This window comes from Cavia porcellus, unplaced genomic scaffold (genome assembly GCF_034190915.1).
Source record: "Cavia porcellus strain 051 isolate PalLab524CR breed Dunkin Hartley unplaced genomic scaffold, mCavPor4.1 scaffold_25, whole genome shotgun sequence".
Lineage (NCBI taxonomy): Eukaryota > Metazoa > Chordata > Mammalia > Rodentia > Caviidae > Cavia > Cavia porcellus.
The window spans coordinates 5,550,968-5,616,665 of record NW_026947508.1 but is presented as its reverse complement, the minus strand read 5'-3'; the positions used below and the strand labels follow the sequence as shown (position 1 = coordinate 5,616,665).

At 55.7% G+C, this 65,698-nt stretch overlaps 2 protein-coding genes across 3 annotated transcripts; both read right to left on the bottom strand.

Moving 5' to 3' along the window:
* Window positions 1-6,412: 6,412 nt before the first annotated feature.
* Tmem201 (transmembrane protein 201) lies at window positions 6,413-24,608 on the bottom strand. Of its 2 annotated transcripts, none has more exons than XM_003471442.5 (11): window positions 24,401-24,608; window positions 19,337-19,457; window positions 18,707-18,901; window positions 17,683-17,853; window positions 16,449-16,801; window positions 15,860-16,063; window positions 11,255-11,487; window positions 9,983-10,054; window positions 9,304-9,600; window positions 8,398-8,535; window positions 6,413-7,581 (listed from the first exon to the last, which is right to left on the bottom strand). In XM_003471442.5, exons 1-11 carry the CDS (start codon window positions 24,511-24,513, stop codon window positions 7,484-7,486), a joined length of 1,995 nt encoding a protein of 664 aa, XP_003471490.2. In that variant the 5' UTR covers window positions 24,514-24,608; the 3' UTR covers window positions 6,413-7,483. The 2 variants fall into 2 exon arrangements, with proteins under 2 accessions (XP_003471490.2, XP_013009528.2); XM_013154074.3 differs by lacking the exon at window positions 24,401-24,608 and adding an exon at window positions 19,653-19,976.
* Window positions 24,609-28,362: 3,754 nt separating this feature from the next.
* Window positions 28,363-56,321, bottom strand: Slc25a33 (solute carrier family 25 member 33). Its single transcript, XM_003471444.5, has 7 exons — window positions 56,066-56,321; window positions 44,362-44,541; window positions 36,647-36,724; window positions 34,996-35,096; window positions 33,171-33,237; window positions 30,731-31,011; window positions 28,363-28,830 (listed from the first exon to the last, which is right to left on the bottom strand). The coding sequence occupies exons 1-7, from the start codon at window positions 56,119-56,121 to the stop codon at window positions 28,628-28,630; spliced, it is 966 nt and encodes a 321-aa protein (XP_003471492.2). The 5' UTR covers window positions 56,122-56,321; the 3' UTR covers window positions 28,363-28,627.
* Window positions 56,322-65,698: the final 9,377 nt, after the last annotated feature.

Here is a 65,698-nt window from a genome sequence, read left to right as displayed (position 1 = left end):
AAGGAAAAGAAAAAGGGACTCCAACAATGTTAGTATGTGTCAAAGGCTCAGAGTTTGTGCTTGGTGAGTACTCAATAGGCCATTATTGCTGTTGTCATCATTGCTATCTTTGAGGGAATTTTTTTCCAGACAGGGTCTCAGTGTCTTCCTATCTAGCCCAGCTGGCTTTGAACTTGGGGCAGTCCTCCTGCCTCAGCCTCCCGAGTGCAGGGATTACAGATGTGAGCCACCATTCCAGGCTCATTATTATTATCTAGTCAGCCCCATGAGGTCAACCCCAGAGGAGGAGGCAGAGACGAAACTACTGGCTGCATTTCTCTCTCTCTCTCTCTCTCTCTCTCTGTCCTTTTGAGACAGGGTCTCACTATGCGGTTCAGGCTGGCCTAGGGCTCACTTTATAGCCCAAGCTGGCCTCAGACTCACAGTGATCCTCCTGTCTCAGCCTCCCGAGTGCTGGGGTTACAGGTGTGCGCCACCATGTCTGACCACTGGCCTGCATTTACCCAGCACCGAGGGCAAGGTGGGAAGACCTTGGTCTCCTTGGTCCCTAACGCCCTGCCCACACACACCTGTGCAGTTGCCACCCCCGCAGGAGGACTGGGCAGGGCGGGAGGCTGCCCTGGTGACAGGAGGAGACAGCTGGCACCACCCAGCCGGGTAGCCAGGATACCTGCAGCCTGACTCTGCTCCCGGGGTTTGGCACCAGGAGCACGGGCGCCTCCTGGTGGCCGTGGGGAGTGAAGCCGCGTTGCGATTCCCACCGCCGGGGCAGTGCAGAATTCACCTTCTCGGTGCTGGCTCCACCAGGGATCCGGTGTGCGCGAGGCTCAGCCATCGCGGGCTGCTGGCGGCCTGTGGTGGGTGTCCCCCAAACTTTCTATTCCCTTCTTGCTTCCAGGACTGCAAACGGCGGACCATTCCGCCGGGCTGGGGTAGCTCCCAGTACACCCCTCTGTGTGTGAGTGCGGTCCCTGGACACTCCCAGGTCCCTGTGGCCACCCCGCCTGCCGCTGCAGCCTTGCAGCATCCCCACCCCGGCACGATGCTCCTCACACGGGATTCACCACGCCTGGCTCGCCACCACCTGGGCGCCTCACTGCCCGCCTCCTGTGCAGGTGAAAGCTGAAAGTTGTGTCCTTTCCTGCCACCCCTGAGCTCAGACACCCGCCATTGCAGGGAGAGTGGAGAGCGCTGGGATGGAGTCCAGGGCCTCCTGCATGGCACATGTGTGCCCTGTCCCTCAGCCCGCAAGGTGCCCCTTAGCCTTGCCAACCTGATGTTTCGAAGAATCTCAAGTCCTCCAGAAAGCTGAAGGGTGGTACAGAGTACATGGCACTGTGGAGGGTAGTACTGAGCAACAGCTCTGTGGAGGGTAGTACTGGGCACACAGCACCATGAGCCAGGCAGGAACTGGCCATGCGCAGGATCAGAAGGAAACAGGCAGGAGGTTGGAGAATCTGGAAATGGGGGTGGGTGGTGCAGCTCTGGGGACACAGGACAGGGTGGGGGCAGAGACTGGGTCCAGGGTGCACAGGCCAGTACACCTGCTCCTTGAGCCTGGCCCCCTAAACATTCAGCGGAAACAACCGACTCCGGGACGTCCCAAGCTCATCCCCTGCTGTGAGCCACGTGAGGAAACAGGATGATCTGGAAACTTCCCAGGTCCTTAGTGCCCGCTGGCCCGGCCGCTGTCCTGAAGCACTGGAGCCATGAGCTGGGTCAGCGCTCACCAGGTCCCGCACATGCCTCGGTGGCCATTTCCATGTCACAGCAAGAGAGGAAGGAGTGCAAAGGGCCAGAGAGGGGACATAGGACCTGGGCTACAAAGTGAGTTCAAGTCCAGCCTGAAACACGTAAGACCCTGTCTCAAAACAAAGCAAAGCACTAAGAATCCCAAGATGCGGACGTAGCACACCGACCCCTCTTGACTGTACAGATGACTGTGACGCCTGGGGGCGGGGACAGGTGGGGACTAGAGCTTGGAGCTTCTTGTGAGTCCCCAGTGGCTCGAGTGTGACCACCTGTGGGTCGGTGCCTTTGCCCTCCTGCTCGGTAAGCCAGGGCTCAGTGCTGAGCTGCAGAGCGCCTAGGGCTCAGACATCCAGGCCAGGGGCAGGGACCGGAGCTGGAGGCCCTGTGGGTTCAAGTCCCAGTGGCCGTAAGCCCGTGTGTGTCACCATCCTCCCCACCCAAACTCCTGCAAGACCTGGGGTGCAGGACCTGGGTGCAGGACCTGGTGTGCAGCATCTGGGGTGCAGGACCTGGGGTGCAGGACTTGGGGTGCAGGATCTGGGGTGCAGGACCTGGGTGCAGGACCTGGGTGCAGCTTGACGGGAACTCCCTGGGTTCCATCCACAGAACAATGAAGACAGAAGGAAAAGCACCCCATCAGGAGGGGGGATCTGGGTTTTCTTGGGGCCCCTGTTTGCATAGAGGATCTAAAGGACCCAGAAGCGGCCCTCAGTGATGTCCTTGGTCCCATCTCCCGCCAGCCAGCAGAGGAAGGACGGCCAGCTGGCAGAGCTGCCCAAGGGTTGGGTGCTGAGGACTGATTCCTCAGACATCTGGTCTGCCTGAAGCTCAGGGGAGGCAGGGGCATTAGAGCCACCTGGAAAGGTAGAGCCAAGGAGCCAGGAGCAGGGCTGGGGGGTCAAAAGGAGGGTCCCCCCAGAAACGCCTGGTGACAGCTACCAAGGAGGACTCTGTCCAAGTCTTAAGTTTGTCCTGAGTTGCTCTGAGCCTAATCGAGTGGGCCTGTCCTAGAGGAACCCCAGTCTTAGAGATTTGCAGGTGAACATGAAGTGGGTGTGCAGCTGGGGCTCCCGGGGTCCCCCTCCTCTTGAATTCCCCTGGGGAGGGGCAGTGACAGGTTTGCAGGGACATGGAAAGACGTACAGTGGAACGCAGTGCTTAACATCAAGCAGCGTAGTCGACCAGGGCCAGCAGACGTCACAGCCTCCGTGCAGGGTTCAGGAGAGCATGGATTGTTCACCCAGCCCCCAGGGCTTCCAGTGGCACGGTGTGGCGGGGTAGATGGCTGACGGGAGGCAGGTCCCCGCCAAAGTCACAGCATCACATTGCGTGGTCAGGACTGAACAGCGGCTGAGGCCTCAGGGTTCGGTTTCGCCTGCCTGGATCTCCTTAGGGCTCTCTTCTCGGCGAGCTGGGGCCACTTGCACAGCCCCGCCACTTGCCGTGGAGGTGGCTCAGAACCGTGCCACTCTCTCAGAGCAGATGAGATCGTGCTGCTCTGGGTGTCTTGGAGACCCAGAGAAACACGTGGGGACACACAAGGACATCAGAAGGAGCAGGGATGGGATCCGTCCCACAGGTGCCAGGCAGGAATCTTGGGGTTACTTGGGGGAGACGGAAATCATTCTGACCAGGGTGCCACAGAAACTGCACAGCAGCTGTGCCAAGGCCCCAGCTTGTACAGCAAGCACAGATGTCCTGGAATCTCAGGTACAGGCCCGTTTCCATGCCCTGCCTGGCTCCTGTCACCGCCCTCTGGTGACTCGATACAAGGGATCCTGAGGTGTTGGGGCAAAAGGGCTCAAGAGGCTTCTGAGCATGGCAGGTGCCCCCGGAAGGAGAACCCTGTGTGCCGCAGGGCCCACATCCCTCTGTTCTGGAAGAGTCAGAAGCCGAGAGCTACTGCTGTGGACCGTGGCAGAAGCAGCCTGAACACAGCCCTAGAGCCCAGCACAGGGGCCCTGCAAGCCCCACAGTGGCTAGAACCCACTGTGCATCCCTGGCTGGTAAAGGTGCAACAGGCTCCCGGGGCCACTGAGGTGGCACAGCACACCTGCAGCCACGTGGAGCCCCAGCTGCTGGCTCTGCAACACATGCCGCACAGGCCTCGCTGGTGCCCGTGGGCCAACCCCCAGCGACGGAAGCCAAGGCTAAACCAGATACGGAAGTGGCAGCACACTGCCCATCCTGGGGATGCTCGGACAGCTGTGACCCTAGTCGGGCGGCCGCGTGGATGGTGGTGACCCGTGGGAAGTGGCCTGTACAGTAGCTGCGGGCACAGATCCAGTGGGTGGCACAATGGGAGAGGGACTGGCGGGTGCCAGGTGTCCAGGCGTGCAAGGCTGCTCCTGACCACGACCCGAAGGAAGGATGCAGGCACCAACTGGGCAGGTGTGGGAGCCAACACACCTGGGACGAGGCAGAGGTGGACGACCCCAGGCCCAAGGGTGCGAGCGAGGGCCATGCACATACGCGCAGCTCCAAATTGTGCGTGGTGCCACAGAGAACTGACAGTGATGGGGACACGCAGTTCACCAACACAGACGAGCAGCACCAGGGCGAGGGCAGTCAAGGGCAGGCTGGCCTGTAACTCGTATGCATCCCCCCGCCTCAGCCTCCTGATGCTGGTAACGCAGGTGTGCACCACCACGCCCGGTGGAAGGGCGCTTTCCCCTTAGCAGCAGGTAAAAGGCTTACAGGGAAGGTGCCCTGTGTGGCCAGCAGCAGAAGCCACAGAGTAAAATCCCACTGCGGGGTGGGAGTGGGGTGGCCCCCGAGGGCGAAGACACTGCAGGCTTTGGCCACGGGACCCGGAAATCAAGCTGAGCCCTGCATGTGCCTGACCACCGTTTGTGCCCTTCTGGGAGGGAAAGTCTGTGGCTGCCGCTGGAGGGACGCGGTGGCCTCACAGGTGGTGTCCTGCTCTCCAAGGAGCAAACTCCGGGAGGGGGTGGAGAACGAAGAGCGGAAGCGAGGCTGGGGCCCAGAGTACCGTCCTCGGAACCTGGCCATGGGACTGTGTCCAGCGACCTGCAGCCCGGCGAGGCGGCCCAGCACAGGGCAGGGCTGCAGCGCGGAGGTCCCAGCAAGGATGGGGTGTGAGTGTTGGACACCAGGGCGCCCGAGGGCCCTGCTGGCTTTCGGTCCTGCCTTGGGGTTTGATCGGTGCCCTAGGAAACCAGTGGCCCAGCACAGGGTCCTGGGGCCCTGCAGCCTGTGCGCTGCCCCCAACAGCTCAGGCCCCCGCTAGGCTGGCTGTCGGCCCGTTTGGCAGGCAGATTCCGGCGTCCCACGCTTGTGCTTTCGTGGTGGGGTCACGGTCTTTCTGTTTCTTCTTCTTTTTTTTTTTCGCTTACATGTATTTCTAAAAAAAATTTTTATTTTAAAGGGAGTAAAACAGGACAATGAAATGAAATTAAAAAGTGACAGGAGAGTAGGACGCCCACGAGCCTTACTACCTTACATACTGCTATCCTCCGGTCACCCAGACGCTGACCCAGCCTGCAAACCCAGCGGGACAACGTAAATATCAGGGGGCTTCCTGCCTCGGTCCCTGTCACCTCGGCCTGGGCCGTGTCCGGCTGACCACGGGGGGGCCACGGACTTCCCCACTGCTGCTCCCGTCCAGTGCGTCCACCGCCCTGGACTCCTGCAGTCTCCTCTCCGTGGGCTCCAAGCCTGAGATCAGGCCCTTCCTGTGTCCACGGCGCCCACCTCGATCCTCCTCCTCGTGTCCCAGGGTCCAGGCACCAAAGCTTGGAGAGGTTTTTTCTCTGCTGCTCACCGTGCCACATTTTCCTGAAGTCCTCCATTCTAAATCCTGAGTGATAAGTATTCTGCTTTCAGAATGAGACAACAGATGACATCCTGAAGGTGACAGAGACATCCAGGGAAGTAGGAAGGTCACGACACTTGGGGAAGGCATAGGCCCCCTCAGGAACAGCGCAGCTGGGGCCCAGGTGAGGTCTCAGGTTCCAGGGCGGAAGGGGCCAGGACCTGAGCAAGATGGCAGGGTCCCCCTGCACCAGGGGACAGAGGGGCGGTGTGGTCCGGCGGCCTGAGTATGCCCTCAGCCCTGCCCACCCTGGCCTCAGAGAGCCTGGTGGTCACCCAGCCATGATGATGGCTCCTTCTCCATGCATTGAGCTGATGGCTGATCCCACAACAGCCTGGATGGTTTGGGTTCAGGTTCGGGTTATAGAGTTAGAGCCGGGGCTGAGGCAGGAAGATCAAGGTCAGCCTGGGGTACAGTGAGCTCGCTGTGAGACTGTCACCAACTAAACCAAACGGAACCAACAGCAAGGCGGACGACACAGACCGCTCCATCCTGACCCGAGCCGAGCAGCCGGGCCCCCTGGGTCCAGCCAAGGTGCCGGCAGTGGCCTCTCACCTCCCCCAGAGGCCTGGAGTGCTTGCTCAGTGCCATCTGGGTGCCAGCACGGGCCCAGCAGCCAGGAGGAGCCAGGCGGCTGCTGGCCAGGCCCGACCTGGCCCAGGCCACCCCTCTGCCCAGCTCTTGGGCCTCTCACAGGGCGCCTGGACCCCACCAGGAGCTGGGCCTCCCTGCAGCTCTGTACCGAGCGCAGAGGCCCATCATCTTTTCTGCCCGGTCCTCCCCAGCGCTCCCCGGGCGGGTGAGGACAAACATGACATAGCCAGGTCCAGTTCCAAGGTTGGCCTGTTTTTTGGTTTCATTTTTTTGCTTTTATAAAGAAAAATAAGGTTGTGTTTTCTCTTGGGAACAAACCATGAGTAAAAGCCCCTCCCAGGTCCACAGGGCGCCAGGGCCTCCTGGGACACGGGATGGCAGGGATGGGGTTTTGTTTTCTTAGGCGACAAACGAAAGTAGAAACCAGGACAGAGCGCTGTCCAGAGGGACATTAAGGCGCCATGCCCATGCTGGATCCCACCCTGGCAGGGGGACTTGGGGTCCAGCACTGACGCCTGGGCCAGGGATTGACAGCACCCACGTGCAGGCAGCATCCTGCTGGCCAGGCAGCGCCTCGCCCGACAGAAGTGTAAAAAAATAAAATAAACTTTATCCCTGAATGACAGTGAAGACCCTGCCCCGGCCCGACGCCGGCCCGCCTTCCTCAGCGCCAGAGCCCCCAGGAGCAGACAGCCTGGGCCAGGACGGGGTCCCTCAGCCCCTGGAGGGGGGGAAACAAGCGTCTGATGTTGAGGGGCTGACAGATGGGAAGGGCAGGAGGAGGACAAAGTGGGGACGGTGGAACCTCAGGGGCTGGGGTTGGCAGGGGTCCAGTGTCATCCAAGATCACAGCTCGTGTGCAGTCAGGGGCCTGGCCAGGTCCCCATGGACAGCGTGAGCGAGGGGCCGGGGAGCTCCCAGTGTCACGGAGTAGGCGTGCACCTAGCAGGAGGGGAGTCTGGGGGCCCTGGAGCCACAGCAGGGCGGGGCCTCCTCGTCCCAGGCCATCTTCATCTCGGTGGGGCTGGGAGGTGGCTTGGTGCCAGGTGGCCTCAGTGGGCAGGGCACTCCCTCTGGGCAGGCTTGAGTGGTGGGCAGGGAGCCTCGGCAGGCAGCCCATCTCCGAATCCCTGGCCTCGGGTCGAGGTGTCAGCACCAAAGGAGACTGATGTCAGCCGAGGAGGCAGCAGTGGGTGAGGAGCAGGTGCCTAAGGATGGGCGCTCTCGTGCCCGGGAGACGGAGGGTCCTGGTGGCAGTGGTGATGGGCTTGCCTTTGGGCACCGCCCGTGGGCACCAGGAGCTCAGCGCAGGCTCTGGTACAGATAGGCCGAGGTGAACACAGCGTTGGCAGCCAAGCTCACGGCCAGGAGGCCTCGGATCAGGGAGGGGCCGAGTTGCCCTGTGGGGGGACACAGCTCATCAGAGGGGTGCGGTGGGGCCCAGCACCCCAGTGCCCTCCCCAACCAAGAGGCTCCCTGCTGGGAGGGACCCAGACCACCATGCAGGCCGAGGCCATACCGGCCTATGCCTGCACCTGGGCCATGACCCGATGAAATGGGAACCTCGGATGATGACCCAGCCCTAAGCAGCAGGGAATTTTTTGTCTTTTCGAGACAGGGTCTTGCTATGCCATTCAGGCTGAGCTCACTCTTATGGCCCAGGTTGATCTTGAACTCACAACGATCCTCCTGCCTCAGCCTCCCGAGTGCTGGGATTACAAGTGTGCGCCACCACATCCAGCTGTAGCAGCAGGGGCTTCTCTCTACAGCACCCTGGGCCCACCCGGCTGCAGCTTCCCCTCCACACACCCTGCCTCCTGCCAGGGAGGGGAACCACTGAGGGACCTCACGGCCCACCAGTCAGGAAGCAGAGTCCAGGACCCCAGGACACAGCCCAGCACCCAGGCCCAGGCCTGAGCCCGACATGGGGTGCCAGACCTGCACCCCACACTAGGCTGCTCTGAATGCACCTGGCTCCCCAGGCCGGAGGTGTCCAGCACAGTGGCAGCCCTGGGCCACAGGAGGTGGGGCAGCGGAGGAGCTGAGCTCCTAATCTGACTCTGAAGAGTCACGGCTGGCACTGCCTCGCACGATGCACCCCAGAGGCCTGGGTCGTGGTCCCGGGGCACGGGAGGGTCGCCGAGGACCCTTGGATCCCTTCCTGCGTCACTAAGCCTATAGTTCCAGGCTGGGGGCAGTGGCGGCAGGGTACAGACCCTTCCAGGCGGTGGCCTCCTCTGAGCACCCTCGGGTGGTGGTGTCTACCACGCAGGCGGACGACTGGGACGAGTCATCTTCCTTCTTGACGGAGCGGCTGCTGCAGGGGCTGCCACTCTCCGGCCTCGCTCTCTGGTCTGCAGGGAGAAGGGCATGGTCTCAGAGGTGCCGCAGCAGGCCAGGTGACAGATGGTGACAGAAGGAGACAGTGCCACGGTGGCCTCAGGGCACCCTCCCGATCCCCCACCACCCTGACCGCAGAAGGCTGGGTCCACAGCGAGCCCAGCAGGACCCTGGCTGCACAGGTACCCTGGCGGGGCGACCGCAGGAGGGCAGCTCTGGGGACAGGGAAGCCCAACCGCCCCGTCCTCTGCCTGGCCAGCATCTAGCCCAGTGTGGTAGGATCTTCTGACACAGCCAGGAAATCAGTGCATCTGTGAGCAGGTGTGGAGCTGCACACTGTGATCCCAGCACTGGGGAGGCTGAGGCAGGACAGCTGCGCATTTGAGACCAGCCTGGGCTACACAGTGAGTTCAAGGCCAGCCTGAACCACACAGCCTGACTGCCTCAAAGCACAAACACTGAAAAACATCTGAGAAAATCCTAGATGGTCAAGGAACTAAGAGCCCAATTAAAAATGATTTAAACATCAAGCCAAACAAAGACACCTGTGACAGGCCGGTTATCAGGCCATGATGTGGTGTTTTCAACAGAAACCTGAGAAAGGGGCTCCCTGGCCAGTTTTAAAGAGAAAGACAAAGTCAGTCGATAGCCGGCAATGTCCCGGAGGACCCCAGGTCCCCAGAGCCGCACACGGAGTCCAGAGCTGACAGTGACCAAGGCCCCCTCCCCGCCCCCCTGGTGGAGCGCGCTGTCGGCCAGGCCTGACCCCGCACTGTGCTCACCGGGGCTGAGCTTGGCGTCCCTGTCTGGTATGGGCGGCCGCGGGGGCGGCGCGAGGGTGAAGAGGCTGCCGTTGTGTGGGGAGTGCTCCTCCGAGCTGCTGGGGGTGCCGGGCAGCTCCCCAGGGCTCCTGGGGAACAGCAGCAGCTTCTGCCCTTCCAGGTTGAGCCGGGCAGGGCTGATCAGGGGTCTGCGGAGGCGCAGGGAGCCGGAGCTGGAGGCCACGGAGCTGGCCACGGAGGGCGCTGGGGACGGCAGGGGGGACGACGGGTGGCACCCGGACAGCAGAGAGAAGTAACCTGCAGGGCGGGTGACCGGGCCGTGAGGGCAGTGACATGGGAAGGTGTTTGGGGCTTGTGTTGTGAATGGGGGACACAGGGAGCCTGGTGGGCACCTGAGCGGGTTGGCTGATGGAGAAGGGAGGTGGTGGTGAGCCCCAGCCACTTGGGGACAAACTCGAGCCTGACCGGAGGTCACTGGCCAAGCCTGTGGTGTCCAGCACTCAGAGCCATCTCCCGCTGTGGACCCCGCCCTAAAATCACTGCCCACTTCAGAGGAAACCAAGGCACGGGGTCTGGTGTCTCGGGCAGGCCTGTGAGGCCCCAAAGCTAAAGCCCGACCACTGCTCCCGCTCCCCACCCCCGGGCCCCAAGCCCCTCTCCGGGGTCTCCCTCTCCTTACCTGGAAGAGGAACCTCCTGGGGGTGAGATACTCGCGACGGGGGGCGGCTCCCGCTGAACAGGTACCCTGAGTCTGGGCAGAAAGACACCCCACACGTCAGGCTTGGGTGCGAGGTCCCCTCCTTCTGCCATCTTCCGGGGCTTTCATGAAATCACAGGCACAGCCGAGGCACCTGTCCTGCCTTGCAGGACAGATGGAAGCCTCTGGGGTCATGAAGAGTGGGCAGCTGGCCCTCGTCTCCTGCTCCTCATTCTGTGTGTTTGCTGCAGGGTCCCCAGACCCAGACGCCTGAAAGGGACCCCACAGGACTCCAGGGCCACACGTGGCCGAGCACATTGCTACAGGGATGACACCCCAGGGCTATGTCTGGGCGGCCTGGCCTGCTGTCAGGTTCCAAGTCTGGCACCGTGCCTGACACACAGGACACTTTTCGGGGACCAGAGCAGCCCTCACCGCCAGCCACCTGGCTCAGTCTGGGGAAGCAGGACGACCCAGAGTCCATGTCTCTGCTGTAAGGGCCCCCGAAGGCCTGGAACTGTCACCCACTTAGCTGGAGTAACCGTCTCCATCTTGGAGGACGCCCTCCCATGGAGTCACCCAGGAAACGGGCTCGTGGCTCTGCACCGAGCAGCAGCCTGACTGGAGCAGTCGCTGAGGCACCTCAGGATAGAGAAGCTGGGGTGACCCAGATGCACCCACATTCTGCCTCGAAGCCCCTGCAACCAGTGAGCTTGGTCACCAGCGACGCCTACCGAGGGACAGGGCGGCTTTTCCAAGGGGGACAAGGGTCATCACAGACAGGCCAGGGCTCAGGCAGATTGAAAACTGCATTCAAGCAGAGCGTCTTGGTGCGTACCCATAATCCTAGCACCCTGGGAGGCTGAGGCAGGAGGACTGGCCCTTGGGGCCCAGCCTGGACAACTTATACAACCGGCCAGAGTGGTGAACCCTGCCCATGAGGCACACTGCCCAGCTCCTGGTCTCAGCACAGTGTGGATAAAAGGTGAGACCCTGGGCACTCAGAGACCCTGGTACTTGTGGCCTTCGGAGGCCCTGGATAAATCCTCTCATGGGGCCCTCACTGCCTCCCAAGATGCCCCCTCCTCCCACTGCACTCTGGAAGGGTAACAGGCTGCACGGGCAGCGCTCTTGGCCAGGCACAGCAAGAGTGGGCTAACCCAGCTCTGAACGGGGTGCTGACCACTGAGCTACACCGTCAGGCCTTGACCCACAAGGGTCGATTCCACTGCCCTATCCCCTCCGGCCTCTTACCTGCTCGAGTCAGAGAAGGGATGGTGCCCAGCGAGAGGGCACGGCTGAGGCGGCCTGGCAGCGAAGAGGGCGAGGCCCGGCGGGGCGACCGGAACAGCTGCTGGTTGGCGAGCGGCAGGAATCCCGGTGGGGTGGGGACGAACAGGGCCGGCGAGGAGCCCGTGACACTCGGGCTGGGCATGGCCAGGCTGGGGCCAGTGGGGAAGAAGCCTGTGGCGTCTCCGGGAAAGCACCTGCGAGCACCGTCGGGCAAGGAGAGAGGAGCAGGTGAGCCGAGGACCTGGGGGTTAGGGTCACCTGGCACAGCAGGGCCCGGCCCCGGCTCGGAGTATGGGGGGCCTGGAGTTGGGGTCCAGAGGAGGCGTGCGTTAGTGGAAGCAGGAAAGCAGTGGCCCATTCGTGCCATTAGGAGCGGGTGGCAGGGGTGCCAGCATGACCAGCCCGCCCTGCATGCCCCTTTGGCTCACAGCAAACCACCTCCACTACAGGTCTCGCCGTTAAGGAGGCACTGTCACTCCTGCCAACCTCAACGCCACTCCCTTGCCCGGCGTGATGATGCCCGGAGACTCGGGCTCTGTCTGGCACTTCCCGTCTCCCCAAGCCTCCCACACAGCAGAGCTCAGTGATGCTCGGTGGCCCTTGCTGGGCACAAAGCTCTGAGGCGTGTCCTGGCGCCCTGCCTGGGAGGACCGCTGCCTGCCCTGTGGACACTTCGTGAGCCGGCTGGGCTGAGGACCCGAGGTCACTCCCACAGAAACACATCAGAATCGCACTGAGAAACGCCCTGGAAACGGCTACTAGGTTGCCCAAAAGACAGAGGTGACAGTGTCTCTTTAACTCGAGAAGATACAAATCACACAACAGGACCAGGGGTCCCAGGCCAGAATGTCAACCATGCTTCCGATTAAGGCCCCAGATTACAGAGGGAGACAGAGGCAGTTAATACGTCAGTCTGCTGTCTGGACGGGGCCCTGGGTGCCCAGCCTTACCTGGATCCCAAGGGACAAATGGGCCCAGAAGACACTGCTGATTGACGGAGGGGCGGGCAGACTCAGGCCCGTGGTGAGCCGGGGGTGGCTAAGGTGCCTGGGCCGTCACATCAGAGTGCTGGGGGTGGGGGGTCACTGGCTACGATGGGCACTGTCCACGGTCCAGGGCACTTTCCACCTCCCTGTCCCTTTTAAAGAAGTTTTGCGAGGCGGGTGCGGGGACTTCCCGAAGAATCATGGACCTTCCCAATTCCCTGCCAAGTGCCAGAAAGCCACCAGAAGTATAGCTCAGAGTCTGGGAAAAGTGAGGCAGAGAATCTGCAGAGGCCCTGGGCTGGATGGATGCAGCCTTGCTGTCTGCTGACCTGTCCCTTTGGGCCTACTGACACCCCAAGATTCTAGGGAAGGCTCTGCCTCCAGCCAGAGGAAGTCTGAGGGACACGCTCAGTGGTAGAGCGTCTTCCAGGCACGAACTAGAAACCCCAACCAGACTGAAACCAAAACCAGAGGTCCCACATTCCTGCTGGGGACCTTCATGCCAGCTTCAGGGAAGGCGGGAAGCAGCGTGAGAACGGACACCTTCGGGCGCGCGGCTGGGGGCCTCGGGCCTGCCCACTCAGGACAACAGTGGTACCACAGCAGCAGGTGTGGCCTCAGAGTGGGCAGGAGCTGGGCCCCTGCAGCAGGACTCTGTGCTGGGCTTCTGTGCCCCATCTCCAGGGACCCCCAGGGACGGGCAAGCATGGTGAGGGGCTGGTGAGGGTGGAGGCACAGGTTTCAGAGGTGACTGGGGGGATCTGAGCCTCCTGGCACCTCTGGGTGGGCACCAGCAGGCACAGCTGGGTCTGGCCAGGGTGTCCCCCCTTTAACAGGACCTGTTTACCCTCCCTGGTGAAGCCCAAGATCCAGACACCAGGCACAGGGACTGTCCCTGACTTGCATGCCACCAGGAGTGCTGGCACTGTGAGAAGGCAGCTCTAGACGTGCCCATGCCCTGGGGTGACACCAGGAGACATGGCCCTACCCCAGGGGTTCCTTCTGGTAAACGGAACCCAGCTTTGGCCAAAGCCCCGGCCTGCCTGGGGCCCAAGTGTGCCTGTCCCCAGAGGCAGGTGGTGACCTCGGGGAGGGCAGCCCGGACTGTCACCCCACCCTGGAGGAGCTGGGTGGCCTCCTGCCAGCTCCATGAGGAGCTGGGCAGAGATGTTTGACGCTGCTATGAGACAGGGAACACAGCCTCGGCGGTGAGGTCTCTGCCGCCGGCCCTTGAATCTGATTCCTAACCCAACTCCCGTGACAGGCACACACACACCCCAAAGCCTAACCCCACGCCCCTGCCGGGCTCAGAAGCACTTCTGAAGAAACATGAAAGAAAAAGAAAAACGCCAAGGTACCTGATGCCAGCCGAGGTAGCAGGCCCAGGAGGCATTTATTGAAAACACAGCGTTCAGAACAGGATGACTAGGGCCGGGCGGAGGGTACAGCGGTTAGGGGGCACTAGACAATCCACGGTCTACTTCAGGAAGACGTGGGCACACAGGTTACGGGCCTTTCTGAACGGGACGGGGTGGGTGGCCAGGGCATGGTGGAGGGTGGTCCCGGTTTAGTCCAGAGCCAGTGTTACTAGGGCACTGCTCAGCCCGGGGTGGGGACCCCAGCCTGCAGCCTGCACAAGGCTGATCCCCCAACCTCTCGGGACGGCCACCTTCCCTCCCTGCGATCCCACCCCAGCCTGGGACAGCCACCACCAGGCCAGCCCCGGGAGTGTCTGCTTTTCCACAGCTGTTGCAGCAACACCAGAAGACTCAACTAACACACAGTTCATTTGTAACAGCCCAGAGAACTCCAGAAAGGCCAGGAAGCCCGACTGACTGATACGCGTTCTTGTTGCCACCAGGGGGCAGGAGAGGCACTGCCTAGCAGGGTATCCTGGCCAGACTAGAGCTGGCTCGGGTTATTATAAATAATTTAATTTAAACACACACACGCACACACACACATACACACACGTCCTGCTCTAACCCAATGCCCAAACTGCAGAAATTAGTATCACACTGTCAGTTTCCTAAGGACGGGAGACCCATGGGGACACCAGAGTGCATGCCCCTCCCTCCCTCCCCTCTGAGGCTGAAGACAGGCGGGGACTCTGATCCCTTCAGAATTCGCAGCCGCCAGGGGCAGCTGTGGCCAGTGCACCCCACTGCCCTCACGCTGAGCTGAAGGGCCTGGGCCTCATCTGTGTTTTGGGGGTGGTTTCTTGTCTCATCCCACACAGGACGAGCTGAGTCCAGTGACCCAAGGTGACACAGAAGCCCCCGCGACCCCAGGTGCACCACACATACAGCAGAGCAGGGGCTCTCTGGTTGCAGAGGTGCAGATGGAAGGGGATCGGAAGGGACCGCCACGGGCCAGCCATTGCCTGCTAGGAAGCACCCTGGCTTGTGCTGAGTACGACCCTCAGGCAGGTTTGACTGGCTATGCCCTCCCCCCGCAACGGCGGAGGTGCCCTTGGAGGGCATGACAGAGTTAGGCCTGCGGGGGAGAGGGCAGTACGCCAGGGCCACCAGAAGCACTTTAAGGCCTTGGAGAACCACAGGCTGAGAGCTTTCTCTATGGGGAGATAGCACCTCAACTGCAGGGCATGTCCCTGCCTGCTATTTTACATAACCTCACACCCATGGGGACCAGCACCCTGGGGTCCTGGCCAGGACCATTCACAGCCACAAGGAGCACCTCTGGGCCTTGCCTTGGGGGCGATGAGCCTGGAGGGGGCACATCCCTGGGTGGCACCCACAGGGAAATGGAGGGCACCCTCTGTGAGTAGCTGCAACAGACCAGTGACAGGTGACAGGGACCTGGGGCCCCATGGCCAGTACATTCCACAGGCTCCCGACCCATGCTTCTCCCCGGCACTGCATGGGAGCAGGGCCACGTCCTCCTGCATGGCCCACAGTAGGGACCTTCCCACTGGGGCCTGGCTGCTGGAGGGAACCTGCTCTCCCCAATGTAACTGTGCACTGTGGACAGGGATCATGTTGAGATTTCTGGCCAGGCCAGGCAGGGACCGAGGACAGTGCTATCCCTTTAGAGAGGGCACTTTGAGAATGGTCTCAGAGAAAGAATTCAGTAGGGGACCCCAGGAGGCAGTCTAGTTGCAATCGAGACCAGCATGGCACGCCAGGCATGAGGTTCCCTGGCAGGGACAGCTGGCGGCTCTGCCCTGTCCCTTGTGCACCCTGCCGAATGGCCTGGGTCCTGCCCAGCAGCCCGAGTGCTCAGGCCATGCAGCACGGCCCCTGTGCCCAGAGCTCGGCAGGAAGCTGGGGGTCAGGAGCGGGCTGCACGGGTACTGCTGAGGCACAGCCGCTGATAAAGGGTTTGAGGCCTAAGAGGTGGAGGCAGTGGAGAGCAGCTCCAGGGTACTTGGGGAGCACCTCAGGTTGGGGGCCGGCTCGGCAGGTGAGGAAGAAGAGGATGCCAGGGCCGGGCCAGGCCCTGGGACCTAGGCGGGGAGGGGAGTAAGAAAGACAAGGCCGAGGGGTGCCTCCTCCGGACGGCGAGTCCCGGGCCTGTGCATCGTCTGTCCTCCCCCCGCAGTCACTGCTGCTGATCTGACCTTCGGGGCCGGAACCTCCGTGGGCCTGTCGCCTTCCTCGTGGCCACGGTCGCCGTGAAGCCCACCAGGCAGCACAGGGACAGCGTGCTGAGCTTGAGTGTGTCCAGCCAGCTGGGTGAGGTCGCCTGCAGGTACTGCTCAGCCAGGTGCAGCCCCAGCAGCAGGGCCCACAGGCAGGCGGAGAAGGCGTCGATCCTCCGGAGCCTGTGGGAGACAGGGCAGGAGGGCGGGTGAGTGCCCAGGGGACAGTGCAGGACCCCCGGACAGTGCAGAGCTCTGAGCCAGTCAGCACCGCCCTGGGTGCGTGCATGCGTGTACCCAGGAGGGAGCCAGGCCCAACGGGACAGGTGGTCAGCAGCACCCCAATTCTCAAGTTGGAGGAGGAGGAGGAGGGAGGTGACCGGGCCCACCCCATGGGGGACAAGTGCTTGGCTGGCCCAGTGCCCTGGCCGCTCTGCCCATAGTGCCTGCCAGACTCCCAGGCCGGGGAACAGGGACAAAGCCTACTTGGCTACATGGTGCCTAGGGCTCAGCCCAGGACTGTGCCTTAGTATCCCCTGCCCGCCGGTGTCCCCGGCCCCACATGCACCTGATGCGGCCGGCTAGCAACATGGCGAGCAGGCAAGTGACCAGGCCCAGGGCCACGATGCCCATCTGGTGGCTGTGCCCGAAGGCCCAGGCCTCGAGCAGCTTCTCCCCTGTGTGCTCGGGCAGCAGGTCCAGCAGCTGCCGCCAGCCCTCAGTCCCGGGGGCAGTGTTGTTGTCTGGTGCAGCCGAGTCGTTGCTGCCAGCTGGCAGGGCTGGGGGCAGGGCAACCCCCAGGGTGAAGGGGTTGCTGGGCCCGTACAGTGCCGTCATCAGCAGGAAGGCGCAGGCCAGGAAGGCCAGGGCGCGGAGCAGGATGACCTGGACTGGGGCCTTGGACGCAGAGGAGCTGAAGCTCTGGGGGGAGGGAGAGGGACACACAGGTCAGGCCGCAGAGCTGCCCTCAGGGCCCGTGCTCACTCTGGGTGGGGGTGCTGACCAGGACCCCACAGCAGCCAGCCCGGTGCCCAGAGCTGCCCACCATTACCCTCTCCCTCCTACAGGTGTCCCCTGCTCTTAGAGAAACCTTTCCCACCCCGTGATGACGTTGTTTCTCTAAGTTTCAATCGCTGTGTCAAGCTGTCACCAAAAGCTTCCCTGTGCCTCTAACTAAACTGCATTCAATGTGCAGGTAACTCTGGCCAGAGGTAAAAAAAAAAAAAAAATACACACACACACACACACACACACACACGCCTGTAATTTCAGCACTCAGGAGGCTGAGGCAGGAGGATCACTGGGTTTAAGAACAGCTTGGAATACAAAGTGAGCTCAAGGCCAGCTTGAATTGTACATTGAGACTGTCTCAAAAAAAATGCACACACATATATCTTATCAATGAGCTCCTCAGCTGAGGACCCAGGAGGCTGGGCTGGAACAAAAGTTCCAGGCCTGAAAACAGGGTCCACGCACCCCATGTCTGACACTCTGAACTCCGGACTGCACATGAGGCCCAACCTGGCAGCGCCATGCACCAGGTGCGGGGCTCTATGCAAGCCCCTCGGCTTCCCTGGGTCTGGGCTCTGCGGCTGTGAACAGTGTCACAGTCCTGTGAACGGTGTCACAGTCCTGCGAGCAGAGCTGAAGGCTGTAGCAAGGGTCAGCAAGCAGGTGCCCAGAGATGGTGGCATGTGGCCATCGCGACCCTGGCCACTCTCCTCAGGAGCACACCCATCCCAGCAGGTGGGGGCCTGGGGTTCCCTGCAGACCCACGCCCCACATGAGGGCCTCAAGCGCACCTGGGCCTGGTCCGCCTCCCGTCGTCGGAACTGGTGGCTGAGCAGCAGGGCACGCAGCTGGCGGTTCTGGTGCTTGATGTAGTACTCCACGGCCGCCTGGCAGGGCCGGCACAGCTTGTACATCTGCTCCAGGTGGTGGCGGTACACCTCGATCTCCTCATCGTATTTGCCCTTGGTGTTGAGGATAGGGGTTCAGATCCAGGCCTGGGCACTCACACGCAGTGACACTGGCGGAGCCCCCCAACTCTGGACTGCTCCCCTGCCCTGCCCCAGAGAATGGTGGCTCCAGAGACCGTGCTCTGGGCTGAGGCTGCCTGGACGTGGCAGACAGATGAGCTGGGCTCTGAAATGCACCGGAGGGCTGCTGCTAGCGCCTGGGCCTCGGTGGGAGCTCAAGGGTTCTGTGGGCTTCGGGGACAGCTTGGGAGCCCAGTCCCTCCCTAGATCCCTCATACCCACCCACCCTGAGATCCCTCAGGGACACAGCACTGAGCCTCCGATGTTTGTCCACAGCGGCCAGGATAGTTATCAGTGTGACCTCCGGGGGGACCGCGTGGGCCTGTCAAGCCTGGAGCCAAGCCTGCCTTCGTCACCTGCTGTAGACCCCGAGCTCCCCGGCAGGACTGGGAAGGCTGGTGTGCCTGCACCTCAGCAGGGCTCTGCCTCCTGAGGTCATGGCACCCCCAGCTAGGCGAGATCTGGGGGTCAGGCAGGAAGAGAAGCCAGGTCACCAGGCTCTGAGGTCCCAGGGGAGGAAAAGTCCAGCTCAGCTGGGCTCTCAGCACCACTGCTTCCTCCTACTCCCAGAGCCAGGAGGTCCGAAGTCCTCCACCCAGGCACCCGTGGACAGGACGTGTTCAAGGGCCGATGTCACGATGGGCCCCACATCTCTCTCTGCCCGGGACAAACCCCTCTGCCCTGGCAGGCTTGGGATTTATCTCCCTGGGGTTCCCAGGCTCGGCTGCAGACACTGGGGAAGCTGGGGAGGAAGCGGCCCTGCCTTGGGGGCGCGGGGCACACTCACCTCCTCCCTGGGCGTGAAGGCCGCCAGCTGCTTGATCTTGGTGGTCTGGTGGTGGTTGCACCTGCGGCACAGCAGCACCTGGCTGCTCACCCACTGCTGCGGCTGCGCGGGCTCTCGGGGGCTGGGCAGGCTGCTCACCACGTGGTTCAGGTGCTCCAGGTACTGGGCAGGGATGGGCTTGTTGTAGTCGCCATTCTGTCGGGGTGGGGGAGGCATCATGGTCAGTGGGAACCCCCTCTCTGACCTGGCACTGGCCCAGGCCTGAGCCTTCGAGGGGCCACACCAGGACCTGAGATTCCCCATTTTTTCTTGACCCAGGAGCGGTAGCTTTCTTCGGAGATGCTTCATGCAGAAGCTAAGGATCATCTGCTGTGGGCGAGGCCACCCAGCCTGGGCACTCCTCCCAGCACCCACCTCACCCAGTTTTGTGCCCAGGTCCTAGCTCTCAGGTCTCGGTGTGCAAACCGTGGCCTGTGGCGCCTGCTTGTTTTGTAAATAGGGACTGCAGGCTCCCAGACTGGCTTCCTGGAGCTTTGGACGAGGGGCCATGCTCCCAGGGCCTACGAGCAGTGAGAATCAAGGAGAGGACAGGGGTCACCACCCTAGGCCACCCTGGGCTGGAGCCCGAACCTCCTGGAAGCCGTTGTACTGCTCGCAGTGGGGACAGTCCCAGCAGTTGCGGTTGCCGTAGGGCACCAGCGTGTCCTGGTTGCAGAACCAGCAGTTGACCATTGTGTGTGTCGGCTTTGCCCTGTGGACCAAGGACAGTGGTGTCAGCCTAGAAGACCCCAATTCTGGCGAGATGCGTGGCCCCGGCCACAGGCCACCCGGGAAGGGGTGCTAGACAGGGGGTCTGGGGTAGCTGGAGGAGGAATCGCCGGCTCCGAGCAGAGGGACGCAGCCTGGGTGCTGCTGTCTCTGCCCCAGGAGGCAGCTGGACACTCACCAGATCCAGCATGTCCATGTGGGGACCCAGGGCCAGCAGCCCCCATGGGCCTCGGGCTGGGACATGGATGCAGAGGGCTCAGGCCCAGCAGGAGAGACAGTACTCCCGGTGGGCTGCAGGGCTTCCCAGGAAACACCCCAGAGAGCAGAGGAAGACGTGGGGCGGAGCCAGTAACAGCTGTCTCTCTGGGGAGGGGATCAGTACAGTGGCCCTCACTGGCCACACATGCTGTGACAGGTGGGGGCTGCAGGATAATCCAGCCCAGACACTCGGGATCTGTGCTCAGCCCTCCACATGCCTCGCTGGCAGGACACTGTAGGGGGGGGGAGGCGGCAGCTGCTGGAGCCCCAGGTCTTGCTGTCCCTTCCCTCCTCCCCGGCCTGGCAGCATGGGCAGCTGCCCCCAGAGATGGCCCTGCTGTTCAGACAGCCTGGGCTGTGGTGCTGCCAGCACTGGAGTATGTGACCCAGGAAGTCCCTGCCCTCCCAGCCTGGGTACCTCTGCCTGCCAAGTGGGTGCCACAGCACCCACCTGTTACAAGGACACAATGACACAGTCATGGAATGCCTTGTGGGGCAAAGGCCCAGCTCTGTCACCACCTCATCCAGGGCTTGCCAGTGGCTGAGCTCCAGCTCCTGTCACCGACTGGCCTTGTGCCTCCACCTCGGGCAGATTAGGGGAGTTCTGTCACCTGCGGGCTGGGGACAAGAGGCCCTGAGCTGCAGGGTCCTGGCTGTGGGAAATGCCGGACAGTGCCTGGTCGATGGGCAAAGCCGGATGTCAACGGATCGTAGTGACCCGGGGGCTGCGAGGCCAGGGACAAGGAGAGGAACGGAACCAGGCCCAGCAGAGGGGGTGGGCGGCAGGATACGCCCGCTCAAAGCTCGCACTGTGACATCTCTCTGCCCGCATCTCCACTTCATTTCCTCACCCTGAGAGGCTCGGGGAGGGCGTCACCCAGTGCCGAGCCTGGTGTGGGGTTAGCGTGCATCCAGCCAGCTCCTGGGGCCACCAAGGAAATGGCACTGGCAAAGGCCATGGTGCCACCCGCGCAGAGACCTGGGAATCCACACTCCTCTGCGTAGTTGGCATTTACCACTCCAGGGCAATTAAACATTTAGCTCTGCTAATTTGTACCTGCTTTACAGGCCCCTTTGTGATAGTGCACGGGGCGTGTCCTGACAGCTGGTGACCAGGCAGTGCCCCTGGTGTGGTAACCTCCCCTCTGGATGATGGCCCGTGGCCCCCCAACTCTGCCGTCGGAAGGGGAGGTCGTCCTCTGCGCTGGCCCTGGGGACCAGTGACAGATGGGCAGGGACCCTGCAGGAAACCCCTCCTGTCCCAGGAAGCCACAGTTTCCACTCGGAGCTCCAGCTCTGTGCTAAGGAAATGGCTCCACGCCCCTTGGAGCCCGGCCTGGCAGTGCAAGGCGGGGATTATCCCCGGTCCCTGGGGCCTGCAGCTCATCTCTGCCTGGAGGCTGGGGTGCTCTCACGGGGTGGGTGGGTGGCACCCACGCTGGCCGGGCAGGGTCTCTGGCAGCAGTTATCTCGTCCAGGGGTAGCCCTGAGGGGTGCAGGGCAGAGCAGGGGACAGTTTGAGGTCCCCTCCTGGGCCTTGTATTCCCAGGGTAGAGTGCGTGGGCCTGGCCTTAGGGCTCGGCTCCCTGGGTTTGATGTGGGCACAGCCCTTCAGTCCCACTTTTGCTCAGGGAAATGCCCCCGGGCTTCCCTCATTCACCCTTGGCCCAGTTCCCTCCTCTGGGCCAGGCTCTGTCCACAGCTTGGCTCCAGAACGAGCCATACTTGGTGGACAAGGTTTGAGGTGACAGGATAGGTACACAGGTGATGCAGGTACCTGAGGAAGACAGCCCTGGACAGGCCGCCCTCAGCCCAGTGCTGGACCAAATGTGGGAGGACAGCAGGCTGTCCCCACGCCCAGACTGTATCCAGGAGGCAGCTTGGGACCCCTGGGGGGGCAGACATTGATTCGGACAAAGCTTTGGGGATGCTGGAAGGGGAGGCTGCAGGTGAACGTGTTCCTGGGAGCATGCATCATGCCCCGGTGGCCCTGATAACACAGAGTCTGGGGCCCGGGGGCCTCACCCTGCACAGGCAGGGCTGTGGTAAGGGGGACCCAATAGGGAGAGCACCCAGCGCAATGCCACACAGCAGACACCACACCAACAGGGCTCAGCTGTCCCCCTGGGGGTCAGAAAGATTGCTTCCCTTGAGATCCACAGAGCAGTGGCCTCACAGGTGGCTCTCCTCTTGGCTTTCTGAGGATCAGCTGGGTAACACTGGCCAGCTCATCCACTCGATGGGCAGAACCCAAGGAGGCCCCCGCCTTCTACCCCAGCAGCACGGAACTGCATCTCAGCACTGCCAGGACCCAAGGGATCTGCAAGCATCCTGCCCCAGACTCAGGCAAAACACACTGAAACCCACAGCAATGCCACCACCATTGAGACCCCCAAATATACACACCCCAGAGACAGGCCCGGCCTGGGGTGTTACACCGTTCCCATCAGATCTCAGAGCCCCGTGAACGGCTTGCAAAGGCCGGACAAGAGGACAAGAATGACACCTCAAGGGTAGGTGGTGACAGAAAGGATGGTGGACAATACACGGTGCCTCTCTGATCGCCCTGAAGAACCAGGGACCACACAAGGTGTGTGCACCAGGGACTAGGGACCGTGGCCTGCAACAGGGGAAAAGCTATGTAAGGACTGTGGGTGCCAGGACAGGCTCTGCTCCACGTCTTGGTCCCCAAACACAGACAGATGCCATGGGTGTGACGGGTGCAGGAAGCCTACAGGGGATGCACCCCAAGGTGGGTGGGACCCAGCTGAGCAGCAGAGTCAAGGTCTAGGGAGGCACAGGCCACCGTGGCTGCCTGGACATAGGGTGGGCCAGCTGGGGAAGGTGTCGCCTGGGGCCTCTGGCCTGGTGCTCTCCTGCCTGAGGGTGCAGGACAGCAGCGAGATGATCAGGGAGCTCCCATGGCACGAGTCTGGGTGGCAGCAACAGTTCAATGACCTGGGGCAGCAACCTGACCTTTCTAGGGCTTTGTTTCCTCTTCTATGAAATAGGAAAGACAAAAGGAGAAGCAGTTGAGGAGCACCCCCCAGCAGGAGCCACTGTCTGGTCAGCGATGCAGGGTCTCAGGGCCATCTTCAGCATGACATGACAGCTGCTCCCATCATTAACATTAACTATTGGGCTAAAAGGAACTCGTGGTGGAGAAATCCTGGGCACAACGGAAGCTCACAAAGACTTCAGAGAGTGACCACTTCCCAACGCCCCAGCTGGGGCTGAGTGGACAGCACCCATCAAGATTCGGCTCCCTCCACACCCTCCGCAGGGCCACCTCCTGCCTTCTGTCACCTCTGCGCTGAGCCAGCAAAGGCAGCTCTGCCAAGCCGCCTTCCTAAAAAAGCTCTGCTCGAATGCCCCCTCCCATTCAAAACTCCCGCAGTGGCCAGGCCAGGGGGAGAAGGGTACATATCCGTGCCACGCTGCTCTTGCTCTGAAATGCTGGCAGCAGCCAATTTACGACCACTAGATGAACCCCACCGCATTGTGAGGGTATGTCAGGGCATCCCAGGAAAGACGGGTCCTTTGCCCAGGTCCTATGCTATTATATGACTCTGTTACCTAGGTGCGTAGAGACTTCTGGATACTATCGTGGCTGCCATTGCAACAGCTTGCCCTGCAGCAGACCACAGCCCCAGACGCTTAGTCAAGAAGAGCACAGGGGAGGACATGGCACCGTGAGCGAGCCCTGCCTCCTGCAGCCCATGCCAAAGGCCAGAGGAAATGCAGGCTCTCAGCGCAGGTGCTGCATCCCACTGCCGAGGAGGAACCCACGCTCTGTGCCAGCTCTGCCTCAGCTCCCGTGGCTCTGAAACAACCGGCTTGGTCAGGCTGACCTTCCAGAGAAGTGACTGAGGGGACCCTCTTGGGTCGGCGCTCCCACAGCCTGCCTGGAGTCCCAATGAGAATCGCACCTCTTCACACTCCCGCATCTCTCCACACCTTCACTCACCGTCCCCCTGAGCAGTAGGACACATCGGTGGTTAAGAAAGACTCGCGGGCCACGCTGCCCGGGGTCAAGCTGCAGCTCCGCCCCTGGCTGCTTGTGGTCTGAGAGTGTTCTCGCCCACCTTCCTCCGTGTCCCCAGGGAAGGGGACAGGGTAGGATGCGGCTCGCTATTCCCTGGGTCTTGATGGAGCAAGAGGCCCTTTAATTGCTGAGGCGGAGGAGCAAGGCCAGCTCTGAATGCGGGGTCTGCAAGTGAATCTTGCCCCTTCCACATGGGGACACATGTCCCTCTGCTACAGCTCAGCCGGGATGCAGTCTAGGCCGGAGGCCAGGACGGCGGGCTCCGGACCCAAGCTGCTCCCAGTCCAAAGCGCGGCTCCTAACTGATGACAATCACTTAGCTCGGGGTCTCCCGTCTTCTGGCCCTGGAGCACATCCCGAACCATCGTGAGCAAAACGGCAAGCCTAGCTACTGTCGCCTCACCCAGCATGCCGCCGGGGCCTAAGCGCCCAGGGCCCAGGGGGCACCAGGGGGCAGCGGCGGGAAGAGGCAGCGTCCCCGCCCGCACCCCGCGTTCGGAGCCCCCGCCCCGGCCAGCTACCAGGCGCGATTCTCAGTCGGGAGCGCGCTGTGGGGGTGGGGCAGCCCGGTGGCCGCGCGAGGACTCAGGCCGGGCCGCGTGCTGCCGGGCCCGCGCACTCACCTACGCGCGATCCGGTAGAGCAGCACGCCGGCAGCGGCGCACGCCGTGATGCCCAGGCCACCAGCCAGGCCGGCCGTGGGGCAGCGGGCCAGCAGCGCGCCCAGTCCTTCCATGGCTCCGGCGCGGGCGGCGAGAAGGCGAGTCCGGGGCGCTGGCGGCGACGCGCCTGCTCGCGCCGTGACCTTCGCCGCTTTGTAGCCGGCGCGGGCCCCGCCCCCTGACTCGGCGCGCTCCCTCCGAGCAGCCAATCGCGGCGCAGGACAAGCCAGGAGGGCGGGGCGCCGGCGGAAACGCAAGGAGCCGGCCCGACTGCGCCCCCTGGCGGCCGGAGGTGGAAGGTAGGGTTCGGGGCCAGCGACGCCCCGCCCACGTCGCCGCTGGCTGCGCACATGCGCGCCGCGTGGGTTCAGAGCCGATGCTGGGGAGTCTGCGGCTGTCCAGTGACCGCGATCGTGCGGGCCAACCTGTTAGTCCTCTTTCTGCGAGGCCTGTCTTCCCAGCGTCTGGCCGAGTTGGGTCTAGGCGCATAAGGCTGTTTCCCTGCAAGTCGCAGCACCTGGGAAGCCACAGTGGGTAACGCGTAGGAGCACAAACTTCCCCAGTTGAACCATCGAACCATGGCCACAGCCGCTGCAGAGTGCAGAGCTGGACGGGGCCTACGGGGTGACGCTGTCTTAGCCGCCTACAGATGATTTCCGTGATATTCTAGAAGTCCCTGTGCGATTGGTTCACACTGACTTGCAAACGGGTTACCTGGGCGGGCCCTGGGGCGGAGATGAAGGTTTCAGTATGGATTGGAGCTACATTACTAGCCAAGGAAAGCTGATAGAAAATATTTGTGTCTGCAATGTTGCTGTGATGCCACAACTTACAGTGCTTCAGAGATCAGTACTGAGTCCTTTGCAGGGAGCCACAGGTCAGTGGAGGCCACTGCCACCTTTGCTTTTTGTTGTCACTAACTTTCCATGCCCCACCATGTGCATTTCCAGACGGGAGGAGGAAGGAAATCCACGAAACCTAGCAGGTCTCTGCTGTAGGAGGCAGGGAGGACAAGGCCTTGGCTCTGGCGTCCACCGAGTCATCGTGACCATCAATAGCTTCAGCACAGGGGAGCTATAACCCTCAGGCGAATGGAGGTCTGCTGGACCCTGGCTTCGGAGGCGAATACTCCTGTTACATTTGGATCCAGAATGGACCCCAAACGATGAGTCCCCAGCCCCTGGTGCTGGTGGAAGGAGGTGCAGCTGCACACCTTGTAATCCTAGCACTCTGGGAGCGACGTAGGAGGTCTGAGGCCAGCCTGGACGATGTAGCAAGGTCTTGTCTCAAACGATAAAAAGGGCTGGGGATGCAGCTCAGTGTAAAGACCCTGAGTTCAATCCCCAATATGGAAAAAGGAAAAAAAGGGGGCCTGGCAGGGGCCTTCTGGTTCTCATAGCTAGCCCTCAAGGGACACCATGGATTCTGGTCTTTCCCTTTTGCTTCTGGGCCAGGAAGTGAAGTTTTGCCCAGCCCCATGCTCCAGCCTTGATGTATCTCCTCCCCACAGCCCCCAGCAACAGGCCAGTCAGCCCTGGTGTGCAGCTCCAAAACTGTGCACCGAAATCAACTTTTAAAATTCATTATCAAAGGGATCAGCTGACCAACATGGATCTGAGCCAGAACAATTAAGACACCAAGGTCCCCTCAACCGCTTGTTTAATAAGCAGAACCAGGGGGCTGGGGATTTCACTCAGTGGAGAAGTGCTTGCCTGGCAAGCGTGAGGTCCTGTATTCGATTCCTGGTACCCCTCCCCACTCCAACGTAAGCAGGATCAGTTGGGTGTGTGGTCAGTTGCACCCCTGTAATCCCCACACCCTGGGAGGCTGAGGCAAGAGGATCACAAGGTTGAGTCTAGACTGCGTGATTCAGCAAGACCCAGTCTCAGAATAGCTCAGTGCGAGGGGCCTGGGTTTCATCTCCAGAACCCAAGTCATGAACGAGTACATACATGACTAAGAGTAACAAATCCCAAAGCCTTGCCTTGTGACAGACAGAAGCCAGTCCTGGGGCTTCTGCCCTCTGCAGTGGAGGCCTCCTTTCCTCTCTGCCTGTTCCCTTCCCACGCTGGGTGCCCATTTCTTTCATTTCCTGCCCTGGTGCAGGAGAAGCAGAAAACTAAATTATCCTCACTAGTAATGAATTTATTCACTTAAGAATGTATGAGCTAGGCATGGTGGTGCCTGTCTCTAAGCATTTGAGAGGCCGAGGTGGGAGGATCACTGTCATCCAAACTACACAGTGAGTTCAAGGTCAGCCTGAGCTACGCAGCAAGATCCTATCTTAAAAAACCAAAAGCGGGTAGGGGAAGGAATATGGAAGTGGAAATGAAGCAATCTAACTTTTAGTCATCACTGGTAAAACCTTGAGGAAAAATTCAGGTTTTCCGCTGAATATTACATTCCAAGTGCCATCATCAAACAGCAAGTGTGAGCTTCCGGAACGGAGACTGCCTTGCTGGCATGCATCTCAGCTACCAAGCTGCGGTGAAGCTTGACTAAAGTGGCTCACTGTGACTTCTGGACACAGGCTTCCCTGTGGCTACACGGATGAATGAAACTTCACTTTAACTGTGACTTGAAATTATCTCCCTTTCCCTTCTCCCAGTGACTGCGACTGAATCAGAAACAGTGCATAGATAGGATCACTATAACTTGGGAGAGGCTGAGGCAGGAGGATCCACTGTGAGATTGAGAACAGCCTGCACTACAAAGGGAGCTCAAGACTAGTTTGAACTGCTTAGCAAGATCCTGTCTTAACAAGACAAAAAAGAATCAATATAGAATTGCTGGTTGGGTATGGTAGTGCACGCTTGTAATCCCAGCACTCAGGAGGCTGATGCAGGAGGATCGTTGCAAGTTTAAGTCCAGCCTGGGTTACAACGTGAAGTCAAGGCAGCCTGAACTGCATAGGGAGACCCTGTCTCAAATAGACAAAAACAAAACAACAAAAACCATAGAACTGTCCTTCAGTTGATAAGTAACCCTCAGCTCCAGTACACTCACAGTGGGGCTGGGGTGCTGATGAAGGGTTACTGATTTTACCTGGGAGTTTTTAGGGTAGCTACTAGGGGTTGGATATAGGGGCTCTCCATTGAGCAAGAGCTCTACTCGCTGAGCCCCACCGTCCCCAGTCCTCCCCGCCTTTTACAGCCCTGGAGACTGAGGCCAGGGGCACTGAGCTATCCCTCAGCCCCTTGTTATATTTTATGCTGACACAGGGTCTCGTTATGGAGCCTAGGCTGGCTCAAACGGGCCACCCTGCTGCCTCAGCCTGCTGCACGGTGGCCAGGACGACAGGCGTGCACCACCACCCTGGCTGCCATCCGTTTTATTACAGTCTTTTGGTTCCCGTATTACATTTCCTTGAAAAACGAGGACATAAAATTCTGGTAATTTTTAAAAACTTTGTTTCAGGGTATTCAAAAATAGCTGCACCTGCAGTCGGAGTATGTGTGGCCCCGTCAGTCCTGCATGGGCTCCGTCCCCAACACTGGGCCAGAACCCTCGAGGGCCCAGCAGCCGGGGCCCAGCTGTGGCTCGCAGAGCGCCTGGCCTGGCCCAGCTCGGCTGCTGGACGTGGCCCAGAGCCGGCAGCCATGAAGCGGCGCTGTGTGACCCGCGCCTGTGTTCTAACTCCAGGAAACCTCCCTCCAAGGCGGCATCCTTAGCTTTCCCATCTCTGCCCCGGGAGCTCACCGGTCTGGAGATGCGGAAGGGAAACAGCGGAAGGCTGCCCACGCAACGCCCAGCGCAGAGCGCTTCTTCCCGGTTGGCGGGCACACCCTGCAGGCGGGCAGGCAGGTGAGGGAACGGTGTGCGCCTGGCCTTCAGCCTTGCTACCAAGAGGTGCTTCCCAGAAACACTCAGTTCATTAGCTACGGTGTACAGTCAAGTGAGCATAAAAGAGGACACGAACCCAATTTATACTTAAATTAAATAGCATGATTTAATTTAGTTGCTGCATAATCCTGAATCCTCTTAAGTTAAAAAAAAGGTTATAATTAACTATTAACGTTAATGAATTCAAACCTTCCAGAAAGCATGAATCCAAAAGGAAATGTCCACCATGGTGACGTGAACCAGACACGCTACAGCCTCTCCTGCGTCCGTCGGGGACCCGCTACACAGCAATGGAACAGAGATCGTGGAGTTTCTCAGTTTTATTCTAAGCACAGTGTGTGGCCGTTACTGCGCACGGTCCTCCAGCAGGTACACGATGAGCTCGTAGGTGGACAGCACGATGGCCGTGTTGGGGATCTGCCGCATGAGCTGGGCGAAGAGGCCTCTGTAGAAGGCGAGGTAGCCCTCCTCGCGGAACACCAGGCGCGCCGTCTGCACGAAGGACTTGTACTTGGTGCCCTCCTCCCGCAGCCGCGTCCGGATCACCTCTGCAGGAACAGAAGCACAGGCTGTGCGGCACTGCTGCAGTCGGGGTTGCAAGCAGAACAGTTACATGCAGGACCGTGATGTACAGTATTTTTATGTGGTCACCACAAGAGGCAAATGCAAGCAAAGTGCTGGAGATCTGTCCACACACTAAAGACCTAGAGAACTCAGCCGGCGGCTTGGGTCCCATGGCAATGCCCTGCAGGAGCCCAGCTGAGCCCATGAAAATGCCCTCCACGGGTCCAGTTGGGAGGCCGAGCCCATGACAGTGACTCCTGCAAGTCTGTTTCACCGATCTGCCCTGGGAAGGCCCAAAGGTCAATGGTGGAAGTAGAAAGTCTGTGCCAGCAGGGGAAGGAGCTGTGCCAGTAGGTTGAGGGATCTACACTGGCACCAAGCAGCGATGCTCAAGGTGAGGACCAGGGCTCCCTGAAAAGTTCCACAGCCATCCTCGGTGACAGCCAGGACCCCAGCCCCTCCAACGATGAGAACAGCCAAGTACATGTCAGGAAAGCAGCTCTGTAAGCTCCTCCAGGAGAACCCACAGCAAGGGGAGAACCAACAGCACCAAACAGCAACTCCTCGTCCTTTTTTTTACAAAAACAGATTATTCTATGATTCTTTTTTTTTTTTTTTTTTTTTTTTGGGTACAAGGAATTAAATTCACCACCTCACGATCCCTGGCCAATTCTGTAATTCTTTAAGAAATAAAATTGGGCTGATTACCTGTGTCACAGATAATCTCAACACCTGGGAGGCTGCTGGGAGCTGAAGGTCAGCCAGGGCTACACAGTGAATTCAAGGCCAGCATGAACTACGTAATGAGACCATGGCTCAAAAAACAAAACCACTAACAACAACCGCCTCACAAACAAAGCTACAATCTGGCGGGGGGTACAGCTTACTATCGTGTGTCCAGCCCTAGTTCTTGGGCTGGAGGTTTAGCTCAGTGGCTTAAGCGCCTGTCTGGCAAGGTTGTGAATTAAATCCCCGGTATTAAAAAAAAGACCTGGGGTTCTAACCCCAGCACCAAAACAGGGACAATGACATCACCAAAACCTAAACTCCTTGAAGTCGCCTCAGGCCCCACTCAATGTGTCCCTGAGCTCATGGGTCATGGCTTTGGTCCGCAGTGCAGAGTTCAAGGTGGGAACCCGGGGAGGGGCCGGGGATGCTATGCCTGGATCACAAGGGCTCTGACTGTCTCGGGTTTGTCTCAGCACGGTGGCACTGGGAGGCGGACAGCCAGGCTGAGGACAGTGGTTGGCAGGTCCTTGGGGCAAGGCCTGAAGCTGTCCTTAGTCCCGGCTTCCCCTCTGCCTTGTCCCCTCAGCTTTAGCCAAGCTGCCCGCCAGGTTCCTGCCTCGCCTGGGGCCTGAGAGTGAGGGGACCAGCCGAGCACAGGCTGAAGCCTTGCGCCACGAGAAATCTCTCCTGCTCCGAGTTCATCTTCTTGGTGTTTTGTTGCAGCTATGAAAAGCTGGCTCAGCTCCCATGTGAAATTCCTCTGAACCACGAGTTTTGGGGAGTCTCTGAATACACCGGAAGGCCGCAACACAGGCGCACACTCGGCCAGGTCCGTCTCCAGCAGCTGGAGCAGTGAAGCACAGCCCGCGACCCCACAGTGAGCGCCACTCGCATGCACGCCCCGTCCACAGGACCGGGTGAGCACCCGAATCCTAACCTGCCTGAGTGAACCGTGTGCACGTGGCTCTGGGGGAGGGGCGCTCAGCTGCTGCAGACACAGGCATCTCGCATGCAACCCACTTCCCTGGCAAGCGTGTGGGAACAGGGACCCAAGCTGGACTCTGGTTCCCGTCTGTGCTACGAGGTCTCCAGGAAGCGACAGGTAACAAATCTGTCAGCTGCTCTACTGCTCCGGGAGGACAAAGCAAAACTTACCGTGTGGGTAAGCGATGCAGGAAGCACATCCCTTGGAGAGGGCAGCAGCTGCCATGAGTCCTAAAAATCTTGTGGAATTTTGCTCAGCTCCGTTTGTGGGAGCAGCCAGGGGAGCCTCTTTCAGGTACTTCTTTAAGCTCTCATAAATAGCAAAGCAGATGATGGTTTCCGAGATGCCGGCGTAGGAGGCGGTCAGCCCTCTGTAGAAGCCGCGGACGCCCTCTGTCCGGTACACGTAGCGCGCACACTGCAGCGTGTTCATCTGCTTGGAGCCCCGCACCCTGCGGAAGCAAGCCAGAGACAGGAATGACTCGGCAGGACCTGGACCGTCGGTCGAAGAGCAGCCTTGGTCAGCAGGGGCTAAGGGGGTGGCCAGAAGCTGACGCTGCCCACGGAGGTCTCGCTGTAGTCAGCACAGTGGTGCCGGACACTGACCTGAAACGGGTCCACTGCACCGTGCACTGGATTAAAACGCTCGTGGCAGCAGTGAGATGCGCGACACTGCTCCCAGTGGAGAGCGGGACTAAGTGACAGGGAACACACAATTTCGACACAAACACGCTGAGGAAACACTGTGTGTGCGAGGAGTGTGAGGCTCCGCAGGCGGTGTGGGGTGTGTGTGTGTGCACATGCGTGTGCATCCGGGGCCTGACGATAAATGCTGGACTCTCCTTTTGTCCTCTCTGAGCTCAGGGCCTTCTGCCTTACCCCTCTCATAGGAAAGGGAACCTACAGTAAGGTGCGGGTGACCAGTGATTTTTCCCACAGCTCTGTGCCCCTGTGAGCACTTAAGGGCAGTTAACTCTGAAAGGACCAGTCTGCCTTTCACTGTTTTGTTTTTTGGAGCTGGGAATCGAACTCAGGACCCTGTATTTGCCAGGCAGGTGCTGTGCGCCCTCTGCCTTATTCACTGTAACCCTAGTTTACGGGATTCAGTGTTGCAGATCAAAACTGCAAATAAAGCTGATTAAGGGCTTCACCCTGCACCGCGGATTCCGGGTCTCTGGACGGAGCTTCGTGCAGCCCGCAGGCCCCACTCTGCGCCTGTGCCCTCTGCGCCCAGCCTGGTCACTCTCGGGGTGAGGGTGGTTCTGTTGGCTCTGTAGGTCCCCGACCCCCTCCTCTCTCCTCAGCCTGCCTGGACACTCAGGGATGCTGTAGGCATCTGGGGCCAACTCCTGCTGCCTGCAAGCCAGCAGCACACACTGCAGATACAGATGTGAACACAACTCCGAGGTGGGGAGATGAGCATGTGCAGAAAGGCTCGCTCATCCACTGCTGCTTGGAGTGACGTCAGAGTGACATCAGAGCAGGGGACACAGCAGTATGACAGCGAGGCTGCTGGGAAGGAGTGGTTGAGGGTGAGTCGGGGGACTCTGGTGAGGGCAGCATGCTGGGACCCAGTGACACACACGGAGGAGTCACAGGTGCTGCCCTGAGTCAATGACCCTTATGGGAGGACTGCGAGGGAAGGGCCCGCCTGGATGGTCAGCCATGGGCACTCAGGAGGCACCTTCCGGCAGAGGCCGGGGAGCCCTGGTGTCCCAGCCCCTCTCAGGAAAACGAACCCAGGCAGGCTCCCCCCACCCAAGGCTCCTGGCACCCCGGGACCTGCTGGGGCTTCCAGGGCACGTATTTCTAGACATGGAGCGCAGCACTTCTTAGATTTCCCTCAACCCCACCCTCCCCTGGAAATAGGGGTCCTTCAGTTAGGAGTGGGGCTACAGGCCAGAGTCACAAAGGGAAATTATTTCCCAAGCACACGACTTTGGCCACAAATATACAAAATACTGTTTAGTATGAGCACTTTGAAATTACAGGAATTGCTGACTGCCATTAGAAATTGTCATTTAACATATCTGCATTTCAGGGTTTGTTTTTTTGACACTGATGGCTGTATTTCAATAATTGGTTTCTGCTGCCTTAAAATTTTTTCTTTTAGAAAGCACACAGGCTTTACTAGAATACTAAAGGAATTTGTAGTACAAAATGTTAAGAACTTCTGGCTAGAGTTTCAGGGCAGACGTCCAGTGCATCTGAGGCCCTTCCTCAAGTTCCTCCCAGGCCTGTGCGGTACTTCTCCGCCCTTACTGCAGTCTCGCCCAGACAGCCAGGACCCCTCAGAGGCTCCCCATCTTCTCCTCATCTCTGTGGCATCTGTTCCCCACAATGTACAACTCTCAAGATGCAAGAAACTGGCACATCTCTGTAATGCCGCACTCAGGAGGACAACTGCGGTAAGTCTGAGGCCAGCCTGGATAGCCTGAACTGTACAGTGAGACCTGTCTCAAGAAAAGAATTTCTGGGTACTGTATGGTTAGAGTAAGAAAAAAGAGGGACTCGCTAAGGACTCCCATGCCTCACTCCATGGTTACAACTGGGAGGAGAAAAACATTCCCAGGGACTCTTAACAATGAGAAAGGAGAAATTAATAACTTACTTCCGCTCTAGCTGCATCCGGGTCTTGACCATCCATATAGGGTTCATTAAGGAATTTGTGACAAAAGCTGGAAGAGAAAAACGCCAGGAAAGGTCACCAATAAACAAGGTCGGTGTTGATAAAGGTGTCTGCACGGCACAATAAACTCTGAAGCCGGGGTGCAGTGGCTTGGCAGAGATGCGCGGCAGGAAGCAGGCGTGTTTGGGGTTTGCGCTGCAGATGGAGGCTACACATCCCTGAACCGTAGGCCCCTCTGCTATTGGGGGATCGCAAACGAAGGGCTCAGGTCCCAGCCTTGCAGCCTCTAGGTGGTGCTGTTGGCACGTCTGTCAATCCCAAGGAAAAACTGCCCTCAACACTGGATTTATGAGCTCCAGACCCAGAAAGGACATGTTTTCAGAACTGTGATTTAGCCAAGTCACCACACATCTTTACCCGGAACGAGGGAATTAAATGTCCATTCACCTGAATTCAGACTTAGAAACTTAAGATCTGAGCCTGCGTTTCAGGAACCTGATGTCTTAAGACTCCACTGTGTGCTGACCCTTCTGTACCTCACATCTCAGACTGTTCCCGAGCAGCAGGAGCCTGGTTGGCTGTCACCTGTCACCTCCAGAGTCCCAGGCGAACTGATGAACACACAACAGGAGGACGCTAGCCTAGAAAGCGCCCCACAGGTGTGCTTTATGTGCCCACGGTTCCTCTAAATTAATTTTGGAAAACCTAGGAAATGATTAATAGCTTTGGTAGTGACCGGCTGTTTCTGTCTTGTCTTTGTACCAGCACTTAAACTCAGGACCTTGTGCTTGCCAGGCAGGCCTTGTGCCGTGAGCTACATCCCTGACCCCCTCTTTCTTGTGTCAAACACTTTGTTAACACTGTTTTCTCTTCGAGGACTAGAAACCAAACTATAAACCAAACTATGACTCCAGCTGGACTGCTGGTAACTGTGAGACCAGTAAAGGCAGCTGATGCTGTATACACACCTTACCATCTGGAGGAAGGTGGAAATGTCCTTGAAATGCTCATTTAATTCTCTATGATGCCTTTCAACTCTAACGGACATAAACATCTGTACAGAGAAGGGAGCGGCTTTTTCTTGGCAGTCTACAAGTCAGCCTTGCTGTGCTCCTTACTGGGGGAGGCCCTGCCTCGGGCTGGGTGCAGTCACCCCGCAGTCCCTGTGCCTCAACTGCACAGGTCAGCTACGCCCACCTGACACGAAGGGGGGAGGCAGCACCAAGAAAGCAGCTCTGATTCTAGAGAATAACTTAGTGGAGAAAGGCAGAAAGACATAAAAAACATTACTATTCTTTAAAAAAGAAGCACAGCGGGCCCGGGGTTTAGGTCAGCGGCGTAAGTGCCCGCCTTGCAAGCCTGAGGTCTTGAGTGTGATCCCCGGTAGCAAAAAAAACCCAACAAATCCACAATATTCTGCCAGGTAGAGTGGCGCATGCCTGTAATCTCAGCACTTGGGGAGGCTGAGGCAGGAAGATCACCATGAGTTTGAGACCACCCAGAGCTACATCATGAGTTCAAAGCCAGCCTGTCTCAAAAAAGAAAAGAAAAGACCAAACACAACACTCACAACACTGACTGGTAGCATGCAGAATATATAAACAAACTGAGAGGGAAAATAAAAAAGTCTGGTCAGAGAAAATGAAACCAAGTTACAAATTGCTGGAATATTCCTCCTGGATCAATTCTAACGAAGCTTTTGAAAAAATGATTTATGTGCAAAAGCAGCAGGGAGCTACTACCTCACACCTGGCGGGAAGAGCAAAGCGTGCTGGGCAGACTCTCGGGACTCACTAGGGTAACGTACCTGCAGAGCCAGCGGAGAAAATGTGCACAGTATTGCTGTTAGGCACGAAAATGCCGTTAAACTGCTCTTTGGCTTTGGAGTAACATGCAAAGTACACAGCCCTGTTAGAACAGAGAGAGACGGCGTGAGATCGCTGTGGCAGGTCAGCGCACACGTCCCTCTGCAGTCCGAGACGGAGGCGCCCGCCCACAACCACCCGTGGCCTCCCCTGCACTGACACCCACGCCGGCCAGCCTGGTCACCCTCGCAGAAATCAGTCAGTGGTGACAGAAGTGTCCAGCATCACTGAGGGAAATGCGATATGGGCAGAATGTGCCCAAGGCCCTTTTGTAGTCTCATTCTGGGTCAGCAACTCCTTCAGGCATTGGCATACCGTAAACCTTAACCTTCCTAAGTTTCTAAAATGTATCCCACCTCCTTTGCTGTCCACCAAAGAGCGAGCCAAATGTCTCTTTGAACTGTTTCTGACAATGTGAGCTCCAGCACTGCTGGCCTCTGACGGTCCCCTCTGTCCTCCCTGCTGTGGGTGTCTGCCGGCTGGAGTTCTGGCCACTTTACAGACCCTTCCAGCCGCTGGCCAACGGAGCAACCGCACGCTTTGCCGCTCATCACGGGAGCTGGACTCCTGTCAACCAGCCTGAAAAGGCTTTTGCTTCACGCCAAGCTCCTATCCGAGGTCCCCGTGGAGTGGACCAGGCCAGAACAGCGCAGCCCCACTGCTAGTTTGTTACCTAAGCTTTCTTACAAAGTCAGGAGTAAGGCGGGGTGGGGTGGGGGGGCTGCACTTGGGTTAATCCTGCACAGCGGAGCCACATGGAGACTCTGTCTTAAAACACTAAAAACAAACAATAGCAACAAACACACTAACAACAACAACAAAAAGGAATCCGAGAGAGAGAAATAGATCCCCCAAAAGGTGCATCTCCACACAGGGTATTTACAGCGAAGTTTCCTCTGCTTAGCACTGGGACCAGGTGCCTGGCTAAGCCGGGGATTTTCCATCACCCGCCTCCCTGTTCCCGCCTCACAAGGACAGTAGCCCGGAATGCCCAGGGCTCGTCCCGATGGCCGCTGATACTCTGTAGTCCCGCTCTGTCTGTAAAACCAACCTCTCCTGCTCAGCAGAACATACCCTGCTTACGGGACGGAGGGTGACCTGTCCTGCACAGATTACTAAGTGGCTCAAACGTGGCTAGTGAGACCAAGGAACTGAATCTTTAATGTTTATTAACTTAAGTTAAAAACAAAACAAAACAAAAAACAGGCACAGGAGACCAGCAGCTACTACACTGGACAGTGCAGCTCCGTATGTTCACACAGGTTTTGAAGGAAATTAAGGCTTATTAAACAAGAACAAGGGTGTCGGCTTATAGTCAGTAAGCAGGGGGCCAGCTGTGTCCCGGGCCTGCCCTGACATGCACCCATGGGACACTGGGCACTGACCACGCACCACTCGGAGGGCAGTAGCCACTGACTCAGAGGTCACAGGTGACAGCGGCAGATTCATTTTCATGCTTAATAAAGCAACCAGAATCTCCTTCTCCAACACTAGAAACACACCCAGCCAATCCCTTTGCCTCCATGCAGGAAATCCAGAGGCAGAACCAACTCAGAAGCAGAGGCCCCATGGTGCCCCACAGCACCAGCTTACCTTGAGGGTGCCACACCAACCAAGTTGGGGCCCAAGCCTCTGAAAAGTGACTTTGGTCCCTCTTTCTCCAAAATCGACCTGAGTAAGAAAAGATATACCTTTAAACCCAGGAGCAAGGCCTGCAGCCCATGATGAGATGATCTTGGGCCAGCTTCTCAAAACACAATGTTTAAGGGACCCCAAACTCTGACCCAACCCCAGCACATGATCAGAGCGCTGGAGACACTGCGTCATTCACACAGAGGAAAAGCAAGCTGCAAAACCACTTGTTAGACAATGTTCAGCAGCCTTTTCCTTTCTCTAAGCAGAAGCGCGGCATCAGGGTTCATCTCCACCCTGCGGCCCTGTCAGGCAGGACGAGCAGCTGGCGCTACAAGGCCTCAATCATCAAAGGCTCTGAGAGAGTCAGGCTCACTGGCTTGTGTGCCATTTCTTCTGGACTTACAGCCTATTTATAACCACCTGACCTTCCAGGGCTTTACCTGGTGTAGGACAGCCCTACACAGGGTAGTAAGGCATAGAAAAGGCTAGGAAGTTTTAAGTTATCTATTTTTTTAAAATTTAAAAAAATTTTTTTCAAGTTACTTAAACTGGAAGGTTGGTAGCTCAAATTCAAAGGTAATACTGTCACTTTATAAAAAAACTTTCTGCATAGCATAAAGTTTACCATTTTAACCCTTTAAAAATGTATTTACTTATTTATTTTTGAAGACAGGTCAGGCTGGCCTGAAACACGCTGCGTCACCCAGGCTACCCTGAATCTGCGATCCTCTTGCCTCAGCCTCTTGAGTGTGGGAAGTGCAGGTGTGTACACCTCCAATGCAGCTGCAGGTACAGGTGTGCAGCCCTGCAGGGACGTGGACCCTGCTGTGTACTGACACCACCATCCCTCAGAACCTCATGTCCTCCCCTGCAGGAACTGTCCCCGTGCAATGCTCCCTCCCAGCCCTCCTGAGGCCACCCCTGTGCTCCACCCCTCTAAACACCTGGTGTCAGCGGGCCTCCCAGCTCATGACTGGCTCTTTCTACTCCACACGGTGCTGGGGCTAAGTCCACTCTCAGAGTCTGCCCCTCCCCAGAGGCGGATGACGTCCCACTGCTGTCCATGTTTCCTGCCCACCCTCCATGCTCCACTCGTCTGTCAGTAGGCACTGGGAGCTTCCAGCTTCTGCTATGGGAGCCACACCGCTATGAACTTGGGGTACAAACATAGTGTCTGAGTCCCTGCTCTTAACTCTTTGGTGTGTGTTCTGAGAAGTGGGACTGCCGGATCACACGGTCATTCTGTTTAACTTTCACTGTTTCCCACTGGCATTATCAGACATTTCTACCAGTAACCCACAAGAGTTCTAATTTCTCCAAAGCTTCATCAGCATGCTTAAGAGTTAAAAGTGGTTTTTGATTAAATAACCCAGAAAATCCTAAAATGTTTGTGTAAAAAGTTGCCCAGAACACAGAAGTTCTTCAGGTTGGTTAGAATGATTCATTCCAATGCTTAGTTTTCCACTAGTAACCAATACAATTTTTATTGCTTTTCTAGGGTTGCTAATGTGGCCTCCATTTCTCACTGAGCCGTTCTCTGCAGTTGGTAACAAAGCTTTCCACCTGACACACGAAGCTAAGCAGCTCACAAATAACTACAGCGAGCTCCTCTTCTGCCTTCAGGATGACTCTCAGGCAGCCAGACGATTTTAGGGTTGGAGATGCTCCTACAAAGCTGACAGTGACCAGAATCCTGCTAACACTCTATCACTTCCACCTGTCCCCTGGAGATGACGATTCCAAAGCTAAGCAGAAAATGTTGGTGCAAGAGAGGTGACGTTCATTTCGGTCTGCGGCACACTGGTCTGGGAGCCTTCTCCACGGACGGCTCCCTCCGCTCCGCAGACTGTCGGGGCAACGCCGCGCCCTGGTTCCCTCAGCCTGCAGCTTTCAGCCACAGCTCCCCCTCTCCTCATTTCGAATGTTCACAATACTTCAATTGTTTGGAATAAAGACGATTTATATCTTTAAGAGCTTTCCTAAGAAGCAGGCTAGGCTGGGCGTGGTGCTGCACACCTGTGATCCTAGCAGTTGGGAGGCTGAGGCAAGAGATTCCATGCTGTGACTTCAAGGCCAGCCTGAACTACATAGCAAGACTCTGCCTCCGAGGGGGAAAAAAGTAGCTCGGAATTAGACAAGAAAAAAATATTATCTCGATTAGAAAAGAGAAAGGAAAACTGTCCCTAATCACATACACAATGATTCTATGTTGAAATACAAAGTCATTCACTTAAAAACTACTGCAATAAGCCCTGCAAGATCAATACATAAAAATCAGCTCTATTTCTACACAGTACCAATAACCAGTTTGAATTGAAAAAATAATTCCACGTGGGGCACGTCAGTAGCTCCCAGCTATCTGGGAGGCTGAGGCAGAGGATGCCTCGAGCCTAGGAGTTCAAGGCCAGCGTAAGCAGCATAGTAACACCTTTATCTGGGGAAAGAAAAAAAAACCCAAACCAGTTCCATTTGCAACAGCAGCGGAACCCGGTGGAGAGCTGCTGCTTTCTGGGTGATGAAAATGTTCTGAACTAGAGGTGATGGTTACTAACTCTGAAGATGCTAAAACCCACCAAATTCTATACTTTAATACAATGGCCAGGGATTTAGCTCAGCAGCACAAGCAGCAGCCTGGCAAGTGCAAGGTCGTGAGTTTGATTCCCCAGTACCAAACAAAATAAAGTAAAAATTTTAAATAAGTGGTAGATGCTGGGCATTCCTGCACTGTAGAAGGCTGAGACAAGAACATACTAAGTTTGAGCCCATTTATACATTTATATTTAGCAAGACTATATCTCCTAATACAAAACACAAAACCAAACAAAGTTTTTAAGAAGTCTTACTACAGGGCTGGGGATACAGCTCAGCAGCACAAGTGCCTGGTGGGAAGTGTGAGGCTGTGAATACAATTGCCATTACTGAAAAAAAAAAAAACCAAACAATTCACTGCAGGTCACAAAAACACTAAGATCATGATTTAAACCATGAGATTAATAAAAAGCAGAAGTTAGCGTAAACATCATTCCTGGAATTTCATAAACATAAGACGTCAAAATGAAATTCCTAGAGCTGCAATGAATATTCACAGTGGCCCAAAATAAGCCACCTTGAGCCACCATGAGAACTGGATGTTTTCAAGCTCAAATACTTCCATCACTTTTCTCAAAGCAGTGTTTTCTTTTTTTGTGTGGCGTCAGGGATTGAAGCCAGGACCTGTGCATGCAAGGCGAGGGCTCCGCCTACGAGCCACATCCTCCAAAGTGTTTCCAAAAGGCCCTGCACTCCGCATGCACGAAGTCACTCACCCTGCCACACAGGGTCTAACAAAGATCTCCAAAACGCCAACTAACTCCATGAGACAATCTTCAAGCCGGGACCTCCCCCTCAGTAGCCCACTGCTCCCTGTATAGCCCAGGAGCTGCTCAGACCAGCCCCGCAAGACTCGGGCCCGGAAGGCCGGAGCGTCTCCTCCGCAAGGAGGCCAGCGTGTCCTCAGGGGACCCCATGAACACAGGAAGGACAGTCGCCACGGCTACGCGTCCCAAGCCTGGCATGGAGTTAATCTGTTACATAATGCGGACTCCAGGCTCGCTGGCTGTTTCCAGGCCTCCTTGGGAACATTCACCTCTGCCCCGGCCTGGGGACAGTACGGGAGGCCACCTGCACCTGGGATGGAAGCTGGGGTCTGAACTTTACTTCTATTTCCTCGCTAGATGTGGGTTACCACATGCAGACTGGCAATTGAGCCCATGCCAGCAGCTCACCTGCGCACAGCAGGTTTCAGAGAGACAGCCTGGCTTAGACATGTGCTGTATGTCTCAGAGTAGTGAGAACTCAGAAAAGCAAGTATATCTTATGCCTCAGCAGTTCACAAAACGGGAGTGCTTGTGCCCAAAAAAACTTTTTAAAAAGCAGATGCCCTGAACTAGGTGTAGGGGTCATACCTGTCAGCATTCAGAGGCTGAGGCAGGAGGATTGCTGTGAGTTCGAGGAAAGCTGAGGCTGCAAAGTGGGTCAAAGCCACTCTGAACTGCATAGTAAAACCCTGTCTCAAAAACACAGGACAGGGGCTGGGGGTTTAGCTCAGCGGCTTAAGTGCCTGCTTGGCAAACGCAAGGTCATGAGTTCAATCCTCCGTACCAAAAAAAAAAGCCCAGGCTCCTGAAACAAACATTATTATTGTTTTTTCAAGTTTTTTTTTTTTTTTTTTTTTTTTTTTTTTGTACTGGGGATCAAATTCATGACCTCACCTTGCCAGGCAAGTGCTTAGGCTACTGAGCTAAATCCCCGGCCCCAGCAAGCACTTTTATTTTTGTAAAGTTAGCAGAGCCTGAATTTAACATCTGGCCGCCTTCTTTTTACCTACAATATTCAAAGGATAGCAGAGACCATTCTTTTCTATCCAGTTTGTCCTGGCAGACAATGATTTGCATTTTGAAAATAAACTCCCTGTGAATCACTTCTGCCAGAGAAATCTCTCAAGGCAGCACTTCCTGAAAGATGGGAGCAACAAGAGCTGAGGTTAGAGACACCTGGGCTTTTGCTCCTCTGTTTTTGTTTTTGTTTTGTTTTTTGAGACAGGGTCTCACTATATAGTTCAGGCTGGACCTGAACTTGTTGTGAGGCCTAGGCTGGTCTCAAACTCACTTGGATTCTCCTGCCTCAGCCTCCCCATGTTGGGGGTCAGAGGAGGCTACCCCACACATGGCTCTGGACTTTTATGGTATGGATGTGGGCACAAGCCGTGATGGGACTGGAGAGAAGGCCTGGCCTTTGGCTGGTGGGCGGCTTCCCCCTCTGCAGACCTCTGCCGCTGTCCGCTGTGCGGGCCGGGGGAGGGCAGGGCTCTGCTGTCCGCTCAGCCACTGAGGAGGGCACATGTTTGTCCCTCAAAGCTGGGGTGCCCTCTACCCGAGAACTGGGTAATGTGAGAGGTCCTTTTGCGTTGGCTTCCAAGAAATTCAATCACAATCGCACACTGAAAAAGCACAGAAGGCTGAGCGTGGTGGTGTACGCCTGTGACACCAGCACTCAGGAGGCTGAGGCAGGAGGATTACTGTGTGTTGCAGGTCGGCCTGATCTGTAGTGTGTTAAGGCCAGCCTGAACTACACAGTGAGAACCCGTCTCATTCTACAGAAAGCACATGCTATGGGAACAGCAGCCAACACTTTACTTGCTTGTGTGTGTGTGCGCGCGCGTGTGCACGTGTGGTGCTGTTAATGCCGTTTGTACGTCCTGCCTGCAGCCCTGCCCACATGTGCTCAGCCTCTGTCTGCACCAGGGTGACATTCAACAGGCTGGGGCCACCTCAGGGATGGGCAGAGATGACGCCCTGCCTCCAAGGTGGTAGGATACAGGCAGATGAGGAACAGCCGGCCACCCAGAGCCGAGGCCAGGGGAAGTCCTACAGAAGGGAGGCTGGGAGCGGGGTCCAGATCCAGCCGTGGACACCGCAGGGCCTTTCTGTAAAGGCAACAAAGCTACCAGATCATGTGCAGGGGAAGGACCTCTGTGGCCTGGAGGGCAGGAGGGGGAACAGTGCTGCAGGTGCAGGACCCTGCAGGCCTTGGCAACAGGGACAGAAAGAGGTCTGGTGTGCAGGGACAGGACGGGGCCCACACGGACACTGTGGTCAGGACGGCTGCAGGAGAGGCGGGTACAGGGCCAGCTCCCATGTGATTCTGAAGGCGGAACCCTCAGATCTGCTGTACGCCTGCTGTGAGCTGCCAGCTGGGCCAGGATGATGGGAGCAGCAGGGCTGGGGGTGCCCTGGTCTCTGTCCTGTTTCGTGTGGCTGTGTTGTCACACAGATGAACAGGAGAGAAGCTTATCACACGCAGGCAGTGTCTACAGCCACCGGGTAAGTGCCATCCCTGAGGAGTGGCCACTGCTGAGGAGTGGGCGGCTCAGCCCTGGGAGCCCCACGGCAGATTCAGCTAAGGACACCAAGCAGCAGCCGGGAGGCCGCATCTGGTGCCTTGGGGCTGGGAGCCCTGCGTCTCCACGGCAGACACCACAGATGTACAGCTCGGCCTCCATCTGGGCTCTTCGCGTGGGGTTTTTTTAACTTTTCTCTTGGCTGCTCCAGTCCTCCTTAGAAACAGGTCAGCCTCGCACCTGACCTGACTTTGGGACACTCTCTCCTAATCAGTGCAGGGTTGAAGGCAGCCGCAAGGCTGATCCCTCGAGGTAGTTGTGAAAAACCTGAGAAGTACTGTGTGAGAGTAATCTTTTTAAACTGGGTCTGGTGGCGCACATCTGTATTCATAGCACTCAGGAGGCTAAGGCAGGAGGACTGCCTTGAGTTTGAGGCCATTCTGAGCTTGCTCCACAGCTCCTAGCTTCCACCTTTCCCGTGCCTATGCCTCCCTTCCTGATTCTGGGGCTCCGTGCCCTGGGACGCTCCTGAAGGCCTCCCTCCCTTGTCCAAGTAAACTCCAATTCGCACATGGAACCTGGTACCCAGCCAGCAGCCCAGCGTGCCCACCGCACTGTAGCCCTCCCATGTGTGTGCCCCCGGTATGCGTGCCCACGGGAAAAGCACACCTACAAACAACCAGGCCCTCAGCCCACTTCTCCATCTCACCACCGAGCATGTGGCTCACAGGACAAGACTCTGCTCACTGCTTCCCTAACGGCTCTCAGCTTCACGACTGCCCGGAGAAGCAGCACCTTTCCTGAATACATCTTTCTGAGGGAACAGTTCACTCTGAGTACGGTGCTCAGCTGAATTCAACTATTATCTCTAAGCATCCCTTTTGAAGCAGGTTCTGAGTCCAGTACTCTTCCGAATTTTGAAATTTTGATGTACTAGTGAGAGAACTTGGGGGCACTCTACCAGTGAGCTAGGTCCAGACACCCCGATGTTACATCATTTTATTTTGCTTAGTTTTTTGAGATAGGGTCTCACTATGCCGTTCAGGCTGGCCTTGAATTTACTCTGTAGTCCAGGCTGGCCTTGAACTCGGCAATCCTCCTGCCTCGGCCACCCGAGTGCTGGGCCACAGAGGTGGCCACCTGGCTCCTGACTTTTATTTAGACAGGGTCTCACTAAATTGTCTGGGCAGGGCTGCAAGCTGTGACTCTCCAGCCTGAGCCCCGCTCCCTGCTGGGATTGCAGGCTGCGCTGTTGTGCCCAGCTGCTGTCTCAATATTTTTATTTTGCTGTAAGCTTAAAGACTGATAGGACAAACTTAATTTAGGAATACTGAGCTACTCTGTAACCAAAATGAGACATTGTTCCTGTAATAAAAATAATAACGCAGGCAGGCAGCCTACGTATAAAGCGGAAAACTTTCCCATACATTTAAAATTATTTCCAAAGAAAAATAAAAAGTAGAAAACACGTTCCACTTCCATATTACTTTCTCCTAAAGTGGTGACAACCCTTGTCTTGTACAATTTAAGTCTTACAGCCACTCCTTATTCTCTTTTTAGCCCTCACAGATTTGAGCAAGAACCTGCCGCAGGCCCTGGGTCTGCTCTGCAGTTTACTAAGCTGTCCCTGGACAAAGGTGACGTGCACAGCTGAACTCCCTTCCCAGGGTCCCAAGGTCAGATGCAAACACACTGGGAAGAAACCTGGCTCTTGGCAAACAACACAACTCCTGCAGAGGCTGAGCACAGTGGGACGAGCAGCGGCAGGGACCCGAGGGGATGGGGTTGGACTTACTTAAGAAGCTGCAGGAGGCCGGGCGTCACAGAGGCTGGTCTCACCACCCCGGCCCCACTGATGGTCCCCAGGTGCACCTGCGGGTAGTAGACAGTCCGCAGAGCCAGCCGCGAGGACTGCAGCCTGGTCTTGATGACTTCCAGGGGACACGTGAAGATAGCACCGACTGTGCCCCCACACCTGCAAGATGGGACACCACAGGTCAGGACGGTGCCCCAATTCTCCAGACAGCAGAGTACAGAAAGGGACATAGGTTCACTTAGTGACACTCAGGCCACCAGAAGGGGTGAGTGAAATTCCCGAAACAGAGGAATAACTCAGAGATAATTATGTCACTGCGCGCTTCTGGGTCAGTAGAGATGCCCCAGCCCACAGTGTGGGGTGTGTTACAATGTCTCACTGTGTGAGGTAGTTTCCCAGCATGGGATGTCACCCTTTTATGCTACAATGGATGTATGTTCAGGAAATGCACAGTCTCACCAAACACTCAGGTAACGCCACTGTCTGGAAAAGCCATGCGTGCGGCACAGACCTTCATTAAAGTCTAACTCAAACTACGCTGAAAACCAAAGCGCACTGTGTTTCCTTGGCACAGCATGACCGCTCCTGTCTCGCCTCCACACAGATCCCCTTCACACGCATGGGCAAAGCTACAGCCTTACTGTTATGGTTTGTGTTGGGTGGCCCCCCAAGCCTAATGCAGTCCTGGAGGCAGCTGAATCTGGCATTTGTGATTGGTTCATTGTCTAGCACTGGGATTAGCAGTGTGAGTGCTGCACCGGCCCAAGGGTGGAGCCGGCATACAATATAAAGGAGAGAAGAAGGCATGTCTTTCTCTTATGCTTGTTTGCTTTTGCTGTTTGCAGCTGCCATAAACAGCTGCCAACGTGCCACGCCACCCGGCCTTGGAGCCAGCAGAGTATGGACTGAAACCTCCAAAAACTGTAAGAAAAGTAACTAAAACACTAAACAGTTTTCTTCAAAACAACTCAATTATTTAGCCTAAAAAACCTGCTTCTGTCTTCTCTTACACATCACTGGCCATAAAATTGTGTTCGGTAGCTAGTTATACATGTTACACACCCTCTAACATCACCGTCCACATGGCTGGGGATGTGGTGGACAACAGCAAGGCAGCTCCTTGAGGTCAGAACCTCATCTCTGCATCCCTGATGCCAGGACGAGGACCCTTGCCCCGCCAGCGTTACTCACCGGAGATACCTGAAGGATGGCTGTCACAGTACCTAAAGGTGCGGAGAGAGGCACTCCCTGGCTTCTGATCTATCGCCTACCACCTTCCACCAGACCACAGCCCTTGGAGGGGCTGTGCCTCTGCCCATCATGTGTCCATCTGTTCCTGGCACACGTGGGTGTTCCGTCAACATGACCTGGTACTGGCAGCTCTAGCCAGGAAGGGGAAGAACAGAAGCAGCAGGCTGGCCTTGCAGAACACTTAGCCCAGCTTGTCCACGTCCCTGGATGCCGGTGTTGGATATGGGGAAGCAAAGCCTGCACCTCCCACAGGTCTGTGCTAACAAACGAAACAAAAATCTCCATGCAGAATTTAAAGAGGCGCTGGAGTTTCACAGAGCGAGTGGCAGCGTCACGACTGAGCCCTGGAAGGGAGCCTCTTGGACACAGCACTGCAAACACCCAGAGCTGCTACGTGACCAGCACCTGGCTCCCCAGAGCTCCCCTGGCAGGGTCTGCTGTAGGCCCAATGGCAACACTGAGTCCTCGGAGCAGAGGAGGTGAAAATGTACCCACAAAAAGGGGAGAAATGGGTAAATCAAATCTGCTTTCCAATCATAAAGCACCCCAAGCTAAGCAGCATCTACCAGACAGTGTTTTTTGAACAGTTAGCCAAAGCCATCAGTCACAAAAGCAATGCAAGGAGTTAGACTGGAAGTAGGAGGGCTCCCTGAGGTCACAGACATTCTTCTTCTAAGGACCAACTTCCGGTCCTGCACTGGGTTGTGAATTGGTTACTAAACAAGGAACTGTATTAGTACATACTTTACAACAGTCAGAACAAAGAAATTGTCCAAGGAAATTCCACCTCGACGACTTTGATTTTGTTCACATAACTCTTACACACAGCACTGTACTACAAAACGGAAAGCAGTACTGCAGAGTACAGTCAGCAAAAATCGCAGCACCATACACCAAGGCGCATCGTACACAGAAAGACACTGCGGCTCTATAACCTAGGTGTACGGGACTGTGCACAGAGTCCCAAAAGGCAGGTTATCCATGCGAGCAGCACACCTCGGCCCTAGGGCCAACCACTCATCAATCAGGTAGAGTACCACACTAAAAAAGGGCTAGCTGCACTTTTCCAAAGTCTCAAAATGACAGTGTTCAGACCAAAAGCCAAATCCAGATGCTGTCGGTCTCCAAAGCCTAGGTTATCGCCACTATCCCACAGGACTCGCCTCTGGAGTGTCACCAAGACTGTCGCTGCATCTAGAGTCACACATGGGTTAGTTAGCTAATTTAACACTCAAAGAATGGAAAACTGCTGACATTTAGGTCTTTTAAACATCAATAGGAAATCTATAATCAGGAAGAAATTGAGAAGCCAGGCACGATGGCACATGCCTGTGATCCCAGCTGAGGCAAGAGGATATGAAGCCAGCCTGGGCTACACTGTGAGCTGGGAGACAGCCTGAAGTGGACCAGGGATGCTGCTCAGTGGGATAAGCACCTGCCTGGCAAGTGCAAGTCCTGGGTTCAATTCCTGGTTAAAAAAAAAGGACTGCCTGAACTACATAGAGAGGCCTTATCGCAAAACATTTAGCTCTGTGTTAAATGGCTGCCTGGTAATGAGGGCAGCCATTTAAGTGTAAGGAAAGGTACTGAGTTCCATCCCTGGAAGAGGAGGAAGAGGAAGAGGAAGAAGAAGAAGAAATTGGGAGCTTTACCTAACACTGGCTGGCGTGATCTGTGATAAGCAGCTCCATGCATATAAAAAAACAGGATGCTACGGTTTGTGTCTGGATGTTCCCGTAAAGCCTCATGCAGTTTCAAATGAGGCTTTTCCCACGTGGCTGAACCTCGTGTGTGTGACTGACTTTGTAGTATAATGCTGGAGCTGGGGTTGTGAGTGCTACACTGCCCTAGGGCAGGCAGCCTGTGTATACTGTGAGGGACAGAAAGAGGCCAGTCCACTCTCCCTCCTTCCCTGGCTGCTTGGTGTCTTCTGCAGCCAGGAATGGTTGCTCTCTGCAATGTACCACCCTGCCTTGGAACCAGCTGATTACAGACTAAAACCTCTACTAACTATAGAGGTAAGTAAACCTTTTCCTCTTTTGAGTGGTGGGTATTTTGTCGAAGCACCAAGAAAAGAAACTAAGTCACAAAACATAATAGGGGATTTTTTTTTTTTTTTTTTTTTTTTGTAATGGGGGAGGTTGGTCGGGGATTTAGCTCAGTGCCTGCCTGGCAAGTTTGAGGTCATGAGTTCAATCCCCGGTATCACAAAAAAAAAAAAAAAAAAAAAAAAAACAACGTTAAAAAAACTAGTTTTGCCAGGCAAATGCACGCCTATAATCCCAGCACTTTAGGAGGCTGACATGTTTGAGTTTAGTCTGGGCAATTTAAGTGAGACTGCGTCAAAGCTGGGTGTGGTGGCACATACCTCTAATCCCACCACTCAGGAGGCCGAGGCAGGAGGATCCTTGTGAGTTCAAGGCCAGAATGAACTGCATAGTGAGATCCTGTCTCAGAAAGACAACGACAAAGCAAAACCAAGCAAAACCGAGGACGTATGTCTGTGTGAAGGCTCTGGATCTGAGCCCCTGTACGGAGGCCCCAGGACACACACACGTGAACTCCACGTCAGTTTCCAGGTAATTCTTTCACCAGCAAGGCAACAAGTTCAAAGCGGGGACACAGAAACCACCACCTCTACTCTGCACTCATCACTCTGGCGAACCATTACCCAAATCTGTGCCACTGATCAGACCACAGCTGGCAGGAACTTGTCAGCGAAGCTGCCCTACTGACAGTGAGCAGCCTCTCTGAAGGTGGCAGGTCACGGTCACTCACTCATTACCATTGGTCACCATGCTACTACACAGATGACCAGGGCAGAAGGAGGTGGTGGTAAGGAGGCTGGGCTTCTGGGCCACTTCCTCTGGGACGGGAGGACAGGACAGGGCAACAGTGCCACTCAACACCACAGCCTAGGAGAGGACTGAAGTTGTGCTCACCAGGCAAGACCCTTGTCACCTGCTAGAGAAAAATCCTTAGATGTGAACTGCCCAGAGGATATTTCTAAGTCATTAGGCTGTGTCAGATGCACAGTCACTAAACACGCTTCACTAGAAAAGACAAGTTCTGATATTAAACTAACATTTCCAAGCTGGTGGCCCCTGCCTGTCATCCCAGCACTTGGGAAGCTGGGTCAGGAGGATCGCTGTGAGTTCAAGGCCAGCCTGAACTACATAGTGAAACCCTGTTTCAAAAATCCAAAAAACTAAAACAACAAAACCTGACATTTCCAAAAAGAGCCTTCCTGAAATTTAAAACATTTGCTAGCACAACTTTTCAAATATCTTTCAATTCAGCTGGGAGTAGTGGCACAGGTCTAGGATCCCAGCACGCAGGAGGCTGGAGGAGGAGGATCACTATGAGTTCAAAGCCAGCCTGGGCTACACAGTGAGATCTTGTCTTGGGATCCATCTATCTATATATCAGTTTGACAATTTATGAATCAAAACGCACAAGACATTTATTTTCCCAATGGGATAAGGAGAAGATGAAATACTGATGCATCTGCATTGGCCTTCTAGAGGTTTCTCAAACTATAATCACCAAGGTGGGGCATGTGCTTAGCCTGTCTGAGGCCCTGGGTCCAACCCCGGGTCATACACAGAAATTAATCATAAATGATTTTTAAAAAAATCTTCAAGTCCAGAGTACTGAAGACAACAAAAGACAGCCTTTGTAGGGCAAATGCTCCTGACTTTTCCCAACTCTGCGCGCACACAGCCCCCAGCTGTGGGCCTAAGTAAAGATCCTCTGCTGAGGCTGAGTTCAGCCACTGCTCCCCGCACTGTGGACCCAGCTCCCCCGGAGGCTCAAGCAGAAAGGGCACAGTGTTTGTCCTGCTGCTGTCCTGCTGTCACAACTTGGCTGTGCTGAGTCCTTCTCCTCTCGTCCACAATCGAGGACAGACTGGGATGGTCAGCACTTCGGGTGTGGCCCCACTGCCCACCTCCTCCAGCCACTGCCACTGCACGCCAGGATTTCTGTATAGATGGCGGCTTCCCTCACTGGGAGCCTCCACCCTCAGACTCCTGCCTGCCTTCCCAGGGCCTCGTGGCAGTGCCAGGTACCTTCCCTTTCCCTGGCCCAGGAGCTCCTCAACACTGAGGCCTCGGGGCCACAGGCCTCTGTCCATGTCCTCCAGGAGCCAGGAGGGGTAAGAAGTCACTGCCCCCACCCCATCCTACTCAGGAGAAGCTTCCAGACTCTTGCCCTCTACAGCCCAGACTTGTTGGGGCAGAAACAGAGACAGTGACACCCCCAGAACACTCAGGAGCCAGCCTAACTTCTTGCTAGCACGGCCAGGGTAGAGTGGTCATGGGCAGCAGAAGCTAAGTCCAAGACCAGGCTCCTCCTGCACAGTGGCCACTGCTCCAACAAGGGGAAAGCCACACTCACATTCTCCTCCCTGGTGACACCACACTAGCATCGTGGGCTGGGGAATGGACTTAGCCAATCAGAGAGCAATATTCTAGACCACAGGCCTCAAAGTGGGGCATGGTCCACGAGATGTACAGGGAAATCCACAGAAAGGAAAGAGACATAAAGTCCCGCTTTATATATGGTCCCCACCCCTGAACTTGTATTTGTTGTGATTTTTTGTTGTTCTGTTTTGTTTGGAGACAGAGTCTCAGTGTGTAGCCCAGGCTGGCACTGAATTCACTGCGTTCCTCCTGCCTCACCTCACCCCACCCCAGGTGCCAGGATTACAGGTGTGCACAACCACACCGGGTGGGGAGGTTTCCCGTGCACAGAATTAACGGGGTGACATAATTACACAGGGAGAGATGCACAAACATTTTAATGATAGGGCTCTGCGATTAAACCTTAGGGACCGTTCTAGACCAACAGCTCCACGCCTGCGTGTTTTGCGTCTGTGCTCAATGACACCCTGCAGTGTCTGAAGATGTTTTTTGGGCACTGAAATGGGGCAGGGCTGTAACCAGCATCCAGGCCAGGGGAGCTGAAAATGGCCCACAGGCAAAGCAAGCCGAGAGCACCCACAAGCCACAGCAAAGTGTTCCGGACCACAGCGTGGATGCACACCTGGAGGCAGTGGGACCAGGGCTGGGCATCTGCTCCCTTCCCCCTCTGCCTTAACCATATCTTAGTTTCCTAGGCCACCCAGCATGGCTGCGAGGGCGGCCAGGTCTCCTGAGATAACAGACCTGGCAGCTGTGCCTCGGGGCAGTGACTGGCTGTGGGAGGGAGGGGGGTCTGAGCTGCCCCCCCCCATGCTCTTCAAGAAAGCATTTCCTGTCTCACTATCACACAGAATCTCCCAAAGTGTGCCCTGGACTAATGTTTGTGCCAGGCTGTGTTTCTAATAGCCTGCAAGAAAGTTCCAGGGCTTTAACTTAATTCACTCCTAGGTGACACTGCTGTTACTGCTGCCAGAGTCTATGGAAAACCCTCTGGGACACTGTCTTGGCACAGATGCCAAGGGGTCAGAGACAGCAACAGAGAGCGCTCACAGGAGGGGTCCCGCCCATCAGAAACACCCCAGCACCACAGACTAGGCTTGCTTCTATGCCTTTTCCCTTTGACATAATAATACGCCACCCACACCCCTATCTCCTCTCTCACCTCCCTTCCAGGATCGGAGCCTTGCATGCCACACAGAGGCCCTGGAACCTTTATCCTTCACCCTTGCAGCACACAGCACCTGCATGATTTCTTCCGGGAGGCACTGCCCTGTGCAGCAACCTGCCACGATTACAACTGCAACGCACACGCTGGGCTTGCCTACCATTTTTATGTGATCACATAAGAGCCACACACAAATTTTAAATTATGCACATAGGGTTCACCTTTCTTCTCCTAGCTTTAAATCATCAGGACCATTTTTAAAACCCGATTTTTCAACAAAAACCTGTTTCCTGCGCATACACTCATGGTAGGCCTGAGATCTATGCTGATGTGCTCCCCATTCTCAGAGCCACTGCCCCGGGGCCGGGGAGCTGATTTTCTCACACACTTAGCTGGCGCTTTTCACAAAACAGGCTCCCCACTGAGGACAGCCCAATCTTCAGGGCTGTGGGCATCTCTCCTTTACCTCTGTTCTGTTCCCACTTGGACAAGTTACTTTCCTGTATCCACCATAGTTTTATTTCAATACTCTGAGATTTTGCTGGCACAAACTCCATATTTACTCAAAATATAGTAGTTTCTGATGTAGTCAGTTCTTCAAATGCTGTTTCTGGTCTCTCACTTCATTTGAAAAGAAAATTTAAAACGACCCACACACCAGTAGGTACTTTCTGAACCCAAGGAGTCTTATCTTTTGCAAACAGACAAATGCAAATTAACATTACCTTATGCCAATATGGTTTTTAGCAAATCTTAATAAGGAGCAACTTTGTAATTCAAAAAAATAATCAAAGTACTGCTGCTCTTCATCTGAGAAGTCAGCAAATCCGACCCCAGTAAAGATGAACAAGGAATTTCATTCACTTAGCCCATCGCTCCACACCTTGGAATGTTCCAGTTTAGAAAATCAACATGGTTCCTACCCAAATATCATAGAATTTTAAAAATATGTTTGTAGAGTGTATGGAGACACTGGAGGAAATCAAAGTCAATTTCTTTCACAGCAGTGTATGCAAGTGGTTATAGGTAGCATGACAAAATTACATAACCGCATATTTATCAAAATTGATGCATTTCAAGTCAGTCTTGCACCCTTCTCTGCACTGTTCCACCAGAAAACAGGTCAGTGACACCACCTCTGTATTCCCTAGGCCTCCTGTAATTCCTGGCTGCTACAGATTAATTTGTAGGGACAACACCAGCCCGCACCGTGGGCAAGTACTAAATACTGAACCTGTTGGTACTTCCCATCTCTAGGACCTTGGAGACAGACCATGTTCCCGTTTAAATATATTTTAAAGGCTGTGTAAACATACTTGATGACAAAACTCGTGCCATAAATATAAGACCCTAAACATTCAGTCCAGGTCATCAACATCTAAATCTATCTCGGCTCAGTCGAGCTATTTCAGGGGCTGAGCAAATCTCCTAGGACTGTGCTGCAGGTGAAGGGCTTCGCTAACCCTAGCACAGGCAGAATGGCTGGGAATTAAGCCCAGGGCCTTGCACCTGCTAGGTAAACGCTCTTCCTCTGAGCTGCACCTTCCAGCTGAAGTCCTCTGATGGCAAAGGGCCATATGGGAACATTTCAGTGTCTGTCTGTCTCTGTCTTTTTCTCCTCAGGGTCTCGCTATGTAGCTCAGGCTCACAGTCATCCTGCCTCAGCCTCCTGAGCGCTGGGATCACAGGTGTGTATATCACCTGGACCTTCAGTGGGTTTTTTTTGATGAGACAGTTTAAAAAGCAGGAAAGGAAGGACCGGTCTTAGACTTTTTGGTTCAGACAGCACCATCAGCTATGGGGAGAAAGCAGGAGTCCTGAGGGTACCACACACCACCATCAGATGAAGGACGCTGATTCGGGCAGAAGCAGCCGCTCTAGAGACTGCAGGGACCCAGGGCCTTAAGAAGGCAACTCTGCAGGTGCACTTCTACAGCCACCCAAAGACAACAGGGCCAAGCCCAGGGCAGGGGCCCACCTATTTCCAGTGACGAAAAAGAACAGAGAAACACAAACACAAAACCCCAGCAGTGCTAGGAGACCGAGAAGAGATGTCACTGGACTCAGGGAGGCAGCCCCGCCGTACAGCACTCCAGTCCCTGGGCACAGAAAACAACTCTGCCTCCTCGCAGCCTGGCACTGAGCAGGACCCGACAAGTGCAGATTGAACGGTGAGAACACTGTCACATTGCCACCAAAACCCAACATCTCACAAAGAAGAGAGCGACCTCAGCTGAGCGCTGTGCCACACGCCTGTCATCCCAGCACTCTGGGGGATCAGGCAGGAGGATCCAGGCCAGCCTGGGCTACACAGTGAGACCTTGTCTCAGAAGACCAAAACAGGAAGCAATTTAAAGAATACAAGCTTTTGGAAGAGGACCACTGTGAGTTCAAGACTAGCCTGGGCTACACAGTGAGTTCCAGGCCAGCCTGAACTGCCCAGTAAGACCCTGTCTCCAAAAAAAAAAGCACACACACACATATACATGTATATGTGTGTGTGATTTTAAAATGAATATAAAGTTAATTTGGTACACATACGCATGCATAGAACCTTTACTAAATTTTCTAAATGTTGGCCTCTGAGAGGTAGGAGTATTTTTTCCTTTGGAAAAAATCCAAGAAATTAGCCAGGTGTTGAGGTGCACTCAAATTTAAGATCAGCCTGGGCTACAAAGTAAGCCCAAAGTCAGTCTAAACTGCATAGTGAGACCTTGTCTCAAAAAGATCAAAAACAAACAACTCTGAAATTGTCTTTAAAAAAAAAAAAGAAATCAAAGAAATTAAAAAGATTGATTTGTTTTTGGAACAGCTTTTATTTTTCAGAATCTAAAACTAATTTTCACCTATTCATAAGCTACTCATGCCTGATAAAAATATTTGTTCAACATTAGTTAATGATAGCATTTAACTCGCTTGGTAACAGTTTCCAATGGCCATTCAGTAAGCAGTTAATATGTGAAGGTTTTTAAAATCAGGGGCTCTGCCCTCTTTTCCAAACTCCTCTCAAAGGAACTGAACTTAGTTCTCTGGAAAGACGCCAGCTAAACAACACAGGAACTGGTTATTTGGTGCAAGTACTCCTTTGGACCAGGCTGGGCTGGATTGTGTCTGATTTCATACTATATCCAGTCTGTGTTTTGCATCTTTCACATTCTACCCAAAAGGAGGCCAAAGGAAATTAAAAAAAAAAAAAAAATCTTTTTGAGACAGAATCTCACTATACAGCCCACGCCAGCCTTGAACTCACTATCAACTTTGGCGATCTTCCTGCCTCAGCCTCTTTGAGAGCTGGGATTACAGCTGCACAACCTTGCCCAGCTTCAAACTAAAATACTTTTAGTCTATTAAATGGATCAAAATCCTTTTCGTAACCATAAAAACATTCCTTTCAGAGGTTTTTCTGTCTTGAATACCTGCAAGCACAGTAATCCCAACTGCTGCTAATAAAACCAGAGCACCTCAGCTGCCTGGCTGCAGGCACTACTCTAATAAACTTCCCAGGACTTCCTGACTGTTTTTCAAACGGCTGCTCCAACAGGAGAATCTGCAGCCAGAGGGCACTGCAAAGGGCAGGTGGGGACATCCATCAGGACAGGGCCACAGTGAGCTTTCACACTGGCTGATCAAAGAAAAACTTAAAAGGCCACCTCCCTAAAATCTGTTAAGTCAAATTTACTGGTTAAAACTTCATTTTACAAAATTCTCCTTCTTGGCTTTAAAAATACTCCCAACGTGTTTAAAAACACCCAGGAATGCCACACTTACTATCCTGAGTCTTAATTTGAGAATGCTTCCTGAGTGTTACTCTCTGGGGGAAAACATTGATGGGGACATGGAGGGAAAGGAGGATGGCAAAGAAGAGATGAATGAGAAATGAGAGATGACAAATTCTTCCTTAGCAAGATACCAAGTTGCTCACCCCAAGAATGAAAGGGACCGGTGACCGCCTTTGGTACCGGTTCAAACAGCTCAGAAACGTTTGCATCATCCATAGCCTTCTCCTCAGATAAATTTCTCAACCATTACTGGTTTGTTACAAGGAACACATCTAGGTGGCCACAACCAGAACACTCAAGTCAAGATGACGACCGCGATAAACATATTTGATGGAACATGCGCTCTGCTTAAAAAAAAAGGAAAGAAAAAAACCCAAACTGTTATGCCAGGCCTCAGAAACAAACATCTGGAAGGCATCCAAAGGGTCCAGCGCTACTGGCTGTGCTAAAAGGGAAAAGGGGCCGGGCATCTAGCTCGGCGGCGCCACCAGCACCTGCCTGGCAAGAGCGAGGTCATGAGTTCAATCCTCAGTACAAGAAAAACAAACGAACAAAAACACCACCAACACTCAAGATTTTAACTTCTACATTGTTTGGAGGGGAGATAGGACCTTTCCTGATCCCCTCTACTTAACCTCCCCAAAACGCATGGCCTCTACTGGAAAAACGGAAGGTGCTCCGCGATGAAACCGCACACACCCCCTTCGCGGAACCGCGAGGTCCCCCCACTTTCCCCTCCCACGTGCTGCCGGGCAGAGTCTCCGAGCCCCGGCACCTTGCTCGGCACCCTGCCTGGCCTAGCCGAGGTGACACCTGTAGCCGGGGCTCGGCGGCCCTGGGAGTTGGGGAATGGCCCCGAGGCGGCGTCCACACGGTCGCGGTCGGACAGGAGGACGCTCGCCCAGGTCACCCAGTGCTAAAGCAGCAACGCGGGGAAGGCGGGCAGGGGCGTGGGCGCGGCCGCCAGGGAGCGAGAGGGCAGGCCCGACCCCCACGCTGGCCTGGCAGCCCGGACGTCCTCCCCGGGCCGCACAGGGGACGCCGAGCGCCGGCCCGAGCCTCACCCGCCGGCGAAGAGGTGAAGCAGCGTGCTCTCCTTCTGCTGGCTGCCGGTCGCCATGGCTCCCAGGCCCGCCGGCGCCGCCGTTCGAGAGAAGCGAGAGGCCTTCGGGTCCGTTCGCCCCCGCGGTCGTCAGGCGGCCGCCGGTTCCTCCATGCGCGCGCGCGCGCGCGCGGACCCCCGCGCCCGCCCGTCAGTGGCGTCGCCGCCGGCGCCTCACCGGCCTCTGCGCCGCGAGCGCTGCAGCCAGCGGGAGCCGGGCGCGCGTTGGCCGTCACGTGGCGGGGGCTGGGCCGTGACGTCACGCGGCGGCGCGAGCTGGAGGCGAGGTGCGTCGGGGGTGTGCACCCGGCTCCTGCGCGCCCATTGGGCGGCAGGCGGATGTGGGCGGGGCGGCTGCACGCCTGGTGGGCGGGGTCGGCAGGCCGGTGCCGGGAGGGAGTGAAAACTGGCAAAGGCTGGCCGGTCAGGGTTTCAGGATGGCGAGGCCGCGCTTGGCAAAGCGAAGCCGGGCTGTAGGCCTCGCTTTTGTAATCAATTCACTTTGGGTCGCACGTGGTGGCGCACGCCTGTAATCCTAGGGCGCGGGAGCTGGAGGATTGCTGCGAGTTGGAAGCCAGCCTGAACTGTGTAGTGAGACCATCTCCAAAAGACAAAAAAAGTTCACTTTGCGATATTTAGGTGTACAAAAACTATGGATTACCCGTTACATCTCACACCTCTGTACTCATCACCGGAAAAGGGTAAAACAACCAAAAGACAAAGTAAAACTCTTAAGCTAAACATCCTAACGCCCCAGTGTACCTCTAGAATCATTTTGTGTATATCTGATCTTTCTAGAAGCAGTACCATGTGCTGCATGTAGTTAGCGCTGTGCCTTCTGGCCTCTTTAGTGTCAGCCCGCACAGACTTTCCAATTGGCTTCTGGGGTTTTCTGTGCAGGGTCACCGTGGCACCCAGCCTGGCATCTTCTTACCTCTGCTTATCCTCTTAGTGGTCTGTCACGTGACCCCACCGAGTTTCTTCCCGTGGGCTTCTGCAGTCACTTCGCTGAGTTTTTTAAATTGTCCTTCCCACTCTAGGAGGTGAGTGTCAGGAGACCAGGGACCTTGTTTTTGTGTCCCCAGGTTGTTCCTGACTTGGTACCTGCTGCCTAGTAAGGCCCACGGGATTAGCAAATAAATGTCCCAACCTGAACTGATCCTCCCCTGCCCAAACCCGCTCAGCCTCTCCAATTTCCTGTTCTGGTGGTGACGACTCTGTCACTGGTACCAATGCCAGACACTGGCTGTTCCCTTTCACTCTCTCTCTCTCTCTCTCTCTCTCTCCCTCCCTCCCTCCCTTCTTCCCTCTAGATCACCCTTCACTGGCACTCCCAGCTTCTAAAATTCTCTAGATCCTTGCCCTCCCTTGCCCAGTGTTCCCTCCATGGCTGCTAGGGATTTCACATCTGTGTGTCTCTCACCTACTTGTAACCAAAAATCCACTCAGGGGGCTGGGAATTTAGCTCAGCAACATAAGCACCTGCCTGATGGAGCGCAGTCCTGAGTTCGATCCCCAGAACTACCACCAAAAAAAAAAAAAAAAAAAAAAAAAATCCACCCGTGCTCACAGGCCACCCCTTTGGTCTGTAGTCCCCCACTTCTGTCTCACTCTGGAGGTGCCAGACCCAGCTCTTTGTCTGGCATCTCCTAGAGCAGCTGAAAGCAGCCCCTTGACCTGACTAAGCTGCTGCATGGCCCATGTGTAAACAGCTGAATCGGAGGAGGATTGTGAGCAAACATGGGCGCTGAAAAGTCAATCTGCTTTTGATGGCAGGGACTCTGTAGAAACAACTCCTGGATGCAGTCATCCGAAATACAAACATGGTGATTGCTCTAGTTTAAAGCCATCGATCCCACACCTAGAAAGAGGAGAAACCATAGTAGCGCTCCAGGTATATGGAAAAAAGAAGGTAAATCTGATACATTTCCTGGTTCAACTAAACCCCCTGCAGTAGCTGCTCAGGAAGCCGGTGTTCTTTCTAGCTAAAATAATTAGGAGGCAGAGCCAGGGAGCTGAAGCAGTACAGCCAGGCTGTTAACTAGGAGAGACTGCTCCCTCCCAGAGTGCAGGTGGGGGCGTGGGGGTGGGGGTGGGGGAAGGACTCTGCACTGGAGAAGAAACCATGCTTGGCGCACAGCTTGCCGTGGCTGGGGTTTGGGGCGGGAACTCGGGCTTTTTCTCTTGAGGTAGCACTGACCTCTGGCTTTCTTTCCCCAGAGATTGGCAGTCTAGCACCAGGCTGGACACCTAAGCAGGCATTCTGACCTCCTGGACAGCAGGACTGCTACCTTTGTGTCTGATTTTTTCCCAGACCCCTTGGTGTGTTATCTCCTGAGTCTCACCATCCTGGAGCCCTGTTGTTTCTCCTCCCTCTTTGTGGATAACCACAGTAGATTTGCTCAAGGTCGCACAGCTAGTCAGTGGCTGATGCAATGATCTGTCACCCCCTGGGCCTTTGAGCATGCTGTTTCCAGTCATTGCCTTCAAAGTGCTGTGCCTTGGATTTCAGCAGAGCCCTTACAGACAGATCACTCTGTAATGCAGTCCCCCCACCACACCCCAGGCAGGAGCAATGACTGCATGGGGACCAGACCCCAGTGGATGGGGACTTCTCAGGAACCACGATGGAGCCAGAACTGAGATAATGACCTGGGTCCTCCTCCACTGCAGCGAGCCAGTAAAACTGGCCCCCTTCCTTTGTGGTCAGGCCAGCATGGTCAGTCCTGAGCCCTTCAGCCCGACTCCATCTTCCTCAGTCTCTTCCTGAGTCCTCATCTGCATAGGCAGGACTGTCATTCCTGTGGTCATCGGGTCTGGAGACCCCACGGGCAGTACCACATGTGGTTGGGTGTGAAGATGGGAAACACCCCTGGAGGGAAGGCGAAAAATTCTCGCAAAATAAGAAACCCCACACATCCTTTGACCCAGAAATTGGATTCTTTCATCTCATTTTATCCCAACTACTGAAAGAATCTTGCCCTAGGCCGGACACTATAGCTGGTAAAAAGCTTTGGAGGCAAGGAACCAAGGGGCTCTATCTTCCCCGCCCCTAGGAATTCACCTGTGGCACAAAATGAATATCAATGGTCTACGTGCGCATCACTAATGCCCCTTAGGCTCCACCCCAAACCTAAGCTACAGGTATGCCCCCACTCCACGTGTCCCACGGAGAGATTGCCAGACCCCGAGGGACGGGGTGTCTCTCCCCGCATTCTTAAAATAAAGGTCATTTATATTTCATACTTCTTATCTTTCCAGCCGTGCCACAATTCTATCAACTACAAACTATAATTTTATGCTAATGACAAACAGCTTCAATATGAATTTTCAAACGGATTAATTACTGTACTGAGAATTAAACCCAAGACCTTTGCCCTGAGCTATATTCTTAGCCTTTTTAATTTTTTTAAATTTGAGGCAAAGACCCACTAAATTCCCCAGGTTGGGTTTGAACTTGGGATCCTCCTGCCCTAGCCTCCTGGACTGCTGGGATTCTAGGCATGCAGCACCACACCTGGGATAAATGTGAACAAATTTTAAGTGCTACTTACAACAGCCACGTAAAGCAAAAAGGAACTGGACATGGAAGAGTGCAGGACTGCATTGATGTGCAATTCTAGAAAAGGCAAGACTAATCTACAGTGTCTGAGAACCGAGCGATGGATGCTTGGTCATTGCTCTTGTTCCCGAGACCCAGTACCTAGCACGCATTTAAAAGAGCAGAGGGTTATTTAGGGGGTGAGCCAGAGTCTGCTGGCTCCACGGCAGACAGGCAGGGCTGAGGAAAAGGTGCCTGTCTGGTGGCAGTCAGCACAGAGAGAGAAGGGAGGAGTAGGGAGGTGACATACACTCCCTGGCCCACCTCTAACCAGGCCTTACTCCCTAGGGCAAATCAGCTGCAGCCCCCAGAGGCCGCGGCTACCAACAAGCGCCCCCTCTGAGCACACCAGCCTTGGAGAATGGCAGGGCATCTAGACTGAAGCACAGCAGATGCATAAGGCGGGGCGGGAGATGGTAAAAGAATCACTGGAGAAGAGGCTGGCAGGAACTGATAAGGTGATAAAAATGTCCTGTGTCCATATGATGAGGTGAGAGTCATTAGACATTCCACTTAGAGCCTGGCCCTGTGCACCTGTGATCCCAGCACTTGGGAGGCTGAGGCAGGAGAAGCTTCATGAGTTGGAGGCCAGCCTGGGCTACATAGTGAATTCAAAGCCAGCCTGAGCTACACAGTGAAACCCTGTCTCAAAAATAAACGCATAAATGTTCCACTTAAAATGGGTGTGTTTTATGTAAATTATATGTCAATCAAGTTTGATCAGGTAGAAAAATGTAAGACAGACTATCTAGGGCATGAGTTCAATGCCTAGCACCAAGAAAGAACAAAAGAAGGAAAATCCATCCAACGCATTTGTACCAGGTGTCAGGTTCAAAGAAGAGCAAATGCACAGAGTTATGCGGAGCCCCAAGGGTGTCCCGGGCCATGGACTTGGTGGTGGTTTCAGTGCTGCGTTTGAACCCAAGGCCTGACAAATGGCACCCAAATGCTCTTGGCCTGAGCGCCACCCGCAGCCCTTCTGGGTCAGGTTGGAAGGCCTGTAGCTTCCCACAGCCCCGTTGCAGGCTTCTGCTTGTTCTCTCCTCTGGCTGCCAGCTGTCAAACCTCTAATTGCTGCTTTAATCCTTTTTTTTCCCTCTACAAAACCTGCTGGCTATAGAGAAAAGAGCCCCACTCCAGCAGGAGTGGGCTTTCTGTTTAGGAAATCCTAAGGGGAATTTCAGCTCGAAGCTGGCCAAAGACTGGGGCAGCACGTTTCTCCCTTGGGAACCCTCAGGTAACCTCACCTACCACAGAATGAGAAGAAGCAACCAGGTGTGGTGGCACATGCATGGAAGGCTGTACATAGGAGGCTGAGGCAGGAGCATCACTGCAAGTTGGAGGCCAGCCTGGGCTATGCAATGAGTTCAAAGCCAGTCTGAGCTCCTTGACAAGACCCTGTCTCAAAAAACCAAACCAAACAAGACCCCACCCTGTCTAAAGCTTCATGCCCACTAAGGTCAGGCTTTGCATGGAATTGGTGCCGCCATGGAGTCAGACTGCAGTTCCCAGGGCTTTGGGTTTAGGGTTAGGAGTTGTCTTAGTTATTTTTTTCTCATTGAGGCAAACTACCCAATGCCAGAGTTAAAAGGGGAAAGGTTTATTTAGCTCACAGTTTGTGGAGGTTTCAGTCCGTACTTAGCTGGCTCCAAGGCAGAGTGGCACATAGCAGAGGGCAACAGTTTGTGGCAGCAGAAGACAGCAAGGCAGCAGGGGGAGGAAGAAGGAGACATCCTGCAGTGTACACAGGCTGCCCACCCTCGGGCAGGTGCAGCACTCACACCCTTAATCCCAGCACTGGACCACGAATCAGTCACAAACTCTAGATTCAGGCCCCTCTGAGAAGCCTGCCCCCACGATTGCATGAGGCTTTAGGGGGACAGCGAGACACAAACCATAAGGCGGATGAAGGATTGTGGGCCTTTAGTCCCTGCCTTCTCCCAGCCACCCCAGGACAAGAGTATTCTCCAGTCGTCCCAGAGCTGGTGACCAGTTCACCAACCAGGGCATCTGTTCTGTGAGCACTCTTGCCAGTCCAGTGCTTGATGTACCGGATCCCGTTTGAGGCTCCCAACCAATGGGGTTCTCTTCTCGTTCCCATTTCATAGAGGAGCAGACTGAGCTTAAGAGAGGCACAGTCACTCGCCCCGGGTTTCACTCGTCTGCTTAACTCTGAGCTGGGGCAGAGGAAAAGCCAATCACCTTAGAGACAGGCTGAGGGTTCGAATCCTAGGACCTAAGCATGCTTTCCCAGCAGCAAGGGGAGGTGGGTAATAAAAGCACCCACTCTCTCTTGTCTGCACCATCCAAATACCTGGGCCCTGGGCCCAAATACCCTGAGCCCGGTCTTTGGTCCACTGCCTTTTTGTCTGGATGGCAAGTATCCAGAAGCTCGGGTCACCTAAAGTGGCTTCCCTTTGCCCTAGGATAAAGTGCCAACTCCCAGCCTTCCTGGTCTGACAGAGCCCTGCTCTGCCCACCTCCCTTCTGCTCTGCAGCCCCGGGGACCAGTGCGTTTCTTGCCAGCCTCTCTCGCCAGGATCTAGGCCTTGGCCTACCTGGACTCCACCCCAGGTCCCCTCTCCCCACCCCATCCTTCTTTCAGCCTGGCCCATTCTGCGTAGTCTTCAGGCTCCCCTGCTGAAGGGAGCCCCTTTGCCCCCAGCCTCCCCAGACAGGTGCAGGGGCTCCCAAGCTGGCTCTCAAACCTTTCAGGGCCTTTGCATCTTCTTCACAAGGCCAGAGAGCCCTGTGCAGCTCACCTGGGAGCTGGGGGAGCCTGCAGGGAGGCTCTGTGATGTGGAGTTTGCAACACATAGGGAGGGACAAGTCAGCCTCTGTCCATGCTCCTCAGGCCTCCCCAAAGACCATGTGACCACGGCAGGGGACCAGCGTGGGGGCAGCCAGGACTGCAGTGGAGACCAGGAGAGAGGACGGCTGGAGTTGCTTCAGAAAGCGGCATGAACATAACCGTGGAGTTAGCTCAGAGGCAAAGCAGGAGCCCTGGATTTGGTCTTCAGCACTCAGAAATTAAGAAGCAAAGGAGAGACCCCCCCCCCAAAAAAAAGCCACGTGGGTGACACACACCTGTAATTCCACCACCCAGGAGCTGAGGCAAGAGGATCACCAGGAGCTGGAGGACAGCCTGGCCAGACCCTGCCTCAAAAAACAACAAAACAAAACAAAAAAATAAGAACAATTGAGAACAAAGGAATAAGTATGTTCGAAGAAGCATTTTGAAGGGGATTCACAGCAATGTGTCTTTTCTTGTAATGGATTTTTAAAATGTAAACACATTCAGTATTTTTTAAAATCACATTTCATAACGTGGAGGCACTTGGAGGGGAGCAGGCAGCAGGAGACAGAGACCTTCCTGACCCTCCTGCATGCATGTGACTGTGTCCAGACTGGCAAGGGACATGGCTGTCCTCCCTTCTGCCACTAGACATGAGCTTGGGGATCTCCAGGTGAGCCTGGCCCAGGTGCAGTTTTACAGTGCAGGGTTCATGCAGGTGACCTAGACCACTGTGCGCCCCCAGATCCGATCTGAAGAAAGCTGGGTTTGAGAGCCCCGCCCCCGCCCGCCTCCTCTAGCTCTGCTGCAGCTCCGGCGGGTGCAGAGGAAGCGGGTGCGAAGGGGGCGCCCCCGCAGGTTCCCTGCCAGGCAGCACGGGTGGTGGCAGAGGAGCGGCGCGGGAGGTGCAGGGCGGTGCGCGCGGTGCGGCGCGGGGTCCCCGCCGAGGTCACCAGCTGTGGCACAGCGCCGCGGTGAGGCCGGGCGGCTGCAGGCGCTGCTGCGTCACCCACCCTGGGCAGTTTTCCGGGCCCCGTCGGCCTTCGGCTGGACGCCGTCCACGGCCGGCGCCCGGGGGCTCCTGAGGCAGAGCGGGGTGCAGGGCGCGGGGCTGGGGGGGACACTGGTTCCAGGCGGGGACTTGGCCGCCCGGCCGGGAGCTCGTCCTGTGCTCCCCCCAGTGCAAGCACGCAGGCTCCCGGGAAGGTCACCCGGCTGCCACCTCACGTCCCTGCGGCGAATCGCAGCCCGGCTGGTGCTGCCCGCGCCGTGGGCACGCCTGGGCGCCCGAGCAGCCGGCCGCTTTGTGGTTTCCTCCTTTTCCCCAGTCAGAAGTGCGTGCGAAGCGGCCGATACCCCAGAAGCCATCTGCGGGGCGAATCCCTGCTCGACACCCACTCTGAGGCTCGCTCCGAGGACCACACGTGGGACTTGGCCCTGCTTTCCCTCTGGAGGTCACTGTGACCTTGGGTAGGGCTTGGGGCTCAGAGCGGGAGGGGTGCTCCCCATCGCTGCCTAGGTTCTGTCCTGACCGCTTGCTGGGGATTCATTTTTATCTTCAGTCACCTCAAGTCCCCAGAGAACGGGTCCCACACCCTCCTTAGGGCTGAGGATGATGCAGGGAATGAAACTCCCGACCTGCCACATCCAGTACCAGCTGGTGTTCCCTAAAATCGAATAATGAATTTTAGGAACAATGGAAGTTAGGAGCAGAATATATTTATGAAGAGAAAGGAAGCTTCTGTCTGAGAGAGACAGAAGGGGCCCCAAGCAGGTTGCCATGGACTCTGTCTTTTCCAGGGACTTTTATAGAGTAAAACCATGGATTCAAGGAGGGGGTGGGGTGGGATGGAGGAGTTGGGGGTGGGGTGGGGGTGGGGGACCTCACAAGGCAGATGGGTATAAGGTGGGACATAACTATAAATGGCCAATAAGATCAATAGTTCAGGTAAAATTGATTACATTAGGGACAAATGGGAAAGCAAGAAGGAAGGGGGCATTCTTGGAGTTGTGACCTTTCCCCTAGGGGGATAGGTGACTCCAGAGTGATAGGAAATTAGAATATCAGTCCCTGGGATGTGGACGCATTTGTTTGATCCTTTATCTTGAAGTCCGGCCCACTGCAAGAGGGGTCTATCTCCCCTATAGTTGCAAGGTATCTGCACTGGCTCCTAGGACATAACTCTGTCTCACTGCCTATATTTCTAACTCAGCTGCCTACAAAAAGGGCACTGAGATTTTCTTGAGCCCAGGGTGGACTTTTGCTTTTGTGAGCCTTTCGTTGCATTTTTAAAAAATTAAAAGTTATATTTTTCTAACTGTATTAGTAGAAAAGAAAGCACAATCCAAGCTGGATATTAATATGTTTATTATTGTATTCATTTCTAGCTTCTTCATAAAGTCTGCGAGGCTGAGGTGGGATGATCCCAAATTTGGATCCAGATGGACTTGTTGAGATGCTGTCTTAAAATTTTAAAAAATGATATAATCCCAGCACTTAGGAGGCTGAGGCAGGAGGATCACTGACTTTGAGGTCAACCTGGGCTACAAAGAGAGTTCAAGGGAAGCCTGCACTGCATAGTGAGACCCTGTCTCAAAAAGATAAACAAACAAACAAACAAACAAACAAAGGGGAATGAAGGTGTAGCTCAGTGCAGAGGCCCTGCATTTCCATTCCCAATACCTCCTCCCCCACAACCATTTTCATGCAGCTCTAAAACTACAAGGCGCGTATCTTCTGGGCCCTGAGACAAGCTGGTCTCAGCAGGTGATAGTTTCTGGGTCCCATGTTTACTGGGCAGGACACCCCCCATCTCCCACCTCCCCACCACCCACAGACAGGAGGTTGAGAAAGGAGGTGGCTCGTCCCAGCGTCCCAGCCTGGCTTCTGGGGAGAGCCCAGGGCTCCTCACAGGCCTCCAGCTGGGCTCCAGCCTCTGTGTCCCTTTGACTGCTGTGGAGCGCTGGGCACAGCTGCCCAGAGTCCTGGGTTCCTCAGTAGTCAGGTACCCCAGGGCCGCCTGCAGACGCTACCAGGGCTGAGGGGCAGCAGGGGGAGCTACAGGGCACCTCCCCGGGGTGTGCTCTGCCCTCCCAGCACGTGTGGCCCTGTCCACTCCAGCTGTGGACAGTGCAGGTCCAGGACCACGGTGAGAACAGAGCCACCTCTGTGACCATTAGAAAAAGGCTGCCTTTCCTCA

Excerpts from the sequence above, each read along its gene's own strand:
- Tmem201 (XM_003471442.5), bottom strand. The coding sequence starts at position 24,513 with ATGGAAGGACTGGGCGCGCTGCTGGCCCGCTGCCCCACGGCCGGCCTG. Across the intron at positions 17,854-18,706 it reads CCTTCACGCCCAGGGAGGAG|GGCAAATACGATGAGGAGAT; the intron begins GTGAGTGTGCCC and ends CTCAACACCAAG. Across the intron at positions 16,064-16,448 it reads TTGCTAGCCGGCCGCATCAG|GCTCCGGAGGATCGACGCCT; the intron begins GTGCATGTGGGG and ends TGTCTCCCACAG.
- Slc25a33 (XM_003471444.5), bottom strand. The coding sequence starts at position 56,121 with ATGGCGACCGGCAGCCAGCAGAAGGAGAGCACGCTGCTTCACCTCTTC. Across the intron at positions 31,012-33,170 it reads CGGATGCAGCTAGAGCGGAA|GGTGCGGGGCTCCAAGCAGA; the intron begins GTAAGTTATTAA and ends TTGCTTCCGCAG. Across the intron at positions 28,831-30,730 it reads CTGCATCGCTTACCCACACG|AGGTGATCCGGACGCGGCTG; the intron begins GTAAGTTTTGCT and ends CTGTTCCTGCAG.